The sequence below is a fragment of the Tursiops truncatus genome, chromosome 10 (genome assembly GCF_011762595.2).
Source record: "Tursiops truncatus isolate mTurTru1 chromosome 10, mTurTru1.mat.Y, whole genome shotgun sequence".
Classification (NCBI taxonomy): Eukaryota; Metazoa; Chordata; class Mammalia; order Artiodactyla; family Delphinidae; genus Tursiops; species Tursiops truncatus.
The window spans coordinates 9,512,756-9,584,844 of NC_047043.1; the positions used below are offsets into that span (position 1 = coordinate 9,512,756).

Sequence of the window (72,089 nt, forward strand, 5' to 3'; positions counted from 1 at the left end):
TCTCAACATTTCTTAAGAGCAAACAGAAACTAAAATGGAAAAAAAAGTGAACCCTGGAAGATGTGAAATGTTCTCCAATGAATGTTCTATGTTTAAATGAGCTTTTGGGAAAGATGCTTCCTCTGATGACAGCTTCAGAGAAATTCAGACCAGCTGGTAGCTAAAGGACACCAGAGTCAAAATCAAACAGGATAGAGCCATGTTTCTGTTAATTGCCTTGCCCAAGTGATGATATGAGAAATCCTTTACACCATTTAACAATCTATTTCAACACTTGCTCATTCTATGAAACAAAATAACCACCTAACCATCCCAAAGTACCATTTTTTACTTTTCGATATACGTTTATATCTAATTCAATGACATTTTGACTCTGAAACCACTATGATTTAGCCTAATATCTCAAAACTACACCTTCCTTGATATATTTACCTCTTTTAAGACCAGTTTACTTCTAGCATTAGTGTTCAAAATGACTTGCTGCTATGAAAAATTATTACAGGAAGAATTGCTACTTGTCGAATGTAGGAGCTTCACAATGGGTTATACATGTTTAAGAGTAAGAAAGATATTCTATAATCCCTTTCTGAGCAATGAAAATACTGTTGGGCTGGATTAAGTCTCTAGAAGTCAGCCTTTCAATTTCCCAGATCATTAACTATAAGGAAGAAGATAGAAAAATGAACATTAAAATCAATTATGGTATTAAATTTTCCTTCAATTAAAAAAGAATTTTTTTGCACTGTTGATGGGAATGTAAAATGGTGCAAACAGTATGGAAAACGGTATGGTAGTTCCTCGACAAAATTAAAAATAGAGTTACCATATGACCTAGCAATTCCACTTGTGGGATAAGACCCAAAGCAGGATCTTACAGAGATAATTGTGCACCTATGCTCTTACCAGCATTATTCACAATGGCCAAAAGGTAGAAGCAATCCATGTGTCCACCAATGTATGAATGGATAAACAAAATGTGGTACACACATACATTAGAATATTATTTAGTCTTCAAAAAGAAGGAAATTCTGATACGTACTCTAACATGGATGAACCTAGAAAACATTACGCTAAATGAAATAGGCCAGTCACAATAACACAAATACCGTGTGATTCCACTTACATGAGGGACCTAGAGCAGTCAAAATTCATAGAGACAGGAAATAGAATGGGGCTGGAGGGAGGGGGAATGGGGAGTTATTCTTTAGTGGGTAGAGATCTGGTTGTGTAAGATGAAGGAGTTCTGGAGACGGATGGTGGTGACGGTTTCACAGCAGTGTGAATGAATTCAACACCACCGAACTCTATGCTTCAAAATGGTTAAGATGGTAAATTTTATGTTATGCATATTGTACCACAATTAACATTTAATTTAAAAAGAGCACCCCCAAGAAGGCACTATCCATTGTTCTGATCTTTGACGTCAACACGGACACACAGATCAGCAAGTGGGCAGGCAGCGCGGTAAATATTCTAAATCAAACACAATATGAAGGCAATGATCTAATACTGGGTATGGCTCCCAAATGTCCAGGCTTTTCTTGGGCTCTGTGACTCATGAGCTCAAACAAGTCAATTTAATTCTCTAGGCTTTGAATCTGATCCCTTCTGTAAAATTAAGTAATAATTCCACCCCGGATTTCCATGTGATGCTGTCATGAAAATCATCAGTGATGATTTTTAAACTGAAAAATGCTATGTCAAGTTGGGAGGTGGGTAAGGTCTGAGAAAGGGTTTCTATGCCAGAAGACTCTATCTGTTAATAAACAAGGGATGGGCTTCCCTGGTGGCGCACTGGTTAAGAATCTGCCTGCCAATGCAGGGGACACGGGTTCGAGCCCTGGTCAGGGAAATTCCCACATGCCGCGGAGCAACTAGAGCCCGCGAGCCACGACTACTGAGCCCATGTGCCACAACTACTGAAGCCTACACGCCTAGAGCCCGTGCTCCGCAACAAGGGAAGCCATGGCAATGAGAAGCCCACGCACCGCAAGGAAGAGCAGCCCCCGCTCACCGCAACTAGAGAAAGCCTGCGTGCAGCAACAAAGACCCAACGCAGTCAAAAATAAATAAATAAATTTATTTTAAAAAATAATAAAAAAAACAAGGGAGGTTTAATGTAGAGAGTCTGAAGAAGGCCTCGTGGACAGTCCTTCCCCCTCTTAGCTGACTAGCTATACAGGGCAAGTCTACTTTAAATCTGTCTCGGTTTCACCACTAAATAACCTATTTGTTGTGTGACTATAGGCAAGTTACCTAATCTCTTTGCACCTTGGTTTCCTCATCTGTTAAATGGGAACAATAATCAGGGTGAGAGGAAGGTGAACCATGGTGCTTAACACAGTTCACCTTGCCGCCAATGTATTTATCACTAGAAATACAGCCTCTGTAAGTACTTTACGGCAGTGGCTCTCAATTTCCCAAAGAGCTTGTTAAAATACAGATTCTGAAGCAGTGGGTCTGGAGTGGAGCCCGAGATTCTACAGTTCCCAGGGACCCAGGTACTGCTGATGCTACTCAGCAGTAGACACATTTGAGCAGTAAGACTTACCGTGTGTCCCCACTTCTACATGTTCCGGTCCCACTTTATTGAAAGAAAAAGTCAGAACGCTTTCATGAGACCCCGATTCTACTGATTTCAGCTCTGGAAATTCTAGACTTTTTGAGCAATACGATACCTGAGACTTAGAGACTAAATAGTTTAACATCTCCAGCTTACAAGTGAGGGAAAGGAAAGCCCGGAGCTGGTAAGCACCACATCTTACATCACACAGCAACAGATCTGGTACCAGCATCTGGGTTTCCCAGCATGCAATCCTTACACTTACCAGGAGTACAGCGATTGAGGACGAAGTCTTAACAAAACACCCCCCTAAACAAACATCCTAATTGAGGAAGCATGGGGGACAGACGGACAATGGCGGCCTCTAGAGAGAAGCCAATAGGGGTATGGTGCCTCATTCTGATCCAGAATGTTCCTCTGAACCTTCCCCAAGGAACAGAGGTGAGTGACTCGTCCATATTTTGTCAATATATCTTAGAATCTAAGCAAGATTATATGCAAAATATCCCAGGCCATTTTCAACTGAAAATGATTTTTCTTTCCCTTGGAAATTTTAAAAGCACTCAGCCAGGATTCAGCCTGTCTTTACTTGGCCTTTGCATCTTTGAATGCCAGGCTTCAGGTTCTCACTCTTTCAAAGAACAAGCCCTTCAGGAGAACAAAACCACTGGAGTCCTCCTTGAAGAACAGGCAGTGATGATGACAGCCAGCTCCCAGCGCTATGAGACAGTCGACACAGAGGGGGTCTTTCTCCATATCCATGACTAACCACTCCAGCTTCCTGTGAATGTGTTATAAATGTTCCCGGAGATGCACTGCAGCCCAGTGGGTGCGTTTTGGCTCTGTCTCTCCACATATGTTATCTTCATGGTAGCTGCTCCCAAAAAGGGTTGTAACTCAGAGGAATCTCTTCACAGATTCATGTCTGGCTTTAAAACAAGGAGCTCTCAAACCTGTCAAATCAGGGAAACAGACGGTGTCTCTATTTTGGGGTACCTTTCCCCTCTGGGTTTGTAAAGGTTTCCTCTGGGAGGACTCGTCCCTTTTACATGTGTTTGATTGCTTGCATGTTGGAAAGCAACTGTGAGTCTGGAAAAGAGCCTTTTTCAAGGTGTACAGTTTAGGGAAGTTCAGGTTGAATCCATAGGGACGGAGGTAGCAGAAGGTGGGAGAGGAACACAACGCAGGGCTTAATGTACACAGCATGTAGCATCAGTTGAACACTTCTGTGGTTGCCATAGGAATGAGAAGACTTTTGATTTTAAATCATCGCTCCTCTGGAGCTACATTAAAAATGTGACAGTGGGTTCTTGCTGTTTACCACTACCAGCTTTTTAAATGGGGGCTCTTTTAAAAATGCAGCCCACATGTTTACTCTACCGAAGGAGGTCACACTAACCCGAAACAAAAACGTCACTCTCAAGGCCCAAAAAACTAAAGAACATGGACTTCTCCCAGGTACCTTGGGCTCCACAACTTCCAAGCTGGGGAAACACAACGTAGTTCCGATATTTTCTTCCCCAGACGGGATTTGTGAAATACACAAAGGAGCCCGTGGTGGTAACTCAACCAAGTTAATTATCATTCAATTGCTGTGGGAGAATATTTTAAAACCAAACAATTGGTTTAAAACCAATAGCTCTTGAAACCGTTCTAGAGATCATCTGTTTAAAACATGATGGCGCACACGCTCCACCCTCACCCCCTGTATGTTTGCCCCACCAGTTAGCCCTCTAATCCTTTTCTTTGCTAATTCAAAGTTCTGACACCAAGTACCAACCTGCGAACTCAGCTTAACACACTGCACTAAGTTTCATTAGTAGCTGCTCCTCCCTTCTCCCCACTGCCAACTAGACACTGTGTTGTATTATTCATCTAATCTGAAAAGTTATGGAGAAATTAAATACATTAAGAATTGAGCACCTTACATAAAGCTTCCCGACTGGCACGCCAGGTTGGGTCCCTGAAGCTGACTGCCTCTGGACACATCTGCTGAATCATGAACTAATGTGATCATTTTCAAATATGTGCCTTAATATGAAAAAAGTTGGGAGAATCTAAGTTCAGCTAATTTGTAATCTCCTTGAGAAGAGGAGTTGGTCTAGTTTATTATTTTAACCCTAGCAGCTCATGCAATGCCTGGCATGTAATGAATGATAAACAATTATGTGCCAATAAAGAGCTATAAACAGGGCTTCCCTGGTGGTGCAGTGGTTAAGAATCCACCTGTCAATGCAGGGGACATGGGTTTGAGCCCCGGTCCGGGAAGATACCACATGCCGCGGAGCAACTAAGCCCGTGCGCCACAACTACTGAGCCTGCGCTCTAGAGCTCGTGCTCCGCACCAAGAGAAGCGACCGCAATGAGAAGCCCGTGCACCGCAACGAAGAGTAGCCCCCGCTCGCCGCAACTAGAGAAAGCCCGCGCACAGCAACAAAGACCCAACACAGCCAGAAATAAATAAATTAAATTAAATTAAGATATATTTAAAAATACTTATAAATAAACACATAGTGACTGAACGCTTGGATTAGACAATGTCTGTGACACAGCTCTGGAAGAACAGAAACATTTGTTGAGTGTCTCAGTACTCAGTGGATAAAATTCCTACTCTGTGCCTGGCATCTACACTTAACTCGGCTGAGGAAAGAGAAGATGAGCTTATGAAAAATAGTGGACAAAATTCTGCTCTAGTTTGTAATCCCCTGTTGCAAACTTCTCTCAGGAAAGCAGAGTGGTAAAAAGAACAACAAAGGCCCTTTTGGTGGAGCTATCTTGACATGGGTCCTCAATGCTCCCTACTTTGCATGACTGTCCAGAAAAAGAACACACATTAAAGAGCTCACTAAGGGCCACGAGCTCTCTGTGAGGGAAAATAATTATAATAACTTACACTCTTGGAGTACTTACTATGAACCAGGAACCATTCTAGATGTGTTATACCTAATAATTCCTTTAATCCTCATGTATACATGATTAACTGTAACACAAGTTAGAAATATAGACCAAATACCATGGGACTTCAGAGGACCAAGAGCTTATTTGCAGTGAAAATGATGGAGGTAATATTTTGACTGATATGTGGGACAGATGCAGCTGCGGTGGGGTTGTCTCACCCCCTGCAACTCCTTGCATTTGTAAGCTGTTAAAAATATTTCAAAATAATACCTAACCTCAATACTTCCTGTGTGTCAAGTGCTGTGTTGTCTACGTAGATGATCCCTTTTGATTCTTATTTTTATTCCTGTACTACAGAGCTGGAAACTGAGGTCTAAAGAGGTTAGCTTGCTCAGCTAAGAAGCTGCAGAACCGGGAGTCCCAAGCTCGTACTTTTAGCTATTTTACTACATTGTCTCCTGGGTAACATTTCTTTGGTGTTTATTATACAGCAGTGAGTGCTGTGAGGCTGAATATTACATTTTTCCCCATATACTAATAATGCTTGTGAGAAATTAAAACTCAATGAATACCAATAAGGTTCTCTTTGTTTCAGAAGCAAGTGCTCACCTACCATCACCCCCATTTTACGAGCATCAGGGAGGGGGTGTTTTCTGTTATCTTCAATCCACTAGGAGCAGAGAATGCTGATTTGGAAACTTGGTACCTAGGATGTGATGCTCCTCGGTACCTTCAGGTGATATATCCTAAAGACATTTAACTCTGAAATTAAACCAGAGACTGTATCGTGAATAATAATATTTGTTATGCAAAGATATGCCTCAAATACCCTTGCACAATATGCATAAGGAAAACATTTAGTATCACTATTTAAGCACATAAACCCTTGCTATAGAATTTGTTAGTGTATTCAAAACCTAAAAGGAATGAAACAGTTCCCAAAGTTCCTTTGACTTACACTGCTTTGGTTTTTGACCTTGGCATTTGGGAACACAAAAAAGGTAGTTCAAAGTCACTACTATGCCTAAATTCATCTTGATCATTTTCTTCTATGAATCTCTACCTCTATCCTTGTCTCCATCTCTATCTCTTTCTAATCTCTACATCTACCTCAATATTTATCTATCGAATTTGTCTATCATCCATCCTCACTGTGCATAGTAATGTGGGATTGTAAAAATGACCTCACAACGACCTAAAATTGACTTCTACTCTTTTGATACAATTCACTCTCTGTGGGCTCTCACTGGTATAGCCAAACCTCTTTTCCTAATGTGTTCTGGAAGTTCAGGGGTCATATCCTCTGTGTAAGGTCTGTAAGACTCATGGCACATAGAAATCATTATTCTTTCTTTCTTCAACATGTTTTTAGTTACTTTTCAGGTTGCCATCTGGATTTTTAGGAGGACTAGGAAAACACAGTTGAACTTGTGATTAATTTTTTCAGCTTCCTCTGGGAAAGTTGAAACAAATTACACACATACACACACATCAAGAATTGAGGGCAATGTGATTTTCTTGCCAGAGGGAATGAAGTCAAATTTCATTCTTACGTACCCTCGAAGTGGTGCTTAAAGAAAGAAAAAAAAAAGAGCTGCTACTGTCAACACATTTCTCCAACATTAGTTGGCCATTTTCATGTCTTCATATTTAGGGTTTTGAGAGTTATAGTAAGTAGAGAGTTGCTCGAGAATTCCTCATTTCCCTACTCAACATTTCTTCATTTCCCTATATCCAGATCAGTAGATAAACACTGAGATAGAGATATAATTCATGAGTATTCTTTCTGACAAGCCAAGAAATTTCCACATTATAAGCAAGATGGGCTTACTAGAATCCAGTTGGCAGAGGGCAAGATGAGATTTTGAACTTTTGTTCTTCACTCTGTGAATTGACCCTTCTACAAAGTATTAAAAGAGGGGAAAGGATATTTTTAGAAGTGGGCAGCACGTGGAACCAAAGGCTTCGCTGCTCTTGGCTCTGACCTTTGCCATTTTGGCCAATGCAGCCTCTCTCCTAGTGTGGATCTCTCGAACGCACTTTCAAGAACAGAAGCCTGCATGACTTTGTTGTGAAGAATTTTCCTGCTAGCTGAGGATGGGCCAAAGGTGAAACTCCTTTGACATAATGTTCTTGAAATAGGATTTAGGAGTCTGCCTCTGGTCCTTTAAGGGAGTTTCAAGCCCTGGTCCAAACTAAGATGTTTACAGATTTAACGTCCTTATTTGCCAGCTGAATACTTGGTACCTTATATGTAAGTAAGCCCTCAAAACATGACTACATGCTTACATGGAATAAAATTAGGTTCCTCCTCCCTGTGAGACTTTTTTTTTTTTTCTCAGTCCATCTTTCCAACCCTCCCAGCTTTCTTTAGCTTTCTATCATCAAAATCTTTTCACAAGGAAAGATTGGAAATTAATTTATACTAAAGTAAAAGTAATTGATGATGGTTTAACATGTTTCCTTTCCCAGGGAGATTTCAATAAAAATAAAGCCCCAGATAAAGTGTCTGCAGTTCCCCTACCATCTAAGGACAAGCTTTACTGAGGAGAGAAGGAAAGATTCTTTTCGAGCATTGGATCAAGAGATAAGAGAGTGACTTGCCAAGCAGAGAGAACCAGCTGCCGTTGAAGCATATCATTCTCAGGTCAACTATTTGCAAAAATAAATGAATATATTATTTTCTATACTTGTTTAGTGAGCTAGCAGTTAACCAAAGATCTTCAGTCTAGGTACCACCCCCCGCTCCCCGCCAAGGGGTCCAAAATATCCTCACACTTCGAGATCTCCTAATATTTTTAAAGTTAGTTGAGTCTTTTGGGGAAAAAGGAACTTCCCCAAGATTTCATGCAGGTAGAAGGCAGAACTTCACGTAGTCCAACACAAATAAAAACATGGTCTTCTAGAGATCTCTGGAATATAGTAAAACAATTAAACAAAAAAAATATGAATTGTAAAATTGTCAATAACACAAACTTCTTTATCTCTTAGCAAACAGAGTAAACCCAGACTGACTCTGATGGAAGTTGTTTGGATGATATTAAAAGAGCAAATTGTCTAACTGCAAATCATGTGAACCTCTCTCTCGGATCGTCTGGGTCTTATGCCATCCAATTGTATAAATAAGTACACCTCAAAGATAAATTAATACAAGCTGTTATCTTTACTGATCTCCAGATTCCATCTTGAAATATGCCTTCATTTTTTAATTAATCAAACGCTTCTTCCTTTTGTATATAGAACGCTCACACACATATTCTCTTACCACCAAACTGGACAGAAAAGTATAAACATTTCTGCCAAGTCTTGTATTTTAAATAATACGAGATTATTGATTTCATCCTTACAGCGCTAAACTTCCATATTGTAATGCCATCGATGTAAAAGACGTAACTCTGGCTTTTTAAAAATGATTGTTTATCTCTAGCTCACTGAGCTATGTTAACACTGTCTGAGTGAGTAAGGAGACAAAAAATTCTGGATTACTATTATTTTTCATTTATATACCACGTGTTTGGGGTTTTTTTGTTTTTTGTTTTTTTGCGGTACGCGGGCCTCTCACTGTTGTGGCCTCTCCCGCTGTTCCGCACAGGCTCCGGACGCGCAGGCTCAGCGGCCATGGCTCACGGGCCCAGCCGCTCCGCAGTATGTGGGATCTTCCCGGACCGGGGCACGAACCCGCGTCCCCTGCATCGGAAGGCGGACTCTCAACGACTGCACCACCAGGGAAGCCGTGAGTTAACTTTTAGAGCTGATGTCTCAAGGATGTTTTGGGCTGAATCGTTCAGTGAACGCATAAGAGTTATTCTGAATACTTGCTGTAACCTTGCCTTCTTCTCTGTCTGGTTCTATTATATCTCAGAACAATGGGCCATTATAAATGCTGCTTTTGAGTAGATTAAAGTTATAAAACAGAGCTGAGCTGATCAGATCTTGACATTGGGTTTTGAACATTACAATACTTCCCCACCTTTAAAAGTAATGCCTCACACAGATATTGCTATATGTGGTCTACAGCTATGCTCCCCAGAGAATAAAATCATCTTTTGTATCTATTTCGGAACCTGGTCATATCATGTTAAAGAACTCAGCCGTTAATTACTTAGTAAAATAAAGTCACTTTTTGCAAGTGAATAATCATCCCCTTCCCAAATACATTTCTTTAAGTTGAAATTTTCCTCTCCAAGTTTTCTTTAAAGCATTGCCCTTTCACATTATATGTTCATTTTGTAAGACTTCAAATTCCCTTTCTTGGTCAACTCTCCAGAAATGACTGACTTCCAAAGCCATCCCCCAACCCCTGGGGATCAACTCTATTTTTCGCCTTTCCAATTTAGCATCTCCTTTTCAATCACACATTCATCTGGGCTCACCAACAGTAGATGGTGCACTCTCTCTCTCTCACCTCTGAGTCATTACAATTTCAGTAGAAGCACAATAGAGAGATCAGAACCTGTCACCCACACCTTAAGCTAAAGGAACCAGAAGACAGCTTTCTCCTTTTGTAAATGTCAAGTGTTCAGCATGTCTCCACTGGGGGCTGAACAGAAATGTCACCTTAGAGAAGTCAGTCCTTGGGTCTGGGCACAGCTCTGAGTATTCTGAGTCCAAAGTTGGCTCTTCCTACAAGGGCATGTGATTGGTAGTTTCAGCTTCCTCTTTCATCAGGCTTAACTCTGTAGCACCAGCTTGGTGTCTGATTTGTTCTGACTGGGTGGGAGAACCCATAAGATAAACAGAAGGAGATGTTCAGGTTTGTCTCAAGAGTAGTCCACAAAGCTGTGTATATGGGAGAAGGGAGTCTGGTAGTTTTCCTTCCAAGGCTTCTTAAATTCAGCTTCTCTTTTCTTAACAATACAACATGCCACACACCACACCACACTTATTACTAATTCTGCTTGGTCAACAAAGGGTGCAAGAGGGTCATGGAAAACCTACTACAGATCTTGTATTTGGCTATCATTATGCCTTTCATGAGTGGATCTCAAAGTATTATGCCTAAAAGTCCTTACTGAGGTTTGGTAAGGAGGCTATTCTACCAGAATAAGCTCAGGTATCAAACCAAAGTTTCTTTTTGCTGTGAGGTTTACTTTGTTACATTCAGACAGAGTGAAACTCATTTAGACAAATTGACATGATTGAGGCTGGCGATTTGACCAAGCAATCAGAGGCTGGAAGAGGACGAAAGGCCAGAGAAGAGGGAGGGGGTGAAATCCAATGTTCACTCTGTATTTCACTCCAGAAAACAGCTCGCAATTATAATTCCCCACCTTGTTTTGCAGCTCAGAATAAAAGTGGCATTGCACCAAACCCTGCCCAAGCAGCCATTGTGATTAGAAAGTACTCCACACCTTGGAGAACCGAGGAGCCACGAGCCTAATTTTAAATGCAAATGAAATTGAGGGGGTAGCAGAGAGAACACATAAAAGACAGTAAAACAGAACCTTTCAATTTTCTTAAATTAGCAGTCTAATGTGTTCTAAAGAACAGCTCCCCTCAGATCTCTTCTTAGGGGTTGTATTTCATCACAATATAAAATGGGCAAAGCCATCACTTGCCTCTGCTTGGTGCTCTTGAACTGAGATTGAAGGAAAAATTAGAAGCTGTTCATTTGGGCTTGTGGGCTCAGCGGCGTGAGGCAGCTTCATTTTATGCTCTACGGGGTCCTATTGAAAGGGGCCAACAAGTGCTGGTGAGTATCTGCTAACTGCAAGACTCTTTCATATATATCTTTTTGGGTTATCTTTCCTTTACCGGGGGGGAAGTCTCCCAAAAGATTTATGTTATAATGCAGCTTTCAAAACCTAGGAAATTCCAGACAGTTTTCTAAGCTTCTTCCAGGGACTGATTTACGCAAGGGGAGAGAGTTATTTTCAGCCCAGATGCTGGTGACTGATCCGTGTATTAATTATAACAGGGGAATGTGTAACTGATGCTAGCTAAAACAGCCTTCCCCCACCCCCCTTAGCCTGCGTTAGGGTAGGAACTGGTGCCCCGACAACTTTTCTACCATATTAACTGCATAATCGTGTAATTGTGTTATAACTGCAAATAAAACTGGGACTTGGAGCTATATAAATAATTAAACCCAAAGCATTTTTTTAAATGACTATGACAGTACTCTGCCTAAGAGATGGGCGGCGGCAGCCGGGGGATGGAGGTAGGGGTAGGGGTCGGGGGCGGGATGGGGCATCGGACCCGCGTGATGGTGACATGTAGATTTTGACGGTGATGGTTTTCTGCCAAAGTTTTACCCGAGAACCTGGTCATTTCCTTCTTTCGCAGTGGAGGATACAAAGAGACTGAGGCTGGCGTCACCTTCCGTTGCTAAGGTAACGTGCTCTGGCCATTTTATCTGATAAAGGAAGTCCAGCGGACGGTATACATTATTCATCGCCGATCTAATCAAACAATCAAAATTGTTTACTTTCACCGGGAATGTTTAGTGAGATCAAAGACACGGTGGCTGAAATTGCTCCTGCTCTTAACTGCCGGCAGTTAACCCTTGATTTTATTTATTTTTCTTTTCTTTTTTGCAGTAAGTATGACTTGCCATTGGGGTAGCTTTGGATATTTTTTAAAGTTTCCGCCTACCAGACTTGGTTTCTTAAATTAAAATATGCACTGTTAGAAAGAAAAACCAATTGGATTATCCTTCTGAGTTTGATTTTAATGACTTTGTCTTGTTAACTCTTTCCAAAAACATCCTGCAGAAATAGAGTTACTTCATTTGTGCAAGTATGGGGGAAAGGCTACAAATGCTAGAAAGAACCTAACAGGCTGAATGTTTTTTAATGAAGCGTATTAGCTTCCTGACAAGCTAGTGCACGATAATATCCCGGGGATCATTGCAATTCTGAAATAATTGTCGTTGCTCTACAAACCAGAGTTCTTTCTCAAAAGCAGCCTGTCAGAGGCAAGCAGGTGATGATCCTTAGCACTTTATAAAACGTGCTGGAGGAAATCGCTAAAAGGAAGGAGTGCAAGGCATTTTTACAGCAAACATGTCAGCATGTGTCATAAACGCAAGGCATCTAGAGGCGGAGGCTCTGATTCCCAGGAGATGCTCGCTGCTCCAGGGGAATTAGAACTCCCTGGATCAACTGAGGATCCATACTCAGAATGGCTGATACTTAATGATGTCATTTATCAGACAGACCTTCTGAAAACAGAGAGCATGTAAATTTAAAAGTTGATTTTCCGGTTAATACACAGCAAGGAAAGACCGGTATGTTATCTCTCTTTAGCCTGGATCATCTGTATTTTCTGTGTAGCATATATTACTTTTAATAAATGTTGGTGAAAGGCTGCATTTTCTCCTACAGTAGGAAAGCTCTGTTGAGGGATGGACTTAAAACGGGGAATGTCAGTCAAATAATGGGCTATTATAATGGGGTATCTCTTCTTCCAAAATCATATTTGACAGTCTAAAATACTGTGTATTTTCTTCCTCTTTCATAGGCAATACAAGTGACTATTTTGTCTTAAAACTGTTTCTGGAACATCGAAGATGGATTATCCCAAAATGGATTATTTTCTGGATGTCGAGTCTGCGCATAGACTCTTGGATGTTGAGTCAGCTCAAAGATTCTTTTACAGCCAAGGAGCTCAAGGTAATTAAATGGGAGAAAGAGAGGAAACTCCTCTCATTTGCATGTTGGTTTTATATGAACAGTGCAGTGTGGACTGTAGCAGTGTAAGCTCTACTGCAGAAGTTCAGCAACTGGGATTTCCCAATCGGTAACCTCTACCGAACTGTTTCTGCAACCGAGGCAGGCATGCAGTAGAATGAATACATCTAAACTTGATGTAGTTAAAAAGCAACCTACCCAGCTTTCACACAAACAACCCTTGGAAAGCTATGTTAGAAAATTATTCCAACTCCTTGCAACCAAAGTCTAGGTTTGAAAGGCTTCGAGGATGCTTTCAGCCACAGGAAAAGGTTGAGTGCGCAGCCACTGCACTAGAGAAGTAGGTCTAGGGCACCCTGACCTATCGATTGAAATCCAGCCGGATGAGGGGCTCCTGAGATAAGGTTTGAGCTTCTACAGCTGTCTTATCTAGTTTAGATGAAATCAATTACTGCCTCAAGGAATTAACAGTGTGCTTGGGAAGCACTAAGGAACACGCCTGTTGTGAAGTGTGGCTGATAGGTACCTTTTTATTACAGATTTCAAGATGGTCAGTTAGGCTCCAGTTGGCTTGTTCTTCTGTTCCAGGGTGCACTTAGAATGTTCTGCCAGCTTAGTAGAGTACAGGAAGAAGATGGCGTATTTACTGGGCTCTCCTGACAGGCAGGAGATATTTTTAAAGCCTATTTTCTCTTCTCCATAGAATATTTAGGGTATACAGTCAAAGCAACCTGATGATGGGCATATCCCAAATGGTACAAGTAATGCACTGAGAAGAAAGGCAACTTTCATTTTCTTAGAGAAGTAGTTCAATTCTTCAAAGCCACGAGGCAGGACAGAAAAGGAAATGCTGTTTTGGTAATCCTGGCACCTTTCACTGTAATGTGGTAATGGGTACTTCACACAGGGGTGCTTCACAGAGGGCGCTTATGATATTCTGCCTCGGCTTCCCCAGTTGTCTTGTCTGAAGTGGTTTTTCCCTAGCTCTTAAGCCAATTTCTCATGGCAAACTCAAGGGCTTGCAAGCCTCCTTCTCTGCTTCCATTTTCCTGGGCAGGATCCCGTCTTCTTCAAGTCAAGAGGGGCTGGTAATCATCTGGTTGATTGGCTGGGGTCAGTATGCTCATCAGCAGAGCCTCCATTAGCAAAAGTGAGACAATAGCTAATTCTCCTCATTCCTGTGGGTGTGTGTAGTCAGCGTTGCTCCTTTCAGCCACTTAAAGGGACATGAAAATGTTACTGAAGTAGAAGAAGGGTGAGAGACTGGTCAGAACTTCCAGCCCCTTCTGGGTCTGCAAGTCAGAAGGTGCTGGGAACAGATGGAGAACGGAGGCCAGAAAGAAAAGGGGGCTGAGGCAGGGCTCAATCCCATCTCTGGCTCTGAGTTTAAACATTGCTGCCTCTGTCCATTTCCATTTGAACAGGAGAATAACATCTGGTGCTGGGGTCAGACACCTGAGCCGTGTCTCTGCTGGCAGAGCAGAGAAGGGGAGTGGCAGTGAATTATAGATAATAAAGATGCCCGTTTTGCCTTGCAGTAGACACAGTTTAAGCCTTTAAGAGGACTGTGGGCTCCAGGCATTTATGGAAGGCAAACAGTCAGGGTGTGGGAGACTCAGAGGACGCAAGGCAGTCTGGTGGTTGCCGCCAGATGGAGTTTGGGGTGGAGTGGACAGAATTGTCGCCATCAGTGACTATGGTTTAGACACCGGAGCTGGAAGGACTGGAAAATGCATGGGAGGTGGCAGCATAAGCTACTGACTGTGGCTCGTTCATTTTAGGGTAATCAGAATGATGTTGCGATCCAGGAACCTTGGCTCTGTAGTGAGAGTGAGGGTTTCCCAAACAACCCCCAGGCCTCCTGAATCAGAAATCCAGGTGTAAGTCGTAGAGGTTTGCCTTTTAAGCAAGAGCTCCAATGACAATTCCCCAGCTCTCACACTCTTCTGGGAACCAGCATTTAAGAACCAGTCCATCCTGTCTGATTTCTCTCCTTCCACCCCAGAATGGGATGTCCCCAGCCTCAGAGGCAGGATAGCACAGTGGTTACAACCAAATCCTTACTGCCTAGGTTCAAACCTGGGTCTGCCACCGTCAACCTGGGAAAACTAACCTTTGAATTTTTAATTTCCTCCTCTGAAAAATGGAAACAATAATAGTGCCCAATTCATAAGTTGTTAAGAGCAATAACGAGGTAAGAATTGAAAGTGCTTTAAACTGCCACATGGGAAATGCCATACATAAGCAAATCAATGAAATAAACACCTTTGCAAAAGGCCATCTCTCCTCTGTTGGAGATTTCACTGCCTTGCAAACAAGAATGTTACCTGATAGGAGTGAACCTCCTATTTTTAGCAAAAAAAAAAAAAAAAAGAAAAATTAATTTTAAAACTAAAATTTTTAAATTTTTAAAATTTTAAAACTAAAATTTAAAAACTAAATTTTTAAAAATTAATTTTAAAATTAATTTGAAAAAAACAGGGATTGTTTTATTGTCACATCAAAAGCTAACTCGGGGCAAAACTGAAAAATAGGGAGAACCAAGACCAACTTCTATCTACCTAGTCCTACACATCACTTGAAAACTGAAAGCCCCTCTCCCACCAACACCTTCCCCAGAACCCCACCACCTAGCACCAATCACCCCCAGGGTCTCCTTGCTGGAGTTTTGCTGCCACTATGATGGGAGGCTTGTCACTGCGTTGTTCCACCTGCTTCACAGCAGCTCCCTTCCGCTCAGCACCGACGCCATAGTCTTTCCTGGATAACAAGCCCCTCGGCCTGATAAAGGGCTCCCAGTGAACGGGCAGAGGGCCGAGGACCATGGCTTACACCCCTCCCTTTCTGAACCAAATGGGCATGTAGGTGACTAAAGCCCGTATCTCACCACTGGCAAGATCCCAAGAACCAGTGGCAGGAGGGCAGCATGGCGGCTGGCTCTCGAGAAGGGCATGTGAGGCAATTAGGGCCTTCTGCTGCTGTTAAATCATAGCACATGGCAGCTTTCTACTTGGCCAGCCCGGCCCAGGTTCAAAGGGATATTACTGAGGTCAAGGAGCCTCCACTGGATACCCTCTTCTATGAAAAAGGCCCAAATGGAAATACAGTATTAAGTACCTGGAATGTGGATGTCCTAGGATTGATCCCCTTGGCTAAACTGGTGTGTGATTATTGCATTCTTGAGATGTCCATTCTCGAGGGAATGCAGACATTTCTAGAGACTGATCAAGGACAGGTGTAAATACTTTTAAAGGGGAAAGGAAGAAAATAAGACTTTCATTTTCCACATTACTATCCTTGTATCAGTTGATTTACAAATTCATATACTTTTGGGGATCCAGCCCCTTCTATATTAATTAATGCAAAACGGTTATCCAAAGCAACAGTATCAGAATTAACAATGTTTCTGACCCCATCATGGTTGTTTTTCAATTATTCTTGGAAAGTGGCAAAAAGCCTGTCGCTAGGTAGAGGATGTTTTGAGCTAGTAAAAGCAAGAGGAATCCAGGAGGATAAGAAAAAGAAAAAGAAGGAAAATGATCTAATATCTATCCTGGGACAGATTCTGCTGAAATTCCCAGAGATTTTCAAGTCAGTCCTCTGCTCTGCTGAATAAAACAGCTTGTTATTTTCTCCCATCTCCATTTTTCCTTGGAGGTAAGGAAGGTGAGCCCAATTCTCTGGGGATTCTGCTTAGAAAGCATGATGTGTTGCGAAGAGCAGAAAAAAGTCCAGGGTCATTCTGTTCATCTCCTGTCAGTGAAGGGTGCTCTCCCAGTTCATCTGGGAGTGCTTCGTCAACAATAAGCCCTGCTCACACGGAGAGTCCGTGAAAAGTCGCCATGAACTCAAAGGGAGAATTTTGGAGGTTGAAGGTGCACGTGATATAAAGATCAACCATGTCTTGACATCACATACCTTGAGTTCACCCATCTTTCATGTTTCTGACAATGATATTCCACACGCTCAACTACAGACGCTGTAATTTTTTTTTACAGAGCCGTTAAACTGGGAGAGAAATCATATTATAAAATCACAAAATTGGCATCATAGGATTTTCAGGTTGAAATGGACACTATAGTTCCATGACTTTTCTTGCCCCTCCCTAAACCAAGTAAAACAGAATTTGTGAGGGCCAGACCCAGGTCCCAGGGCTACATTGGCCACAAGCCGCTGGGTTATCCTGCTGGACACTGAAGGCTGAGAATTGTTATGGAACACTAATTACTCAGTTTGATTCCAGACTAGCAGCATCAGCTTCATCTGGGAGCTTGTTAAAAATGCAGAACTCAGACACCCCAGACCTAGAGAATTAGAATCTACGTTTAACAAGATTGCCAGGTACTTTATAGCAAAGCTTGAGAAGCAATGATTGAATCTAGTGCACATTAGAAACACCTGGTGAGCCTTTATGCCCTCGAGGCTGGAGTCCCAGGGCAAAAGCAATTAAGTCAGAATCACTGACTTAAATTATCCCCGGTGATTCAAATGTGCAACCAGGGCTATGAACTACTGACCTCCCATTTTATGGTAAAGGACATTTTAGCACATCATGAAGCTATTCTTGCCTGAGTTTCTTTACCTAGGTCTTTCCCTTTAAATAAGTCCAAACCATTGAAAAGGTGCAAATGGACTGTTTTTTTTTTAAAAAAGGACTGGACTGTGTATCAGGTGCTGCCTTCTGTGTATTCACTGTATCTGTTAGTCCTCAAGGAACCTGGGGAAACAGGAATTATAATGCTCATTTCAAAGATTAGAAAGGACTCCACATTTAGATAGTAGCATAGCCAGGGTTTGAATTCAAGTATATCTGACTCCAACAGCCCCCCACGTAGTAAGGGTAACGTTTGTGACCGAATCACACTTCCGGAGATGGTGAAGCTCAGAGTTGTTCAGCCACATGCCCAAATCACACAGCTTCTAGTGAGAAGGTGGAGACTAGAATTAGATCTCTTCTTACCAACGAGTGCCCATTCTACTGCTTTAGATTTCTTTTCTCCAAGACCATCAATGTCTTTGGGTGTTTTAAGTTATATGCAAGGGGATCCCACTACTGGGCATATACCCTGAGGAAACCATAATTCAAAAAGACACATGCACCACAATGTTCATTGCAGCACTATTTACAATAGCCAGGACATGGAAGCAACCTAAGTGTCCACTGACAGATGAATGGATAAAGAAGATGTGGCACATATACACAATGGAATATTACTCAGCCATAAAAATAAATGAAATTGAGTTATTACAAATAATAAGTAAGGTGGATGGACCTAGAGACTGTCATACACAGTGAAGTAAGTCAGAAAGAGAAAAGCAAATACCGTATGCTAACACATACATATGGAATCTAAAGAAAAAAAATGGTTCTGAAGAACCTAGGGGCAGGACAGGAATAAAGACGCAGATGTAGAGAATGGACTTGAGGACACGGGGAGGGGGAAGGGTAAGCTGGGACAAAGTGAGAGAGTGGCGTGGACATATATACACTACCAAATGTAAAACAGATAGCTAGTGGGAAGCAGCCGCATGGCACAGGGAGATCAGCTCTGTGCTTTGTGACCACCTAGAGGGGTGGGATAGGGAAGGTGGGAAGGAGGGAGACGCAAGAGGGAAGAGAAATGGGAACATATGTATATGTATAACTGATTCACTTTGTTATGAACCAGAAACTAACACACCATTGTAAAGCAATTATACTCCAATAAAGATGTTAAAAAATAAATAAATAAAATAAATTATATGTAAAGGGGAAAACACATTAAAAGGCAGCCATTTGACTAACGTTACTAGACAATCAAATTTATGACTCCTGCCCACAATTTCCCCTCTTTTGTCATTTTAAATAACTCTGGGCGTTGGAACCAGGTGCTGTAGTCATTGTTACTTCGTCATAATGCATCTTTTCTGTCGTCTACATTGTCTTGTTCAACAAAGGGAAATGCCGGTTTTGACCACTGATGAATGCCACAGTGAGCAGCTAAGAGTCTCTCCAAGTTGTATTTGGAAATAGAAATTCATCTACAATCCCCTCTCAACCATTTCCTCCCCGCCCCTCCCCTCAACCACCTTCCAGCTCTACCTTTCCTCCACCCTGGGAGATCTGTCAGAACAGCTGGTTTTTCAATCTTTAGCTTTGAGTTAAATGTACTCTAAACTTAAACTCTAAACCTCTGGGACTTATTCACACGGCCCCCGGAGACAAAGACATTTGGTTGCACTCAGTTATTTGCAAACCGTTGACAATAGTCATCTGCACAGAATGTGTTTGTGCTTTTTTTTTTTTTTTTTTGCTTTTTTTGTTTGTTTGTGGGATCTTAGTTCCCCAACCAGGGATTGAACCCACGCCCTCGGCAGTGAAAGCACGGAATCCTAACCACCGGACTGCCAGGGAATTCCCCAGTTCATGCTATTTTCTTTCCTGTGTTTAAGACCCAGCCCCAAGGTCACCTCCTCTGTGAAATCTTGCCTGACTTTGCCAGGACTCTCTCCCATAATCTGTTCAGCCTACATTCTAGCCACTAGCATGCTGTATTATTTTGCTTCCACCACTTAGTAGATGCATGAGCTCACGTACATGGCTTCACTTCTCTAAGTCTCAGGGTCCTAATCAAAATGCATGTAACACTGGCTCCAAATTCATAGGGGATTTTGAGAATGAAAGCAAGTCTGCCTGTGCAGTGTTTAGTACATTGTTATTATTGATTAGCTACTGATGCTATTGTTTTGTTATTAGGTGCCTGTTGCCTACCTAGATCATGGTGATCTCCTTAAATACCATTTTCTGGGTGCCTAGTACCATCCTCGGTACACAGTAGAAGTATTGAAGTACACAGTAGAAGTATTAAAGGTCTCTGTTGAACTGAAGGAATGAAAATGCTTAAATCTGCATTATGAAGAGAAACTTGGGATTCAGGGAAAGGACTTCTGACAATTCATGATTGAGAAAATAGAACTTCCTACGACCTTTAAAGAATTAAAATCTTTAGTTGGAAATAGAGACTCTGCTTAAGGCTGAAGGGAGGGACAGATAAAAATAATTTTCAAATACATGGAGATGTAGGAAATGGAAGAAAGTCATCAACTCTGATATATCTTCTATAAAACAGAAAAAAAAAGCAGAAGAAAAAAAAATGCAGCAGGAGGGAGTTGGTGTACTATTGAAGAGAATTAACCTTTTAAAATAGATTTCCAAGGGTTCCTGAATAGTACCCTTCTTAACAGGACTTTTTAGTGTACAACAGTCTGTGAGGCTGAGTTCTTACTCTGCCTAAAAGTAGAATTCTGGAAGAGGGGAACTCTTCAGCGTTAACTCTGATGAACTTAATTGAGATCAATTCAAAAGTTGCTCTGAACATCTTCTGGAAACTAGCTCTGAGCTGTACCTTGGTTAAGATTCCTTTCCCCTTCCTTCTTTAGACCTTTACTTCCTAGTCTATTCCTTATACTTTGGGGTTGATTAATCCTCAAACCAGCTACCATTCCCACTCCTTCTTCTGACCAGACTCAATGAAAGGTGACCGTAGATACCCACCTAAGCCCCATACAGGAGGCACACACCTTGAGAACCACTCGTTGAAAGCCTGGCCACAGTGTTTCTAGGAGTCTTGCCGAGTGGGAGCCAAGTTGTCTTCCGTCTCCTGGCCTGTCCCCCCAAAACTTTAATGTCACGGTCTTACATGTGACTCATATCTGGACCTTAGGTATCAGGACCTCATATCTAATTTGCTCCTTAAGGATTGAGGCGAAAACAGTGATCGTAAAGCAACTGTATCCTCATTTGGGGCACAGTTGCCAGTTGGATTGTCATCTTTTCCATTCACTGATCTGCCCTTCAGAGTCCTGCTAGGCCCAGCACAGCAAAACTGGCCACATCCCCTCACTGTGATGTCCTAACCAAGTAGTTTACATGTCGTCGTACTATTTTTCGGACCCTTGTCTCTGAGATGTGCTTCAGATGACGCTTTTCTTATATAGTTTCCAGCCTTGTGTTTATGGTGCTCAAGTCATCACCTGCAACAAATACTTGCTTTGGGTTTTTTTTTTTTTTGGTTGCTTTTTCTTTCTATAACTCTAGCCAGGAAGCAGCCCACTGTACTTCAGTCATGGATGACAAGCTAACTACCAAGCCTTTCCTCCTAACTTCCCACACACTCCATTTTCGACCTCTAATTGCTCACATTCAGGCTCTCCAAACCCGTGTTTAATGCAGGGAACATTGTGAAGGAGAGGATGAAGGCAGATCAAGAGAAAAGATACTGTGGAGCTAGCCAGGCTGCCAATTCTATCCATATACAGATGACCATGAAATCCAACCTTCCATTTCTGGAGTGTGCCCTTGAACGGGACATTTCTCTGTACACAGAGGAGCATTCTTGGTGTTGACCATTTACCCACACACGGCCTTCCAATGCTCTTTGTGCTTTTGCCCCCAGCAAGCATCTGCTTTGTCACATATTGCGATTCAGGGCTCATAAGAAGGGCATGAGGACAAGAGACAAACAAGAGAGAGGAGATGAGAGGATGACAGAGGAAGAAAGTCAGATGAAAATACAATAAAATAATTAATAACTCCTCCTTTCACATACAGCATAGAGAGTGGATTAAAGATGCAACCCACACATGGTCAGCATCAGCTATGACCCAATTAGCATAAGCAATTCACAGGTGCTTGGAAAAAATTCTCACTCCTCATCGCTCAAACAAATCTGTTTTCCTAAAAACTTTCAGTACCACCCTCTGTGACTGAGCCGGCAGAGGCAAGGATGGGGCGCCTAGCACATCAAAATCAGCTCATGGCTGATACCATTCTTAATATGTTTAAGAATATTTTAATAAGCAGTTAGATTCACACAATTTTACAAAACCACTGAATGAATGCTGGTATTAAATTGGACTTCTGAAATGTTGGGACTGAACAGAGAGATTATCTTAGAGATCTCTGTACCTTTTTTTTCAATCATAAGAGCAAAACAAGAGTAACATTAATGTCTTTGGGGAAAAAATGGAAAGGAAAGTCAACCCCACACATCTATTTTAATTTTTTATTTTACTTTCAGTCAATTTCAGGCACATTCATATTTTTACAGTTACAATTACAGCATATACAAAATTGGAGGTATGAGTGAAATCTTTCCCAGGGCTGGCTGAAGAATGTCATCATATTTTAGGGCTTGGGTTTTGGAATACTACAGATCTGAGTTCAAACTGTGAGCTTGAGTTTGAGTTCAAACTTCTCAGCTTATAACATTAGGCAAGTTATTCAATCTCTTTTTGCCTCACTTTTCCCTTTTGAATGCAAATGATAATAAGCATTCTTAACCCAAAGGGTTATTTTGAGGATTTAAATGAAACAAAGTGTCTCACAAACTATGGTCCAATATATGATTTTCAGGTAATAATTGAACTCTTTTATAATAATAATATATTTATTTTATTATGTTTTAGAAAATGTAAAGTGAGAAATATTTAATTGAAATATAAAAATATATAACTAAACTTCATACTTACGGACTACTGCTTAGAACAAGAGGAAAAAAGAAGGATGACTGAAGTCCATTTAAGGAAAAACATTAAGTAATTAATAGTGTAGATGACACTTAGAGGTAACAAAATCCATAAAAGTGATACAGGAATGACTAACATTTGGAAACACTGAACAAATAAGTATGAAAGTAAGCAAAATGTCAAGTACCTAATATGCATTTAGTAAATATTAGCTCTTATGTTAATTAGTTGGTTTGTTTGTTTGTTTTTGGCTGCCTTGGATCTTTGTGGCTGCACGCCGGCTTTCTCTAGTTGCAGCGAGCGAGGGCTATGGTGCGTGGGCTTCTCATTATGGTGGCTTTTCTTGTTGCAGAGCATGGGCTCTAGGTGCACAGGCTCAGTAGTTGTGGCACACGGACTCAGTAGTTGTGGCTTGCGGGCTCTAGAGCACAGGCTCTGTAGTTGTGGCACACGGGCCTAGTTGCTCCATGGCATGTGGGATCTTCCTGGACCAGGGCTCGAACCCGTGTCCCCTGCATTGGCAGGTGGATTCTTAACCACTGCACCACCAGGGAAGTCCCTTAATTGGCTTTTAATCTTGTCAAGCCTCAGAGGAAAGTGGCAGGGCCTCTAGCTCCCCAAGAGAAACCTATCCTGTCCCATCTCTGGCCTTCTCTACAACCATTTATTCCTAATTCAAATTTCCAAGCCCTTGGAAAGGTGAGCCTGTCTTAAAACACAAGAACAAGAAAAAGCAAAACAACTTTGATTTTTAAATTAAATTGCTAACAAATCCCAAAGCAATCCTCTTTATGGTTTTACTACTGGGAATTTTCTTCCTGCAAACTCTCTTAAAACAAGGGCTAAACTGTACTGATTTCATCTGAATTTACAGCAAACTCTAGTTTATCGGAATGTGGCTTCCAAGAAGTGATTTAAATCAGCTTTAGGGAGGTTGAAATGTGTAAAGGGGGTCAACTGTATGGTGATGGATGGAAACTAAACTTTTGGTGGTGAGCACATTGGAGTGTATACAGAAGTCAAAATACAATGCCATGCCCATGAAACTTATATAATGTTATGGATCAATGTTGCCTCAGTTTTTAAAAGTGAGTCACCACTTACCCAGGAATGAGGAAATAGGTTTGGGAGAATCCACTTTAAATCATATTTCTCTTTATTTTTAAAATTTTTTTCCCTTAAGAAAAACATGGTAGTGTGAAGAAAGTGACATTAGAAACTCCTGGACGCTAATTCTGTTCCAACAATTAAACAGCCATGTGGCTGGCTATTCAAGTGGTGAACCTCTATAAGCCTTTGTTTTCTCGTTTGCAAAATGGTAACAATGCTTGCAATATTATTAGTAGAAGGATAAAATGGCATAAATTTAGATTGGTGGGTTCTCAATTTAGATAGCAGATTCTCAATAAATATTTGTTTAAGGAGTAAGTAAATTGCCACAATAAAGAATTGAAAGAGCACTCATTGAATAATTGTTCTGTGTCTTCAAGAAGCTCAAAGACGATGGGGGCTTCCCCGGTGGCTCAGTGGTTAAGAATCCGCCCGCCAATGCAGGGGACACCAGGTTCGATCCCTGGTCTGGGAAGATCCCACATGCTGTGGAGCAACTAAGCCCGTGCACCACAACTACTGAGCCTGTGCTCTAGAGCTAGTGAGCCACAACTACTGAGTCGTCATGCCACAACTACTGAAGCCCACGTGCCTAGAGCCTGTGCTCCGCAATAAGAGAAGTCACCGCAACGAGAAGCCCGTGCACCGCAACGAAGAGTAGCGCCCGCTCGCCGCAACCAGAGAAAGCCCGCGTGCAGCAACAAAGACCCAACGCAGCCAAAAATTAAAAAAAAAAATAGAAGAATAAATTGAAAAGAAAAAGAAGCTCAAGGATGATATAATACAATACCAAATACCATTATAGAAGCAAAAAACAGATCTAAAAGGGGGAAAGGAAGAAGCAGAGACTAACTCATGGAAGTGTTGTTACCTAAGCTTCATCCTGGAGTTTGCACAATAGTGGGGCTTTCCTTGCAGAAAAAGCCAGCATGTATAGTTCTTTCTATAAGCAATTCAGCATGACTGGATCAGAAAATGCAAGCAGGTGAAAGTGACACCCGAAACTGGAGGGAAAAAAAAGGGTTCAGGGAAAGAGACCTTGAACAGCAGACTAAGAAATGTGGCATCTCTTCTGTAGGAAACACAGAACATTTGAATGATTTCTAGAGCTCAGAGAGCTTCTAGACCAGGTGATTCCAAACCTGGTTACATATCGGAAACAAATTCTACAGCCCTTCCCCGGGTATACTGGTCAGAATCTTTGAGAGCCAGGTGTGGTAATATGGGTTTTTCCTAGTTTTTTGGTCATGCCACATGGCATGGAAGATCTTAGTTCCCCGACCAGGGATCTGACCCATGCCCCCTGCAGTGGAAGCGTGGAGTCCTAACCACTGGACCGCCAGGGAATAGGTTTTTCCTATTTTTAAGGGCTTGTTTTATTTTTGTAGCTCTCAGATGCTTTAATGCAAATAGTGTGAGGTGTAGAATTTGAGACCCATTGACTAGTCTACTCTTCACTTTCATAAATGAGGAAAATGGAGCCCAGAAAGGTAAATGAATGAAATGCAGTAAAAATTCTATTATATTCATTGAACATTCACTGTTTTTTTGAACACTATCTATAGGCTGGGGATTCAAACTCAAAACAGATAAAACCCCTGGCCTCATGGAGTTAACTATCTAATGTAGAGACAGATAAAGCAATGATTTCAGTTGCAAAAGATACATGCTAGGAGAATCTGCACACTGGGAGTTTTGTAAGCACGGATGAGGGCATCCAAATGAGAGAGAAGTGTGTGTGTGTCTGTGTGTGTGTGTGTCTGTGTTGGGGAGAAAGTTAGATGTGATTCCAAGTTAGTGTCCAAAAGGAGATGACAGTTAATCTACCTTTGAGTTAGATTTAGGTAGAAGGAAGAAAAAAAAAAGAATGTTTCGGGCAGTGTGAACTGGCATGTGATAAGGCCTGGACATATTGAGTATGATATCTTAGGGGAGCTGTACATGTTACAGAATGAGAGGTATATTGTAGATATCTAGACTGGCAAGAAAAAAAGACTAGAATAGTAGGCAGAAGCAAAGACATGTAAGGCTCTGCATGCTTAATTAAGGAATTCCAAACCTGACACTGAATCCACTAGGGAATCTAATGCAGAGGAGGTCTGTCGTCAGATCTGTTGCAGTAAAATCCCAGCAAGAAGTATAGACAGTCAGAAAAGGGAATTGACAGAGTGAATCCAGCAGGAAAGAGGGGTCTTTGAAATATTAGGACGGTTCTTTCCAGATTACCTGACGGTAAGATGAATACACTGAGTGTGAGGAAGGGGTACATGCCATGATCCCCAGATGTTTTACATGGACTCATTGGATGGATAATGAAGCTGTTCACTGAGAAAGAAGATAAAGGAGAGAGTAAAGATGGAGGGGGAGGGACTTCCCTGGCGGTCCATGGTTAATAAGACTCCGCTCTTCCACTGCAGAGGGCATGGGTTCCATTCCCGGTCGGGGAGCTAAGATCCCACATGCCGCAGCCCAAAAAAAAAAAAAAAAAGATGGAGGGGGAACATAAATTGAATGTAGAATATATTGAATTCGGACCCTATAAAATATCCAAACATAGATTACCAGCAGGGAGTAAGCTCTACAGATATAAAGCTTGGAAAACTATTCAAAATATTCTATGTGCCTAGATAATTCCTAAGATAATTTCACTAACATGTTTTACAGCTGCCTCTGAATATGTGGTTCCTCTGGGCCTTTAATTTTCCTTTCCTATTTATTTGAAGGGAGATTATTTAACGGAAACATTTATTTTCTAAATTAAAAGTTGTTCCTGTAAATACAGTATTTTCTCCCCAGAACTAGTACTTAAAATTAATAGTCCATTTGAAATATTTACAGCAACCAAATGTCTGAAGTTACCAATATTACTCAAATTCTGGCCGTATTTTCATAAGAAGAAAATTCCAAGTTAACGCTTATAAGAGCATCTAAAAAAACAAGTTTAAAGAAAAGAAATCTCAGTGCAGCTCAATCGCTTTAGAGAACTATAGCCTGTCTCAGAACGTTGCAAAGGAAGAAAAAAAGAGATTCAGCTATAGCTGGTTAAAGATAGACCTTACTTTTCTTTTGAACCTACGCAGTAAGATCTGTTCCATTTAGTTGATTATGCACTATTTGGTGACTAAATTTGATAGGTGACAGGTGGAGAAAAAGTTACCTGGCTTAGTCCCAGTTTAATCCTTGTCTCTGGAAAGCAAGACCACACTTCACACATCATACCGGAAGGCTGATTTTTCACATTAGTCCCACATCCTATGCTTGCTTAATAATCTGGACATGCACACAGAAGTTGCAAAAGGAAATGACAGCGAGAAGAAGACCCACGTTTTCAGTGCCAGGGGCTTGGTATTTATTGTCTCATTTAGTCCTAGAATGGGAAATTTGTGACATACTTGCTATTATCCCCATTTTACAGATGAAGTAATCCAATCATCAAGTAACTTCCCAAATTCACACAGCTATTAGGAATGGAGCCAGAATTATAATCCTGAACCTTGTGACTCTTCCTACTACATCTTGCCGTCCTGTAGGATACTGGTGTCTGTGGCAATACTAAGAAAGACTTCCAGGAACAGAGATGAAAGGATGTGAAGATGTTTATGTATTTCCACACATTCAAATGGCAGAATGTCTCAATGTTGTAAGATATAAATGGGGCAACTGAGTCATTCTATGTAACTAGATCCTTAGATTCAGTTTCTTAAAGTGAATTTTTACCTTATTTACTTGGGAAACTGTCTGTAGGGGGTGGTGAGACCTCTGTCCTCTAGGTTGAATTGCAGGAATGGGTGATGGAGAGGGAGGCAAGTTGCCTACATCCCCATGGGAGTTTCTTATTATACTCAGAACACGTTTTTCCCTCTCACTACCAAGGTAGCACATAACAATTACAGAAAATTTAGAAAATATAGACGAACAACAAAACACACACACACAAACTCAGCTAGCCCCATCATCTAAAAATAGATACTCTTTACAACTTTGTGAATATCCTTACATCCTTTTTACACACATGGGCACACACTCATGCACGTACATATTTTTTCAACCTAAATCAAGCTCTTCAGATTTATTACTTTTAGTTTACTCTGTCTTAATTTAAAATAAATGAATAATTTGTATCTTGGGGTAGTTGATTCTAACTGACATAGAAAATAATTGGGACATGGTTTGGTAGAAGAGAGGAAAAGGTCAACCAACCCACGCATTGTTTTTGCCTCAAGGGTGACTTTGCCAGCTGGGTTGATGTTACTGGGTCGTTCTGCTATTATTAACTAGACAGAGTCTCTGACTAATACCCTGCGATTTGATTGCTATCACTGGCGCATCTGTAGACACAACAGAATGCAAATTAAATAACTGCTGAATCTGTACTGGGCAGGCCTTCTTCTTAGGCACATACATTTAGGAATTTTTGTATTTTCCCTTCTCCACCACCAAAAATATGCTTTTATTCTTATTATAGCCAAATATAGCACTTCATTGCGTTCCAATATCGAGTGCCATTTAACAGTGTAGTTCCTATAGTAACAGAACATTAGAACCAGCAGTAACTTAATTCAACTGGCCCATTTTACAGGTGAAAAACTGAGGCTCAGGGAAGAAAAGAAAAGCAATAAAGTGGTTATGAAATACCTACCATATACTAGAAGCTATTCATATTTATTTCATTCAAAATCACAAAACCATGAGTTAGATATGACTGCCCCCAATTTCTAGGAAACTAAAACTCAGCAGAATCACAGAACTCTGAAGAGGCAGAGCCAGGATTCAAACATGAATGCTGACTCAGCTTTCCCCTGCAACATCCTGCCTTTCTGGAAAGAGGTGATTTATCTGAAAGAGACGGCAAGAATGATGGCAGACCTGGAGTTAGAACCTCGTCTCCTACTGTCTAGTCTGATGCCCGTATCTCTACATCCTGTTATTGTACGTGGGGCTCCAATGGAATTCAAGCCCATAGTCTTTGCCCCTAAGATCACTTTGCAAGTGACCAAGCCCAGCAGTTTGCCATACAAAGATATGTCCAAGTATTTGTCACCCTTTCGTTCACTGAACAAGAATTAGTAATATTAGAATCTTTAGATTTCAAATTATGTCATTAATTACAGCAACTATATTGAAAACTGACCATGCAGAAAATACAAATAAATGAAAATAAAATAAATAAGGTTTAACATTACCTGTACTATTAAGCAAGACTGGAAAAGTGACTTGTGTATCTTAACCAGGCATGTTCAACAATAAAAAGCTGTTTAGGTTTATGTCCAACTCAATTCAACACACCAAGCCTGAAACACATTTTCTTTTTTGCATCTAGCATGTTCTAGTAGCCAGCCCCCAGCCACTCTGCACGGTATCTACTTTAAGAAGCTGAGAGCAAAGGAAGCAACGAACATTTGTTGCCCGCCTACCATTTGTCAGGCTCTGTGTTCGGTGTTTTACATTTATTATGTAATGTTTTATCCTCCCAAGGCCCAGTGAGAGAGTTTATTTTATTTCTAGTTTACATATAAGGAAACTAAAGCTTGGAGAGCTCACTAACTTTCTTCCAACATCTAATAAGCATTAAGCTTGGGAATGATGCCAAGGTCTAATTTCACAGTGACAGCTTTACTTGGAGCTGGCTAGGAATAATAGTTTTAAAATAATAAATGTTTATTGGGAATTTCCTTTGCTAAAGACTTTACATAGATTACATGTTTGAATCCTCACAGCAACCCTAAGAAGTACCCTTACTTACCCTAAGCAACCCTTACTATGTAAGGCCCATCTTATAGATGTATAAGAGGTAAGTGACTTGCATGAAATCATTCAACTATTAAGTATGGAATTGGAGTACAAACTCAGGAAGGCTAACCTCAAAGCCTGTGTAGTTAACTTTTATTTCATATTGTCTGGAAGGAAAATAACATCCATGTTATTTATATATTCATACAAAGGGAAAGTTACAAAGTGCCACAGGTAGAGACAAAGTGGAAAATACCACATTCTCACATTGGTGCTGGATTGGGGGTGGGAATAAAAACATTTCAGCCGTAAAAGATGGGCAGAGTTTAGACAGGCAGTGATTGGCGAGGAGAAAGAATAGAGAGGTTTTCCAGCGGAAACACTGGTACTGTCATTTGATAATGTTTTCTTAATTTTTGTTTGGATCTCCTGTCTTAGAACTTGCCAAACAGTCCATCAAACTGGTTAAGATTTGGGTTTCGTGGTAGACATAGATGGCATCTAGCATTCATATTGATGATCTCAGCCCATTGAGAACCCATGCGTATTACTTACCTAGTGCTGCGTGTCAAATTACCCCACGGCTTAGTGGCTGAAAACAACAAACATTTATTATCTCACAGCTTCTATAGGTCAGAAATTCAAGAATGTCTTAGTTAAGCAGTTCTGGCTCAGAGTCTGGGTGGCTCACAGTCAGGATGTTGGCTAGGGCTGCAGTCATACAGAGGCTTAGCTGGGGTTTCCAAGGTGCCTCATACAAACGGCACCTGACAGGAGACCTCAGTTTCTTGCCACGTGAGCCTCTTCATAGGCTTCTTGGGTGTCCCTGTGGCATTGTAGCTGGCTTCTCCCAAGATGCAAAGAGAAAGCAAGGCAGAAGCTGCAATGTATGTTATGATACACCATCACTTCCACCATATTTTAATGGTCACAGAGACCGACACTGATTGAATGTGGGATGGGACGACACAAGGGCGTGAATACCAAGTGTTGGGGATAACTGGGCATCATCTTGGAGGCTGGCTATCACAACATACAAGTTTTTATGGAAGTAGAAAAATCTCCGGAAACATAGAGAACAGGGTCCCCATACTTGAACAGGTGTTGCTAATATATCTCATATCAGTTAAGTAGTTTTAAAATTAGGCACAATTTTACATAAACCACAATAGTAGTCCTTCTGGGGGAGAAGCCACTATGCATTGTTATGGTAGCTATCCAATAGTATTAAATAGTATTGCATTCATCTTTATCCAGGTATCAATTCAAGGAGAGCTAGGTATTCAAGTCTTAAAAGAAGAGTCAGTACAAAGTCAATGTTAGACCCAGATGGTTATAGGAAACAGGGCTGGCCTGAATGCCCACGCATGGAACCATCTCCTTGGGAAGCCACCACCTTTGGGGTATGACTGCACAAGTTGTGGCCTTCACAATTCCATAATTCTATTTACGTGGACTGTGGCGTGAACAGCGCACAGCTACCCGAAGTTGCACAACGCTGAAGACCCAAACTGGGGCTAGTAGGAACACTGAGGGGCTGGGATGTTGGGGAGCAGCGGTCAAAACTAGACAGCCATCCCCGCTCCTTTGTGGACCCTGCAAAATTAGCCAGATAGAAAAAGGAATCAATACCACAACTGTGTAGGATGGACAGCTCCCTTAATTACAAGTTTAAGCAGAAAGAACTCAGATGTACCAATAACAATTCCTCAGATTCTTGGTTCTCTAGCAAAGCATGCATATGTATAGAAAAGAAAAAATATCTCAGCAGCTACATACTAAATTCAGTTATAATAAAAAGCACAAAAGACTTTTTGGTACGTTTGTGTTAAACCTGTTTAAGATATGCAGGCTACTGCTGCAATCTTGTTGGCTTCATGTTGTAACTAATAACACTCATCTTCATTATTTGCGTTTTGTATTTTCTACATGAATGATTTTCAGTAACATCACTCTAATTAATGACATCATACTGGGTTTAATTGCAAGGTGTAAAGGTTCTTATATTTCTAACTCATGTTAGATATGCAAACAGTAACATATACACTTCATCTATACAGCCCAGATTCTTAATGTGTTTGACAATACTATACCAGAATCAATTTTTTAACAAAAATTCAAACACCTCTAGCATAAATGCAGAATCAATTACCCTTAAGATCAATACTGTATTTATCCGCAGCCTGTGGGGATGCCAGACAATGATAATTTTTCAGAAAGATTTAAAGCAAGATGGGACGTCGTCTCTAACGCTTGGAAAATTTGTCAATAGAAAGAAATAAACATGTTTTTACTAGTACTTTTAAACTTTTATTGGAAATAATTTAAAACTTATGGAAAAGATGCAAAAATAAAATAGTGCAAAATACTTATGTACCCTTTACTCAGATTTGCCTGTTGATAACATTTGACCTCATTTGATTAGCATTTGCTGTTTCGTCTCTAATGTCTCTTTATCTATCTATCTATCGATAGATGGATCAATTGATCTATCCAGAGAGGAGTATAAAACTGTATACATAAAGATAGGGAGGGAGGGAGGGAGGGAGAGAGAGAGAGAGAGAGAGAGAGAGAGGAAGGGAGAGACAGAGACAGAGGAACAAGAGAGGAAGAGAGAGAATATCTGTGTATTATAATAATGGTGTATCATTCATTAGTGAACTTGATTGTTTTTTGTGCTCAAACTGTCCCAATGCAAGACCCTTCAAGCTGGCTCCTGTGTTTTTGTGACATGCCTCCTTTATTTGGGGGGAATGCTGCCTTGTTTCTGGCCTAACAAGAAGTCCACTGTCAACATTCTTTCTTTATTCCTTATATACATTTCCAATCTGGTTATTTTTCATTGGTTTTAATGCAGCACACAATGATGCTGGGAGCAGAATATCTAAAAGATTATGGTTGTAAGAGATAAATATGATGATAGGCTAAAAATAAGGCTGAAACAGAAACAAAACTTATAGAATTTCGACACAGTGGAAGGTTGGTATTCACAAAGATGGCCCAAGACATTAAGAAATTATTTTAATTAATCAAATCAAGTCAAATTAAATTAAATTGTTATTAGTAGTGTGGTTTTATAACTGTTTGGTATTTAAATGCAATAATTCTCAAATTTATTTTGTATCTTAATAAGTGGAAGCTTTTTTCACTGTCAAAAAAGAACTTGATAATTTATTTTTAAATTGATAATGGTTGATATCCAATAAGTATGATATTCCACATACTATTATTTTCACCAGGATGTATTTGTTTATAAGAATCATGTAACTATTTTATTCCCAAACGTGTAGCTGATGGTAGCTTGCAAATTTTTGTTAAAGTAAGCATAATTCTGTGAGCTGGAAGCTTTCTAAAATTTATTTTTAATGATATAAACATATGTAGAATGATGTACACAAATATAAAATGTATAACTTGATGAACTTTTACAAAAGTACCCACCTTTTCTAAAAGGTATAACCACCACCCAGATGAAGATATAGAATATTTCCAACATTCCACATGGTTCCTTTGTGCCCCTCCAAAACAATGTCTCTGTAGTCAATCTTCTGTCATTATGTTAGCTTTGTTTTCTCTGTCACTATATGTTAGCTTTGTCACTATATGTTAGCTTTGTTTTTTCTTGAACTTCATAAATGGAATATATACATATCCTTACAGTATATACTCTCTCAGGTCTGATATCATGCCCATGAGATTCATCCATGTTGTTGCATATAGTGATAGTTTGTTCCTTTTCACTTTTATGTACTATGACACTGTATGAAGATATTACATTTTTGTACATTTTCCTATTGATGGTCATTTGCTTTGGTTCCAGTTTGGGGACATTATAAATAAATCTGCTATGGACATGCTTGTCCATGTCCTAGGGTATATATAAGTTTACCTATGTATAAACATAGGTGTACCATGTATATAAACAGTTTTCCAGAGTGATTTTACAACTTTACATTGTCACCAGCAATGTACGAGAACTGCAATTCCTCCACATCTGAACCAAAACTTGGCACTGAAGGATTTTTAAGGTTTAGCCAGATAGGTGGATGTGAAGTGATATCTCATTGAGGTTTTTATTTGAATTTACGTTTAAGTAATGATGCTAGGCATCTTTTCTTATGCTTATTGGACATTTGGATATCAACTTTTTGTGCAGTGTCTATTCAAGTCTTTTGTCCATTTATTAGAAACTTGAGTGGAATTGTCTTTTCATTATTGACTTAGAAGTTCTTTATAGATTCTGGTTACAATTTCTTTGTCATATATAAAATTGAAAATATTTTCTCCCAGTCTTTGGCTTGCCTTCCCACTCTCCTAGTGATGTTTTTATTTTAAAGAGTGTATGTTGTTGAATATATGAGCATACAGATTTTTGTAGTGTTCTCTTGTTATCCTTTTAATGGATATGGGATCTATAGTGATTATCCCTCTTTGATTCCTGATATTGGTGATTTGTACCTTCTCTATTTTTAACTTTGTTAGCCTTGCTAGAATTTAATCAATATTATTGGTTTTGTTTTTCTAATAATGAGGTTTTTTTTCCTTTAACATCTTTATTGGAGTATAACTGCTTTACAATGGTGTGTTTAGTTTTTGCTTTATAACAAAGTGAATCAGTTATACATATACATATATCCCCATATCTCTTCCCTCTTGCATCTCCCTCCCTCCCGCTCTCCCTATCCCACCCCTCTAGGTGGTCACAAAGCACCGAGCTGATCTCCCTGTGCTATGCAGCTGCTTCCCACTAGCTATCTATTTTACGTTTGGTAGTGTATATATGTCCATGCCACTCTCTCACTTTGTCCCATCTTACCCTTCCCCCTCCCCATATCCTCAAGTCTATTTTCTAGTAGATCTGTGTCTTAATTCCCATCTTACCCCTAGGTACTTCATGACCTTTTTTTTTTTAGATTCCATACATATGTGTTAGCATATGGTATTTGTTTTTCTCTTTCTGACTTCCTTCACTCTGTATGACAGACTCTAGGTCCATCCACCTCACTACAAATAACTCAATTTCGTTCCTTTTTATGGCTGAGTAATATTCCATTGTATATATGTGCTGCATCTTCATTATCCATTCATCTGCTGATGGACACTTAGGTTGCTTCCATGTCCTGGCTATTGTAAATAGAGCTGCAATGAACATTGTGGTACCTGACTCTTTTTGAATTATGGTTTTCTCAGGGTACATGCCCAGTAGTGGGATTGCTGGGTCATATGGTAGCTCTATTTTTAGTTTTTTAAGGGACCTCCATACTGTTCTCCATAGTGGCTGTAGCAATTTACATTCCCACCAACAGTGCAAGAGGGTTCCCTTTTCTCCACACCCTCTCCAACATTTATTGTTTGTAGATTTTTTGATGATGGCCATTCTGACCAGTGTGAGACGATATCTCATTGTAGATTTGAGTTGCATTTCTCTTATGATTAATGATGTTGAGCATTCTTTCATGTGTTTGTTGGCAATCTGTATATCTTCTTTGGAGAAATGTCTATTTAGGTCTTCTGCGCATTTTTGGATTGGGTTGTTTTTTTTGATATTGAGCTGCGTGAGTTGCTTGTAAAATTTGGAGATTAATCGTTTTGTCAGTTGCTTCATTTGCAAATATTTTCTCCCATTCTGAGGGTTGTCTTTTCGTCTTGTTTATGGTTTCCTTTGCTGTGCAAAAGCTTTGTAGTTTCATTAGGTCCCATTTGTTTATTTTTGTTTTTATTTCCATTTCTCTAGGAGATGGGTCAAAAAGGATCTTGCTGTGATTTATGTCATAGAGTGTTTGCCTATGTTTTCCTCTAAGAGTTTTATAGTGTCTAGTCTTACATTTAGGTCTTTAATCCATTTTGAGTTTATTTTTGTGTATGGTGTTAGGGGGTGTCCTAATTTCATTCTTTTACATGTTGCTTTCCAGTTTTCCCAGCACCACTTACTGAAGAGGATGTCTTTTCTCCACTGTATATTCTTGCCTCCTTTATCAAAGATGAGGTGACCATATGTGCGTGGACTTATCTCTGGGCTTTCTGTCGTGTTCCATTGATCTATATTTCTGTTTTTGTGCCAGTACCATACTGCCTGGATTACTGTAGCTTTGTAGTATAGTCTGAAGTCCAGGAGCCTGATTCCTCCAGCTCCGTTTTGCTTTCTCAAGATTGCTTTGGCTATTCGGGGTCTTTCGTGTTTCCACACAAATTGTGAAATTTTTTGTTCAAGTTCTATCAAAAATGCCAGCGGTAGTTTTATAGGGATTGCATTGAATCCTTAGATTGCTTTGGGTAGTATAATCATTTCCACATTGTTGATTCTTCCAATCCAATAACATGGTATATCTCTCCATCTATTTGTGTCATCTTTAATTTCTTTCATCAGTGTCTTATATTTTCTGCATACAGGTCTTTTGTCTCCTTAGGTAGGTTTATTCCTAGATATTTTATTCTTTTTGTTGCAATGGCAAATGGGAGTGTTTTCTTAATTTCACTTTCAGATTTTTCATCATTAGGGTATAGGAATGCAAGAGATTTCTGTGTATTTATTTTGTATCCTGCTACTTTACCAAATGCATTGATGAGCTCTAATAGTTTTCTGGTAGCATCTTTAGGATTCGCTTTTTATAGTATCATGTCATCTGCAAACAGTGACAGCTTTACTTCTTCTTTTCCGATTTGGATTCTGTTTATTTCTTTTTCTTCTCTGATTTCTGTGGCTAAAACTTCCAAAACTACGTTGAATAATAGTGGTGAGAGTGGGCAACCTTGTCTTGTGCCTGATCTTAGTGGAAATGATTTCAGTTTTTCACCATTGAGGACGATGTTGGCTGTGGGTTTGTCATATATGGCCTTTATTATGTTGAGGAAAGTTCCCTCTATGCCTACTTTCTGGAGAGTTATTATCATAAATGGGTGTTGAATTTTGTGGAAAGCTTTCTCTGCATCTATTGAGATGATCACATCGTTTCTCTCCTTCAATTTGTTAATATGGTGTATCACACTGACTGATTTGCGTATATTGAAGAATCCTTGCATTCCTGGGATAAACCCCACTTGATCATGGTGTATGATTCTTTTAATGTGCTGTTGGATTCTGTTTGCTAGTATTTTGTTGACGATTTTTACATCTGTTTTCATCAGTGATATTGGCCTGTAGTTTTCTTTCCTTGTGACATCTTTGTCTGGTTTTGGTATCAGGGTGATGGTGGCCTCGTAGAAATAGTTTGGGAGTGTTCCTCCCTCTGCTATATTTTGGAAGAGTTTGAGAAGAATAGGTGTTAGCTCTTCTCTAAATGTTTGATAGAATTCGGCTGTGAAGCCATCTGGTCCTGGGCTTTTGTTCATTGGAAGATTTTTAATCACAGTTTCAATTTCAGTGCTTGTGATTGGTCTGTTCATATTTTCTATTTCTTCCTGGTTCAGTCTCGGAAGGTTGTGCATTTCTAAGAATTTGTCCATTTCTTCCAGGTTGTCCATTTTATTGGCATAGAGTTGCTTGTAGTAATCTCTCATGATCCTTTGTATTTCTGCAGTGTCCGTTGTTACTTCTCCTTTTGCATTTCTAATTCTGTTGATTTGAGTCTTCTCCCTTTTTTCTTGATGAGTCCAGCTAATGGTTTATCAATTTTGTTTATCTTCTCAAAGAACCACCGTTTAGTTTTGTTGATCTTTGCTATCATTTCCTTCATTTCCTCTTCATTTATTTCTGATCTGATCTTTATGATTTCTTTCCTTCCGCTAACTTTGGGGTTTTTTTGTTCTTCTTTCTCTAATTGCTTTAGGTGTAAGGTTAGGTCGTTTATTTGAGATGTTTCTTGTTTCTTAAGGTAGGATTGTACTGCTATAAACTTCCCTCTTAGAACTGCTTTAGCTGCATCCCATAGGTTTTGGTTCTTCGTGTTTTCATTGTCATTTGTTTCTAGGTATTTTTTGATTTCCTCTTTGATTTCTTCAGTGATCTCTTGGTTACTAAGTAGTGTATTGTTCAGCCTTCATGTGTTTGTAGTTTTTACAGATTTTTTCCTGTAATTGATATCTAGTCTCATAGTGTGGTGGTCAGAAAAGATACTTGATATGATTTCAATTTTCTTAAATTTACCAAGGCTTGCCTTGTGACTCAAGATATGATCTATCCTGGAGAGTGTTCCATGAGCACTTGACAAGAAAGTGTATTCTGTTGTTTCTGGATGGAATGTCCTATAAATATCAATTAAGTCCATCTTTTTTAATGTATCATTTAAACCTTGTGTTTCCTTATTTATTTTCATTTTGGATGATCTATCCATTGGAGAAAGTGGGGTGTTAAAGTCCCCTACTATGATTGTGTTACTGTCAATTTCCCCTTTTATGGCTGTTAGTGTTTACCTTATGTATTGCTGTGCTCCTATGTCGGGTGCATAAATATTTACAATTGTTATATCTTCTTGGATTGATCCCTTGATCATTATTTACTGTCCTTCTTTGTCTGTTGTAATAGTCTTTGTTTTAAAGTCTATTTTGTCTGATATGAGAATTGCTACTCCAGCTTTCTTTTGATTTCCATTTGCATGGAATATCTTTTTCCATCCCCTTGCTTTCAGTCTGTATGTGTCCCTAGGTCTGAAGTGGGTCTCTCATAGGCAGCATATATACGGGTCTTGTTTTTATATCCATTCAGCCAGTCTATGTCTTTTGGTTGGAGCATTTAATCCATTTTTATTTAAGGTAATTATCAATATGTATGTTCCTATTACCATTTTCTTAACTGTTTTGGGTTTGTTATTGTAGGGCTTTTCCTTCTCTTGTGTTTCCTGCCTAGAGAAGTTCCTTTAGCATTTGTTGTAAAGCTGGTTGGGTTCTGCTGAATTCCCTTAGCTTTTGCTTGTCTGTAAAGGTTTTAATTTCTCCACCAAATCTGAATGAGATCCTTGCTGGGTAGAGTAATCTTGGTTGTAGGTTTTTCCACTTCATCACTTTAAGTAAGTCCTGCCACTCCCTTCTGGCTTGCAGAGTTTCTGCTGAAAGATCAGCTGTTAACCTATGGGGATTCCCTTGTATGTTATTTGTTGTTTTTCCCTTGCTGCTTTTAATATGTTTTCTTTGTATTTAATTTTTGATAGTTTGATTAGCATGTGTCTTGACATGTTTCTCCTTGGATTTTTCCTGTTGGGACTCTCTGTGCTTCCTGAACTTGATTAACTATTTCCTTTCCCATATTAGGGAAGTTTTCAACTATAATCTCTTCAAATATTTTCTCAGTCCCTGTCTTTTTCTCTTCTTCTTCTTGGATTCCTATAATTCGAATGTTGGTGCATTTAATGTTGTCCCAGAGGTCTCTGAGACTGTCCTCAGTTCTTTTCATTTTTTTCTCTTTATTCTGCTCTGCAGTAGTTATTTCCCCTATTTTATCTTCCAGGTCACTTATCCGTTCTTCTGCATCAGTTATTCTGCTATTGATCCTTTCTCCATCCCAGAGATGGAGATCTCTGGGAGATTTTTGCCATTTGATATTACATGGAGCTGGGAGGTTGGTCCACAAGAGTGAGGACTAATATCCTGAACTTGGCTCTCGCACCTCAGAGGCACAGCCCTGATTCCTGCCTGGAGCACCAAGAGCCTGTCATCCACATGGCTCAGAATAAGAGGGAGAAAAAAAGAGAAGGAAAGAAAGAAGAAGATAAAATAAAATTAAATTAAAAATTTATTAAAATAAAAAATAATTATTTAAAAAAATTTTTTAAGTCATAAAAAAAAAGAAAGACGAGAGCAACCAAACTAAAAATCAAATCCACCAATGATAATAAGCTCTAAAAACTATACCCAAAGAAAAAAAAAGGGGGGGACAGACGGAACCCTAGGACAAATGGTAAAAGCAAAGCTATACAGACAAAATCACACACAGAAGCATACGCATACACACTCAGAAAAAGAGAAAAAGGAAAAAAAAAAATATATCCTTGCTCCCAAAGTCCACCTCCTCAATTTGGGGCGATTCGTTGTCTATTCAGGTATTCCGCAGATGCAGTGTGCATCTTAGTTGACTGGAGATTTAATCTGCTGCTTCTGAGGCTGCTGGGAGAAATTTCCTTTTCTCTTCTTTGTTTGCACAGCTCCCAGGGTTCAGCTTTGGATGTGGCCCCGCCTCTGCCTGTAGGTCACCTGAGGGCATCTGTTCATGCTCAAACAGGATGGGGTTAAAGGAGCAGCTGATTCAGGGGCTCTGGGTCACTGAGGATGGGGAGAGGGAGGGGTACGGATGCGGAGCGAGCTTGTAGTGGCAGAGGCCGACGTGATATTGCACCAGCCCGGGGCGCGCCATGCGTTCTCCCAGGGAAGTTGTCCCTGGATCCCGGGACCCTGGCAGTGGTGGGCTGCACAGGCTCCCTGGAAGGGGGGTGTGGAGAGTGACCTGTGCTTGCACACAGGCTTCTTGGTGGCGGCAGCAGCAGCCTTAGCGTCTCATGCCCGTCTCTGGGGTCTGTGCTTTTAGCCACGGCTCGCGCCCATCTCTGGAGCTCCTTTAAGCAGCGCTCTTAATCCCCTCTCCTCGCGCACCAGGAAACAAAGAGGGAAGAAAAAGTCTCTTGCCTCTTCAGCATCTCCAGACTTTTCCCGGACTCCCTCCCGGCCAGCCGCGGCGCACTTACGCCCTGCAGGCTGTGTTCACGCAGCCAACCCCAGTTCTCTCCCTGCGCTCCAACCGAAGCCCGAGCCTCAGCTCCCAGCCCCGCCCGCCCTGGCGGGTGAGCAGACAAGTCCCTCAGGCTGGTGAGGAACCATTATACTACTCTTGCATTTTGGGGCCATTATAAAGTAAAATAGGTTGGTCCTGATCCTCTGTGCGGGAATCTCTCTGCTTTGCTCCCCGCGCCCCCTGCACCCCTGTTGCTGTGCTCTCCTCTGCGGCCCCGAAGCTCCCCCCTCTGCCACCCGCAGTCTCCACCCGCGAAGGGGCTTCCTAGTGTGTGGAAACCTTTCCTCCTTCACGGCTCCCTCCCGCTGGTGCAGGTCCCGTCCCTATCCTTTTGTCTCTGTTTATTCTTTTTTCTTTTGCCCTATCCAGGTACCTGGGGGGTTTCTTGCCGTTTGGGAGGTCTGAGGTCTTCTGCCAGCGTTTAGTAGGTGTTCTGTAGGAGTTGTTCCACGTGTAGATGTATTTCTGATGTATTTGTGGGGAGGAAGGTGATCTCCGCGTGTTACTCTTCCTCCATCTTGAAGCTCCTCAATAATGAGCTTTTTGTTTTATTTAGTTTTCTGTTGTCTTTATGTTTTCAATTTCATTGACTTCTGCTTTTATCTTTATTAGTTCCTTCCTTCTCCTTGCTTTAGATTATTTTTCCCTTCTTTTTCTAAGTTCCTGAGTTAGGAAATTAGATAATTGATTTGAGACCTTTACTCTTCTCTAATATAAATGCTTAGAACTATAAACTAACTACCCTATTAACACTGTTTTAGCTGCATCCCGCATATTTTGGTATGTTGTATTTTTAATTGTCTAGTGATGAAAAGAAGTTTTTAATTTTAATGGCACCAAAATACCTATTTATCCTTTTATGGTTAGTGCTTTTCATGTCCTGTTTGAAAATCTTTGTTGATGTGATAAAACATTTTTCTCTTAAAAATTTTTCTTCTAGAAACTTTATTGTTTACCTCTTACATTTAGGTCCATGATCCATTTGGAATTGATATTTGTGTATGCTGTGAGGTAGGGATCAAAGTTTATTTTCTTCCATTACATGTATATTCAAGTGTTCGAGCATTATTTATTGAAAAGTCCATCTTTTCCCCCACAATACTGCAGTGGGACTCTTGTCACAGTCAGGTGACTATTTATATATTGGTCTATTTTTAGATTCTCTTCCATTGGCCCATTTACAGTAGTCCACGCTTATCTGTGGGAGATATATTCCAAGCCCCCCAGTGGATGCCTGAAACCTTGGATAGTACTGAACCCTATATATACTATTTTTTTCCTATATATTCATACCTATATTAAAGTTCAATTTATAAATTAGGCACAGTAAGAGATTTAAAACATTAACTAATAATAAAAGAGAGCAATTTTAACAGTAGAATGTAATAAAGTTTATGTGAATGTGATCTATCCCTCTGTATTTCAGAGTATCTTATTGTACAAATTTAATGCCTTTTCCATCTTAACTAAGCGTTTATCACACACTATGGCTGGAACTTATTCAGTCTAAGGTAAAACAGCAAAACTATCACAAATTGTTTTTTCCTTCTTCACAATTTAAAGGATGGAAGATTTGTTCTTTCTGTCAATCTTAGCAACCTCAGCATATAATCTTTTTCCTTCCTTATTAAGTCAAGAACATTCACCTTTTCACTTAAAGGAAGCACTTTATGGCCCCTCTTCGGTATATCCAAATTGCCAGCAACACTACTCTTGCATTTTGGGGCCATTATAAAGTAGAATAGGGGTTACCTGAACACAAGCACTGCTGTGCTGCAACAGTAGATCTGATAACTGAGGTGGCTACTAGGTGACTAAGATTGGGATATGCTGGACAACGGGATGTTTCACATCCTGGCCTGGACAGAATGGGTGGGCACGAGATTTCATCATGCTACTCAGAACAGCATGCGATTTAAAACTTATGAATTGTTTATTTCTGGAATTTTTCATTTAATATTTTCAGCCTGCAATTGGCCACAGGTAACTAAAATCCAGAAAGCAAAACCATAGATAAGGGGGGACTACTGTATCTTACTTTGTTTTTGAATTCTATACCTTTATAATGTCTTGGTATCTTCTACTATAAATAGTCCAGTTATTTTTTAATTTGTCAAGATTTTCCTGACTAGTCTTGGCCCTTTGCATTTTCATATATATTTTAAAATCAGCTTGTCAAATTGAAAGAAAAAAAAAAAAGGCTGGGGGCTTCCCTGGTGGCGCAGTGGTTCAGAGTCCGCCTGCCGATGCAGGGGACACGGGTTCGTGCCCTGGTCCGGGAAGATCCCACATGCCGCGGAGCGGCTGGGCCCGTGAGCCATGGCCGCTGAGCCTGCGCATCCGGAGCCTGTGCTCCGCAACGGGAGAGGCCACAACAGTGAGAAGCCCGCATACCGCAAAAAAAAAAAAAAAAAAAGCTGGGATTTTGACTGGAGTTTCATTGACTCTATAGATCAATTTGAAGAGACTGATGCCTTAACACTAGTGGGTCTTTCAGTCCGTGAGCATGAGCATGGTATATTCACCCCACTCCCCACTTACTTAGGTCTTGTTAATTTCCTTCAGGAATTTTTTTTGTAGGTTTTCATGTAGAAGTCTTGCTCACCAACTGTTAGATTTATTCACAGATATTTGATGGTTTTGATGCTATTGTAAATGGTCCTTTTAAAATTACATGTTCTATTTTGCTAGTATATAGAAACAAATCATTATTTTATACTGCTATTATATCCAGTGATGCTGTCAAATTCACAATTTATAATAGTCTAGATCCTTATGGATTATGTACATATACAATCATAACATAGATGTCTAATTACAATTTTATTGTATTTTTGCTCTCCAGTTATGATAATTTTTAATTTCTTTTACTTACTTTATTGCCCTGGCCAAGACCTCCAGTATAATATTGAACACAAGTGATGAGAGTGGACATAGTTAAGAATATTTTGCAAATCTAGGTACCCGGGTCTTATCCCCTCAGAATTCCATAGATCCAGGTTGGGAGCCTCAAAAATGTACATTTTAACAAGTATTCCAAGTGATATTGATGTAGAGGTATCCTAGAAGCACACTTTCAGTAACATTTTTATTTTTATTTTTTATTTTTTTGTGGTACACGGGCCTCTCACTGCTGTGGCCTCTCCCGTTGCAGAGCACAGGCTCCGGACGCACAGGCTCAGCGGCCATGGCTTACGGGCCCAGCCGCTCCGCGGCATGTTGGATCTTCCCGGACCAGGGCACGAACCCATGTCCCCTGCATTGGCAGGCGGACTCTCAACCACTGTGCCACCAGGGAAGCCCTGAGTAATATTTTTAAAGGATAAGCTTCTCACCTGAAGAGTTAGTCAGGATGAAATATTACACTCTTCTTTCTTCCTCCCCTCCCCATCTGCATCCTCTTCCATGCCGGTGATGGATGTATAAAATGTTATTTTTTGAGCCCCTTATTGTGCTGCCTCTCTTTTTCTGACTCTAGCTCTGGATATAACATGCATATAAGTGTCTTTAGTGTTAAAATATTGACTGGCTTTAGGAAAAAAAAGAAAACAGAAAGAAACAAAAATGGCCCTTATCCTGAGTCAGCAATCACATTCAAAAAGAGCAATCTTAGAAAATAAAAACAAACAAACAAAAAAACCCACTGTATTTGGAAGTTGTTGAGGTCATGGTTGAATTCAATCCCTCTATACACACACCCACATCCACACATCCATACACACGCAAACCACCAACAATCATATGGGTGTTGCCACCTGATGCAAAGAGTATGAGGAAAAAGAAACAGATTCTAAAGGATGTTTAGTTACATAAAACAGAGTTGAACAATATGAAATCACTTGAGAGAAGTATGGATACCATGTGGTTTCCTAAATATAATTGGTTACAAATCAAAGGAACAATGTATTTTCTTAGATTAAGAGACAAAATATGCCATGGATATTTATGGAAAGAAGTAGAGATACAAGAATAGCTGTAAATACTTATAGAGTATTAGAGTTCGGTAGGGCCTTAAGGTCACGTTGTCTGATGCTCACATTTTTTTCCTACCAGTTTTATTGAGATATATACAGCACTGTATAAGTTTAAGGTGCACAGCATAATGATTTGACTTACATACATCATGAAACGATGACCACAATAAGTTTAGTGAACATCCATCATCTCATATGGATACAAAGTAAAAAGAAATATATTTTACCTTGTGATGAGAACTCTTAGCACATACTTCTTAACAACTTTCATATATGAGATACAGCAGTGTTAATCATATTTATCCTGTTGTATATTACATCCCTAGTACTTATTTATCTTATAACCTGAAGTGTGTACCATTTGACCACCTTCATCCAATTCCCCATCCCACTCCCACCTCTGGTAACCACAAATCTGATCTCTTTTTCTATGAGTTCATTTGTTTGTTTATTTTTGAAGTATAATTAACCTACAACACTATGTTAGTTCCTGGTGCATGACATAGTGATTCCATATTTCTATACATTTCAAATTGGTCACCGTTGATAAGTCTAGTTACAATATGTCACCATACAAAGATATTACATACTTACTATATTCCCCACAATGTACATATCTTACCCATGATTCATTTATTTTGTGACTGGAAGTTTATACCTCTTAATCTCCCTCACCCATTTCTCTCACTCCCCAATCCCTTCTCCCAGCAACCACCAGTCTATTCTCAGCATCTAACAACTCCACTTCCATTTTGTTATGTTTGTTCATTTGTTCTTCATATAAGTGTGATCACATGGTATCTGTCCTCCATCCCATCCAGGTCCATCCACGTTGTCACAAATGGCAAGACCTCATTCTTTTTTTATGGTTGAGTAATATTCCACTGAATATATATACCACATTTTCTCTATCCATTCATCCATTGATGGGCACCCAGGTTGTTTCCACATCCTTGACACTGTAAACAGTGCTGCAGTGAACATAAAGTTGGACATTTCTCAGATCCACATTTTTGTTTACTTTGGACAAATACCCAGGAGTAGAATTGCTGTATTGCACGGTAGTTCTATTTCCAACTTTCTGAGGAACCTCCACACTGTTTTCCGCATCCTTGACAACACCTGCTATTTGTTATCTCCCCAATAAAAGCCATTCTGACAGGCATGAAGTGACATCCCACTGTGGTTTCAACTTGCATTTCCCTAATGACTGGTGATATTGGGCATCTTTTTATGGGCCTGCTGGACATTTGTCTTCTTTGAAAGAATGTCTGTTTTACATCCTCTGCTCATTTTTTAATCGAGTTGATTATTTTTTTATGTTGAGTTGTATGAGTGCTTTGTATATTTGGGATATTAACTCTTTATCAGATATATCATTTGCAAATATCTTCTCCCATTCAGTAGGCAGCCTTTTCATTTTGTTGATAGTTTCCTTCACTGTGCAAAAGCTTTTCAGTTTGGTGCTGTCCCATATGTTTATTTTTGCTTTTGTTTCCCTTGCCTCAGGAGACATATCAAAAAAATATTGCTAAGACTGTTGTCAGTGGGCATACTTCCTATGTTTTCTTCTAGGAGTTTTATGGTTTCAGGTCTTACATTTAAGTCCATTTGGAGTTTTTTGGGGTTTGCTTTTTGTTTTTGTATATGGTGTGAGAAAGTAGTCCAGTTTGATTCTTTTGCAGGTAGCTGTCCAGTTTTCCCAACACCACTGATTAAAGAGGCTGTCTTTTCCCCATTGTGTATTCTTGCCTCTGCTGTCATGGATTCATTGCCCGTATAAGCGTGGGTTCATTTCTGGGTGCTCTATTCTGTTCCTACAACCTATGTGTCTGCTTTTGTGCCAGAGGTTGCACTTCTCTAGCTGAGGGGACAGGGTGACTTACCCAGTGGTACTTGGTGAGGTAGTGGTAGGACTGGAAGCAGCCTCCACCAGCCCTGATTCCCACCCCAGGGCTCTTCCCCTGATGTTACTTAGTCCGATATTTTATGATGAAAGGTCATATATATGAAAGGAATCCAAGAATAAAGAATGTGGAAACATTGGGACAAGCCCACAAGAGTAAGAACTTCATAAAGGAGTGAATCCTTCATACAGGATAAGAGTGAGATACATGATCTGGGACTGACTTTGTAGGGGAATTATAAAAAACTAAGAAATATGGGAGAGAAAAAGAGAGGCAAAGTGAAAAGATAATGGGAAAACTTAGATGAGACAAAGAAGACAGTAAATTATGGAAGCCAAAAAACTGGAAGGTAATAGTCAGAAATGAAAATATCATAAGATAATTCAAGAACATGGGGATAAATGTAGTATTTTTATGTCTCTTTTGAAAAAATATATCTAGAATTATTTCAATAGTAATAGTCCATATGAAAGAGATAATATGAAAGTACATTTAAACTCTTTTGAAGAGAGGTAAACCTAAAATTGTAGCATTATTAGTTCCTAATCCTCTAAAATGTTGAATGAATAAGAAACAGAAATTCAAATATTTATTTCTCTATGTGAAGAACCATTATTATCTAACATCAAAGAAACAGAGAAAGCTAAGACTAGGTATTCCTTCAGATGACTTTATTGTTTTTTTTTTTTAAAGACATGGCTGATGAATGAAAATACAACGGGTTGGGGAATCCCAAACAATTTGAACAATCAGATAGCACTGCATTAATTCAAAGAGAGGTATAGTTTATACAGTATGCAGAACTGTTGGAGTTTATTTCCCTACTTTTGCACGTCCTTAAGAGCTTGCACCTAAATGTTAAAATCACATTGGTTTGCAGCCTGATTAATCATCGAAAAGCATTAACCTTCATGGTTCATTTGATGAGCCAAATACCCCTGTTGTTCCTCCTGGGATAGGAGGCATCCATTTTTAATCTATGTTTAACAGAGATAAATGGGAAATAATAAGGAGGCAAGTATCATAGAAAATGAATTTAAAATATGGATAGTCAACCAAATATATCTACTTAGCAAATCAATGTACTGGTTAAAGACAGGATTTGAGGTCAGGCATGGATTTGGTCCCCAATTTAGCTACTCATTTACTCATTAGTTACATAACCCTCCTTCACTCCTTTTTTCCCATTCTCTCCTTCCTTGCTCCCTTGCTTTCTCCCTCTCCTCTCTTTTTTGTATTAAAAGAATATCTATTGAGCATTTACTATGTACTGGATTCATGCCACAGACTAGTGGGTCAGTTATCTCACATTCCTGAGGGAGAACATGGAAAGTTGATGGGGAAGAAATTCGTGGTGTACAAAACAAGGAAATGTACAGATGCAGAAATGAGTCAGCCTTGTTCGGACAACTCTGAACAGACTGTAGGGAAATAATGAGATGAATTTGGAAAGCCAGATGGAAGTCAGGTCATAAAGGGCCCTGAATGCCAGGATATGCATTTTCAAATTAACACGCAGGGAACCGGCTATTAGAAATCTAGTGATTAGGAAGTTAGTCTAGTACAGGGAGGCCAAAGGAGGAGATTATTTCAAGAAGGATAGATTACTCAAGAAAGAAATGGACTTAACTGTTGAGAGGATGTTGATGACCTTTAAAGTAACTTTGACTGAGTGGTGGGGATAAAAAGTGGTAGGGATGCAAGGAGGGGATTAAGAGTGAAAAAATGAAGCCTATGGGGCCAAGCGTTCCACAGGAAGGGTAAACAGAATGGGAGAGAAATAGTATGGTACAGATTGAGGAAGCGGCAAGGCTAGGGCAGTTGGAGAGTTACTACCTATGTGTGAAGTAAGAGACCAGCGTAAAGAGACTGAAGATTCTAGGGCGGGCGCAAGGATACAGGGTGAGAATTAGAAACGACAGGTGAAATGGAGAGGGAAGTCTTGCAGAGCTGAAGCAGTACTTCATCCTCTGAGATTGAAGGGCATGAATTGACACTGAGATTTCCTTTGCAGCAGGGAGGGAATCAAGGTAACATTTATCTGTGTACTCCAGGTGGGCTCTCATTAGAAAGAAATGTGGCAACATCGGGCCACAAGAAGACGTGACTGAAGCTGCCGGAAGACAGACATCAAAGAGTTGAGCCCATCAATAGGTTCAGTAGGGGCAGCGAACCATTGTGACTCACACTCCAGAAACCTTTCTAGGTTTGGCTGCTGTGTAACATGGGAAGGTTGCAGTGCAAACATTCAAAGAAATGTAAGGTGCCCTTGATCTTCACCCTCTCCTTCAGAAACAATGGTAGAGAGTTATAGAGATTACAGGTCCAATCCAAAGACTATTATTCATGCTCTAAATCGCCAAATAAAAAGCCGAATGGGTACTTCCGTAGAGATAAACGTATCCTAGAAACCTGTGGTGGTAAGAAAGCCACTCAATTCTGCATGAATATGTCTAGTCTACATTCAGAATATCAACTCTAGAAACTTTACTGCCAAACTGCCCCCAAAGTTATATACACTTTCCCTCTGTCCTCCACCTCTAGGGCTCAACGGGGGCCTGCAAGAGAGCTTCCAGGGAGTCCAGATCTGGTTCCATCTCTATTTGAGCTCCAGGTTGGGGAAGAGGGAGCAGAGGGGTACTCGATATAGCGTGCTCTCTTCCATGAGCAGCTGGGCCTAGGCTCGCACCCCAGGAATAATAACTCACGCAAGGAAAGCTGAAGCTGGGCTATCTGGTCGGGCATCCTCAGCCCAGAGAATCCTGTGGGTTAAGGAGACCCTCGTGTGCACTTGAAAAGCAAGCGGAGTAAGTGCATTTGGCGGGAGAGGGCACAGTGCTGACTGGGCATCCTTGCTTTGGAGTCCTCCCTTTCGCATTAGCCTACCTGTGCCAAGAGCTGAGAACTGGGGCTGCAGGCAGGAGGCGGGGTGTCCGTCCGGGGCACTGGCCCGTTGGCCCTGTGGCTGAGTGCAATGAGGGGGAGCCCTGAGCACAAGCCGGGCCTGGGCCGATCCCTGCTCCAGTCCACAAATCCTTAACGGGTTTTCTTTCTCTCCCCTCACCCTTTTCTCTCCTTTGCTCTCTTTCTTTCTCTCTCCCTCTTCTCTCCTTTCCCCTCTCTTCCCCCCTCCCTCCCCGCCCCCTTTCCCTTCCTCTCCCATCCCCCTCTGCCCTCCCCCTTGCCCTGCGGGTGAGCCTCTTCCTTCCCCTCCCCCCCTTTTTCCGCCTCCCTCCGTCTCTCTCCATCTCCTCCCTCAGCTCGCCGGGCGACCCTGCTTCTGCCTCCCACATTAATGGCGGCATCTTCGGAGGACGATATAGACCGGCGGCCCATCAGAAGAGTCCGCTCCAAGAGCGACACTCCGTACCTCGCGGAGGCCAGGATCTCCTTCACCCTGGGGGCAGGTGAGGACGAAGCTCTTGCCTTGCTCTCTCCGCCATGCCGCTTCCTTCCCTCCTCCCCGGCTGGCTCGGCCCCCAGCCCCTCCTGTGGTCCCCCTCCCCCTCCCGGCCGTGCCCTCCCCTGCGCCCCACTTCTTACCCAGCCCGGTCCCTGGCGCTCGCTCGCTCGCTCTCTTTGTGTGCCGAGTAAGGAGGTGTGTGTGTATGTGTGTATTTGTGTGTGTGTGTGTGTGTGTCTGTGTGTGTGTGTGTGTGTGTTGAGCAGGTGGGGGAGGGTAGTGCGTGGAGCCCTGCCTCCGCCGGGGAGTCGCAAGCGGGCTTTCCCCTTCCTTGAAGCGAAGGATGTGTTGTCACTGATAACAATGATCGTAGGCGTAGCCCAGAGCTGGGTCGGGATGCTCCACCTGCTGTGGGCAGAGGGTTTGGCAAGGCTCCGCTGGTGTGGTTTGCTGGTGGGGCTACTACAGGGTGGAACTTGTTGGTGACGTTCAGACTCTGGTGATTTTGCCGGGTTGATACACGCCTGCTGCGGTTTTGGAGTGAGGAGGGGCGGGGCGGGGATCACAGCTGGGAACGGGACCAAGCACTTGGCAAGCAACCGTAGTGATGATAATAATAGTATGGTCTATAGGATGCATATGGGGTGATGATAGGAAGCTGTCACTGGAACTGGTGCCCAAAGTGGCCCAGATGGAATTAAGTGAAAAGGGTAACTGACGTGGAGGAGGGAGGGAAAGAAGGGGGAAGGAGAAGAGAGGAGGACGGAGGAAGGAAGGGAAGGAGAGAGGGCCGGAGAGAGGGAGGAAGGAAAAGGAAGGGAGGGAGAAAGAAAGAAGGAAGAAATGAACCACAGAGAAGACTGAGGGATTCAGGGAGTCAAACTGAGAGCTGTCAGGGTTACCTGAAAGGAAGCACCCAGTGTCCGCTGTCTCCACTGCTGCTGCAGCTCCGGATTCACAGGCAGACCTCACCTCCTGTTACTAGTAGATGGTCACTATCACCCAGAGGAAGTTGTTCGCTACTAACTTCACGGGGCTGCCTTTTCTGAAAGACTGCTAAGTCTCTCCCTCCAAGCTTGTGTCTCTTCCTTTCTAGAATCCCTTGGTATTCTCGCAACTCCAGTGCAAAAAGAGTGAGGGCATTTCCTGAAGATCCTCCTTCAAAATAAGTTTAAAAAGAACATGATATCAATACCTTTTTCTTTAGGAAACTCAGCCCTTGAAAATGGAACTGAATCAAACAAAGTGTGTGTGTGTGTGTGTGTGTGTGTGTGCGTGCTGGAACAAAGAGAAACTTCAGATAATGACTATTTTACACATTATTGAGAAGTTTGAACAACAGAGAAAACTCTGCATAAAGAAACAAGATGTGTTGGCTAAGGAACCATATTTTATGACCGATAGGATGGTAACTGAATGTGCCGAAGTAGCCAAGTTCTTTGGAGTGTAATTTTCCTGTCTCGATGATTTTGATTTTTTTAACCCTGTGTTTTCTCGTCACCCCTGAAATGTTTGCCTCTGGATTTGGCACTGGAGAAAGAGGACTTTATTGGAGGAGGCTTTGACAGTTTTTGTGGCAGGCTGTAGTAGCCTATGGTCTCCGTTTGGAACTATTAATCCTTCACTTGTATGTTCCAGGTTCAGAATATGATGTGAGGGGTCTTGGAAAGGACTGAGAAGAGTTCCTTTTAGGATTGAGATTGTTTTCTGACCCAGAGAAATTAAGAATTATTCCTTTGCTATCAAACTCTGGTATATTCCCTTGGTGTCTTTGGCTTGGCAGAGAAGGAAAGGGGCTTAAGAGGCAGTTAATAAGGTTGTTTACCTACTACTGGTGCTTTTACAACAAAATAATAAAATAAAGCACTAAAAAAGAGTTTCAAGTTTCTGCTACTGTTGAGTTGGGCTGAACCCTTTTGCCACCAGATTAAAGCCAGTGACTTGCAGTCTTTTATCCTGCGTAAATTGCTCTGGAGGCCAATGAAAAGATTCGACTTTTCAGACAAGACTTGTCTCCCTTCCATCTGGAAATAAACAAGCCAAACGAGCTCCCAGTCCCTTATGAATAAGTTCCTTAGAGTAGCCTTAAAAGCACAGTGTCAAGAAAGACAGCAGCAAGAAAGAGGAATGCGGTGGGAGAGGATGTTTCTCAAGGACGGAGGAGGGCAGTTGTTGAGGGTTCTGCTCTGCGACTAGGGGAGCTGTCCTCTCGGTGGTGCTGAAGCCAAGGGCTGGGTGAGAGGTGTGACTGTGAGCCCGACAGCAGAGGGAGGGGTGCTCAGTCCCTCTCTGTGATGGAATCCCAGGGAAAACGCGCACGGTCTGGCCACCGAAAACTTTTCTATCCCTGCCCACCTACGTTTGCCGCCTGTTTACTACGCCTCACGCCCACTGCTCCACTGCTCACATCGGGAGGTTTTGCTCTAATTTTGTGCCGGCAGCTCACTCCTGGGGCTTTGTTGATTTTCCAGCTGGCTTCGGGCTGCTTTTCTGACATAGTAAGATCTACTCGCAGATGTGCCTTTCCCTCGCGTTTAAAAGTAATTGTAACCCCCGGTTTAAAAAGCAAACAGCCTTGTTTATCTCCTTGAGCAGCAACTTGCAATTAAACTATTAGCGTCGTTATCAGCATTGCTGAAGAGAGAAGCCTGCATACTCTGGATAAATTACATAATTTGGGCATAGAGAGAATTTTGTTTGTCTCTTAACAACAATTTATAAACGGATTAAGCAAGGAAGCTTTCATCTGCCCTTTCTTCCCGCTCCTCTCCTACCCCTAGTCACTTACTCTTTATTCTTTCCAGAGAAATTCTTTATTGGTTTAAACTATTTATGTTTAGCATTCCCTTTCTCACACCCACTCATTTTATATAAGCCCATGTTTAATATTTGAGAGGTTTAGTAATGCTTCGAGGAAATAAATGTACACATATTCATTTTACTTGGAAATCATGATATCATGAAATCATCTGGGGACCAACTCCCTTAAAACTAATGTGTACACTTGCCAGATAAAGTGGACTGAGCATTTTGAATATTGATTCAATACTTAAGCATTCCTTCAACTACACCCTGTCCCTGATGGTACTTATTAATATCATTTCAGAAGTAACTCCACAGCTTGAGTGAAGCATATAATCCTACAGTCCCAAGTCCGTCAAAGAATAGCAGCAAAATGTGGGTCTATCATCACTTTATGAAGATGCTAATTTCAAGGTTCAGTCTAAATTGAGAGAGTAGAGAACACAATTTTTTTCTGAACCATGACTTCATTTTTCGAAACGAGCCTCTTTTGTAGGCTTTTTACCTTCTATTTAGCATTCAGTATATGCAAACATTGATAGTTGATTGTTTGCTGAAGATAGTATACATGCTAGAGAGAATGAAGCCAACATATTTGCTGAAAGTTACTCAGACACGTTAGATCTCATTTAAAACACTGGAAGAAGTTTTTTTTTCCTGAGAAATTTAAATGTGTTAAAAGGACATCGTGTAACAGAAGAGTGTGTGCACACTATTCGTAGCAAGTGTTTCTAATTGTGTTCTCACTCCGTAATGAACATCACTGGCATTTAGCTCGTAAGACCTTACCCTGCCTCATGAGGTCGTTCGTTCACCGCATTGAAGTGAATGCAATGTAGATTTGCAGCTCATCTAGCAAATATTTCCCCATGGGCTAGTTTATTCTATTTAGTTTTACTTTAACAGTATATAGAAGAATATTTGATACATAGAAGGTACTGAAACAGAAAGGTTCTCCATAATTACACACCAAAACGAATGAAAGTGTTGTGATACATAGAAGATTTAAGCACATCTAAAAGTTCTTAAAGGGATGTCAAAAGAAGGAAAGCTAGTCCTAGGATGATATAGGATTGTTTAAAACACAAAACCAATATTTTGCACTGTTGAGAAGAGTAAGTACTTCTCTAATCATGTGTATGTTTAACCTTTGTTGACATCTCAGAATTGCTTTGTGTGTATGGAGGAGACTTTGAATTAATAGCGTGGTCAACCCCAGAATACTTACCCTCTTCGGAAGGCTGCGATCTGTTTTTGTCCCTGACGTTAGCCAGAGGTATTTGTTTCTGACTCCCATTGGTCTCCTCCACTCTTTCAGGCCTAGAAGAAAATTGCAGTCAGAAGTGGCTTTCCTCTGGCTACTTTTTTTTTTGCGGTACGCAGGCGTCTCACTGTTGTGGCCGCTCCGCGGCATGTGGGATCTTCCCGGACCGGGGCACGAACCCGTGTCCCGTGCATCGGCAGGCGGCCTCTCAACCACCGCGCCACCAGGGAAGCCCCCTCTCTGGCTACTTTTAAGAATGGCTGGGTCAGTCATATTAAGTTTTAAACTGAGATCCCTTTTCTACCTCTCTTGAGGAGGAAGACCTTTATCCCTTAGCTAAATTATAAAAGTCCTGATATTGAGAAGTGACATCTCAGAATGTGCTATTGTCATTTAGCGATGAGGACTATCTCTAGAAGAAATTGTGAATATTGTCATGCTGAACCAATCTGAAGGTCTTGGTAAACATTCTCCTTCACTCTTTCGCTGAGGAATGCCTATGCATGTATCCCTCACAATATTTTTGTTACTGATTTCAAATTGAAGGCAGAGCATGTGGGTCTGGCTTTTATATGGTGGACCCCAAATCTCCTTTAAAGTATTGCTTCTAGCTTTCAGTAGCCAGAATCCAAGTAGCTGACCATGTAGCTGACCAGGAGCCTCTATTGTGGGGCTCTCTGAAGGTTTGTCCTCCTTCTGTGTCATTGGAAAAGTTAGCTAACCCGATAATCTCACTATGTCATGCATTAAGGTGGTACTAATGAAGACCACTCCAGATAACATAAATAATATACACGAGGTACAGAAAAGTGAGTAATTAACACCAAGAGAAAACAGGAAACCCTTTGCCATGAATGTTTAACTTGTCTGCTTATGATGTCATTGTTTCAACAACAATTCATGCATTTATGACATAACTAAAACATGAAATCTGAGTTGCATGGTTCAATTTTCTTAGGATCTTTTGATCTGGGCACTGTTAAAAAATTTTTTTTAAGATCTAAGTATTGTATTTACTATTATCACTAAATGCTAAGTTTCTTGTTTGGTTTGACTGTACATGCCCATATACTCTAATTTCATGGAAGACGATGGAGGTGTGTCTTATATAAAAAATAAGAATCAGGAGTCAGAAGAACTGATTCTAATCTCTTCCTCTAAGACCGTAGGCAAGTCATTTAACCTTTGTGGGTTTGATTCACTCAGCTCTAGATTTTTAAATCTCGAAAGTCCCATCCAATCTAAAAAAATTGTGTGAATAATTGGCCCTTCTAACTCTGGCTGTGCTAATGGATACATACTATGCCACTGATTTTATGTATAGTCTAATTTATGGTATAAAACATATAGACTAGCATAATTACAATAAGAATTAAAATATCTGATCAAAGCTAAGTTATAAAAATAAGTTTGATTAAAAGAATAATTAATATATATTATAGTAATTTAAAATAAATTATTAATAATAACTAAGAATTGCCAGAAGGCACATTTATATGTACCATATTAATCAAAATGTTTTAAATTTGAGTATTCAGGGATTAGAGTCTTTAACGCAGTTGATGCTCCGTAAGTGTTTGCTGTGTGGTTGAATAGGGTATTAGAGAAAGCTTAGCAATACATGGAAAGTCAGGAAACTAAATATTAACCCGGTTCCCAATTGGCATTTTAAGGCTCGTAGCCTGTTCTTTCATAATTAAAATGAAATGAGTATACCTATAAGATCTATAGTTTCCTTTTAAATTACCAGGGAAGGGAAATATGTATGCAGACTAGCTAAATGGCAAGATTCAATCAAGCTGCAATGTACCCTTTTGGAATTCACAAATAGAAGAATCCTAACTTCTAGGCACTGTCTGTGAAACTTGACCATGAACTACAAAGAACTTTGTTTCCTTTTTCTTCACAGGCATATAAGCTGACAGGAGCAAATAAACTGTTGGTCAGAATAAGTGCACATTAATAGATTTACATACATACATTTTAATACTAACCAAAACTATTTTTAAGTTCCTTATGGAGTTATTCTTTGACATACGCAACTTCAATTCGTCATAATTTATTGCGCAAGTAAAATAATTAAAATTCAAGTGGGAAGAGAAGATAACTTGTAGAGCTGTTTTTCTCTTTGATTAATAAAGTGACATAGGGAACATACATTATAGCCAGTGTTACATATAAACTGAAGAGGGCCTGAAGGGACAAATAATAGATATAAGTTTTTCCTCATTGTATGATACAAGAAAAACTCTAGAATTTTCATATTTTGTTTCATATCCCCTCCAACCACTTTAGTAGGTGATAAAGTGGATATGATTTCCGGGATGTGGGGGGGAAATGTGGGCCACGTTGACATTTTAATTGCTTTAATTTATAAGTCTTTTATATAATGAAGGATAGTTAAAATAAAAGGCAGAATCGATTTTGTGGCCTTTTTGAATGATGATGGATTCAGTTGCATGACTTTCACACAGGTTATCAAAGGACAAGAGGAATAATCTCATGCTAGTAGTTATTTAATATTTATGAAGGCAAGTATTGTGTAAAAGCCTGTAGATTTCCTATTGATCTTTTCACATTTGTATACCTTATACTAACAATTCAGTAGCAGAATCTTTGAACATTAAATACCTGGGCTGTAATTGCAGACATGAGGATTCAATATACAGTCAACCCTTTGTATCCATGGTTCTGAATCTACGGATTCAGCCAGCTGCGGGTTGAGAGCACATTATTTCTGGATGTTTATCAATCAAAGGGCAACAAGTTGGTTTAATACTCCATCATGTTTTATTCAAAAATATAGAAAAAGCCTTGCTATGTTTGAATTTATCCCTTATTCCATCTGGGCCTGTTTTGGAGATGAGGGGAGGATGGAGGAAGGTGAGAAGAAATAATAATATAGAATATTCATTCATTCAACAAATATTAATTTAGAAGTTGAGACAACTTTTTAGACCCTTGGGATACATTAGTGATGAAAACAAAAACATCTTACCCTCATGAATTTTAACTTCTAAAAGTGGGTTATGGACAGTAGACAATACCATAGTTAAGTAAGTTGTATAGTATTTCATAGGTTAAGTGTTAAGGCAAAAATAAAGCAAACTAAGAGTATAAGGCATATGGGGCAAACAAAGGGATGGATTGCAGGATAGGCAACACTGAGAAGAGGGAATCTGAACAAAGTTCTCCACAGTAGAGGAGGGAATGAGCACTGTCAATATGGGGCGGAAGAGAAGGCGGAAAGAACTGAGGGGAAGCAAGTGTAAAGGCCCTAAATCAGGAGCGTTCCCGGTGTGTTTAGGACCTGGCAAGGAGCCCAGCTTGGTTGGAGAGGAGTGAATCAAGTGGTAGGAGGGAACGGGGACTAGATTACAGAGGATCCGGTGGGCCATTGCCCACTCATGGTGAAATGTGGTACAAGGCAGGGATTTGAGCACAAGAGAACATGATCTGAAATAGATTTTAAAAGGATCACTTGGGCTGCTGTGTTAAGGACAGACGATAGTGGGGCAAGGAGGAAGCAGGGCAGCTGGGTTGGAAGCTATTACAGTAATCCAGAAGGATGGTGCTGGCTCAGCAGCAGGGTACAGCGGAAGCAGTGAGCAGTGGTCAGATTCTATAGGTATTTGAAGGTATAGCGAACAGGCTTTTATGGTGGATTGAATGTGGGTTGTGAGAGCAGGAGAGGAGCAAGGAGTACCTCAAGGTTCAGCCTGAGCAACTGAAAGGATAGAAAGGGCCATTTAGGGGCGTGGGGTACGGTCAGGAGTGCAAATACACACATAGCAAGTGTGAGATGTCTACTATACATCCGAGTGGAGGTATCCAACAAGAGTTATACAGGTCTAAGGTTAAACTGAAGTCTGGCCCAGAAATGAATATTTGAGCTGTCAGCATATATAGAGGGAGCCCTTACAGAGGGCTTCATCAACACTTCCTCACTTATTTTTCGGGATGACCCTATGAGATTGGCATTATTATTACTCTCCTTATTTCATCCATGGGAAAACTAAGCCACAAAGAGGTTAAATAACTTAAGCTAATAAGGGGAGTAAGAGGAAGAATTAGAATTCAGACCCTGTTTTATATGACTTCAAAGTCTGTATTTTTAATGGGGATGATTTATTATAAGAGAGCAAGCTTACGTTATCAGCTTTGCTTTGAGGTTACATTTGAAGCTGAACATGTCTAAGGGAAAGAAAGAGATGGAACTAGGGGTGCATCCTAGCTCAGTATTTTATCAAATGTTTGGCTCGGATTCACTGTAAGAAGTGCATTTTAGATCACCTCACATACATATTGAGAATTGGAATAAAATGTTTCTCAAAATACCCTTATAAGTCACAAATGTACTCTGATGTTTTCTATATTATCCTATCCCATCCCTTCCCACTCTGTTTTATGCTAACGTATTTTAGTTATAAGAATGCTAGTTTTAACGCATCTAAATGATTTTATAACCCCCAGTTTAAAAAACATTACTTGATAGTTTTCTTGGAGTGATTTCTGAACTCGGAAAAAGCTTTTGCAAGGAAATCCCTCTTTAGGACTTCCACTATCCCCGTAAGAGTGTGGTCAATTCATTCTCTTACCTGGATGTGAATCAAGGTAAAAGAGAAAAACCCTAAGGTCTGGGCCAACTTAGCTACAGGACACAGTAGACACAGAGCCCAGGTTCACAATACATTTAGAGGTCCACAAAAGTGTTTTAAGTTTTTAAAGTCAGAAGAAAAAATAAATATAATTCAGCCTGTTTTACATATGTCTTTATACCAACACATAATATTTTGTAATACTTATAAAGTATAGTTTAAAAATGTTTTGTGGTAAAAGACAAATGTGCATAGGACGCACAAAAGTCATAATGAAGCTCTACAAAGGGTGGAAAGAGAAGCAGTGAGAAAAAAATTGTTTTTCAACGTAGGATAGTGTCTATAAGAATATACTCTGGAGCTAGACTTTTTTGGGTTCAGCTCCCTACTTTATCACTTACTAGCTGTGTGGCCTTGGGCAAGGCATTTAACCCCACCCTGCCTCAGTTTTCTCACCTGTAAAGTGGGACAAATAATGGAGACCAGCTTAGAGGTTTGCTAAACTTGGAGCCGGGGAGGGATAAATTGGGAGGTTGGGATTGACATATACACACTACTATACATAAATAGATAACTAGTAAGAACCTGCTGTATAGCACATGGAACTCTACTAAATACTCTGTAATGACCTATAGGGAATAGAATCTAAAAAAGCGTGGATATATGTATATGTATAACTGATTCACTTTGCTGTACGGCAGAAACTAACACAACATTGTAAATCAACTATACTCCAATAAAAATTAATTTAAAAAATGTGGAAAAACTTAGAATAATTCCTGCCACATAGTGAGTATTCACTACACAAAGTGAAGAATGAACTCCATTATTCCTTTATGTTTCTGTGTTCTGCCTCACCTTTATTCTATTCTTCTAACATACTACCAAAAAAAAAATTGCCTCTCTAGGTACCACATCTTACAAGACCAAATGAGCTACAGATTCAGAAAGTCTCATATAAGGAAAAAATTTTCTTTACTAAATTTTACGCCTATTCAATCCTTCTTGCTTACACTACAGAATGAATAGAACCTGCCCAAAATGAGAAAGTCACCCTCAAACTCTGAAAGTTAAGGAAATTTACGTTAAAGATAGTCTATCGTCCAACTAGAGTTAAATGGATCATCTTTGAAATGTCTTTCACAAATGGCCACATGGAAATGGCCACCTGAGGAAATACCTACTGGACTTTCCAACAATCTTCTAAACTTGGAGGAGGTGGTGTGAGGGGAGAAGGAAAAAAGAAGAGCAAACGAAGAAATACAGGGAGAGAAGAGGAGGGAGACAGAAAAACAAAACTTCTCAGTTTGAGAAAGGCATCCATATAGGTCAGGAGAGCACATCAAAAATCATAGAATCTTGGCTTTTGAGAAGTTATCTTCTCTTCCTTGAGTAATCAACACAAGGGTTCTGTGCTGTGGTTGGAGATATGCTTGTTCCCAAATCTGAGTCTGCTGCTTATGAGCTGAATCGTCTCTGAATCTTTGAACCCTGGGAGATGGGGTAACACTCTCTGTCTCATCCCCACTGTTACTTTGAGGACCAAATGTGAAAATGCTTTGCCAATAGCTCAGTGCCCTAAAAAGGCAAGAAACAGATGTAGTCTGGGTGAATGGGACAGCTTAAATGCCTAGCTCTGACACAAATAAAGCACAAGAATAAAAATGTGAAAAACAGACTAATTCTACTTAAAATAATGCCTCTGCCTTGGCCAAAAATTTAATATAGCCTAACAGTCCAGAAAGACTGAATACAGTACCTACCGATTTATAAATGTAGGCTCTGTTCATGCCTCCACTGTCAATCTCATTATTGTATGAAATGCAGTCACTCTAGGATACTATTATCCATCCATAAGAAACAAAGGGCTTGAATTTTTACAAGTGTTGGTGAATTGCAGAAGTTTTTCACTTCTTAGTGTAGTCCCAGGCTCACTTCAACTTTCCACTTGATAGTAGTTCTCGAGAAGGTACCTGTTGTATTCAAGCGACAAGTAACTGTACTGCACAGTAGAACTGCCAGCCAGTGCCGTGTGGGGTATTAGGTCACCTTGGCCTTCTGCAGACTCTCAGACAAATAGCTCTTCTTTCACAATCTCCTCTCCCCTTTTCTTCACCCTCTCCCTCTTCCCCCAACTGAATGTCCTACTTATTAGTTTTGACCTTAAAAAATACAACCAGCGGTTTCAAGGCAAAACCTTCATTCCTAAGAGAGAGAGGGGGGGTTAAATGTCCTCAGTGTTCTCTGTGGAAGTCTAGGGCTGTTCCTTACCTCCCCCTCCAACCACAGAATTATAGTTTGCACAGCTGTGGAACCAGCTGCTCTGTATTCACTCCAGACCTCGCACCAGGCGGCCTTCCAGCAACATCCTTGCTATATCTGGTCATGACGCTGGCAGTCATCAGCTAAGAGGCAACTATTTCAGTAAGAAAAGTGACTTCTACCAGCAGTTTTGGCATCGGGCTCAGAGCTGCCCTACATGCAAGGAAACTTCTCAGTTCTAGAAACAATTTCCCCATGTTCAGTTTGTTCAATAGAAATAGAACAGGCGGAAACAAAATTAGGAGTGACAAAGTTTTTATTTTTATTCTTTTTTGTCTTTGACTTTTACCGTTTGGAGGCTCCTTCTAATCTATGGATTTCATTCATATAAAAGCAGAATTTTTCAGCCGATATCTGGGTCTGGAGCTATGATGGGTAATGCAGACCACACCAAATTCTGGTTAACCATAGATTTCCCTTTATGCATAATTTATGATGCCCCATGACTTTCATGAGTGTATTTTACTGCATTTTGACATGTAAAGGTATTTAGCTAATAGACTTTAAGCAAATTGAACGCTTGATACGTTATTACAGTTTTGTGAAACTTCACAGTGACTAAATCTTTCTTCAGGTTGTGCAGTGCCTGAGGTAGTTTTCTTTTATCCATTCACGTAAGTAGTTCATTCTCATTATTCAGGAATAAATCATTAGTGTGGTTTCTGACCTTTTAGCCAAAGATGGCCCTTATAACCCCATGTAGCACTCAATTCTCACCACAAAAATCCTCCCCATTTTATGAAGCAAACAGATAACATGGGCAGTGGTCACTGTAAATAATGTTTGGTTTGCTTGTTTAATTGATTTGAAAATTTGTCTTTGTTTATCAAAGTTTATTCATGTGTTTGCACCTGTAGTACAGATCATATCCTTTCAGGGATCTTAAGAACACGCGTATTTCTCAAAATAGAAGATATGCTTATTTTTCTTGTCCACCAGATCTGAGTCAAACCGTGTCACCACTTGTCTCAGAGGATGGCAACCACATAGACGGAAGTGGGTGTTAAGTCTCAGACCAACTAGAACCATCCATAAAAATAATACCAGGTGAACCCAAAGTAAGCTCAGATCAGCCTTAAAGTCACTTCATTGGCCTCTCGGTTACAGCTCATATACTATGATCTGTATGAAAGATTTCTGCTGTAATGTTACCTCATAAAGAAATACATCATCTACAGACTCCTTTTATAAACCCAATTACAGGAACAATTCAGCAGAGTTATAGCCACTAGGATCTGCATTCTATCTCCTCCTTGATTCCACTTATTAAAGACACGGAACTGGAAATATTGTAGAGGAAAGAAACAATGACTGAATTTAGCCAACACAGAAAAGGCTGGTATAATCACTCAATCAGGCATAACTTTAGTTCTCTCTTATTGCCATGTCATCAGCTTCATTTATAGTAGGTGATTTGTCTAAAGAAAAACTATAAGCAGGCCCTTTGTACACAAATATGAATATATTTTCAATATCTCACTGACTTATTTGCAAAAAACTGTACTTGATTAATTCAAAAGTATTAGTTGGGTATTTCATTTCAATTCGACCATCATAGTACTTTGATAACTAAGATCTTTGGTGGCAAGTGGCAGAGAGCAAAATAAGAATAACAATTAACAAACCATATCATTAATTAAAAATTGATAAAACTATATTGTTGGGGAAAGAAGTCCAATTGTGAAAGATGTGATTCCTTTTAACTTCATACCAAGGCTCAGACCAGCAGGGACTCATATTCAGTTTGTTATCTCAAACAGAGCTGAAATGGTGATACTGGTTTTGGGAAGAAATCACATGTTATACTAACGCCTAGAAAGGGATCAAGTAGAGAAGCAGATGTAATGTTCAAGTGAAAGCTTTCCTGCAGCACGACTCATCATTCAGAACTGGGGAAAAATGAGAAGCATGTTACGGCTACTCGTACATTGAATCCAATATTTGGTGCATTCGCTGCAACTGGACAGAAACACTCAACACTGGTGTATATTAAAGCTGGTGTAAATCTCCTTCCAGTTGCTGCTTCTCAGTGGACTTTGTCCTCTGTCAATCTCTAGAAACGTCGACTACGGTCGAGTAACCACAATGAATCCTGAGGGCATGCTAGTGTCTTTTTAAGATTATAACTCCTTTCATCTCTCTCATGCTTGCTCTTTAGTGACCTAAGGAAAAACAATTGTATTATTTATGTGAGTTCATGAAAATATAGATTTTTTTCTGTAAGGCCTCAGTTTCCATAAATCTGTTGCTGGAGTTCATTATTTTCTTCCCCTAAGTGGGAAAACAGTTTCAGGCCTTAGGTCCACATAATTTCTCCCATTACATTCCTATCTCTGCCTAGTGTTAGAATAAAATGCCTCACTGTCATGAAGGTCTAGAGGCCGTACAGTTAGGAGCAGATAAAGAAAGTACGGTGGCAAGTAAAAGAGAGCTCTGGTTTTCCCAGGGGTGAACTGCCTAGAGTGCCTACAGATTTGTAATATATCATCATATATAGAAGGAGAAAAATGTCTAGTGAGTATTGGTCCCCGTGGGAACCTAAGGTCAGGTAAGATGTAACAACCCTTCTGACAGCTCTTGAAACAATTGCGGGTAGAGGAATAACCGTGGACTTGTGTCAGACAGACCTAGGTATGAATTCTGACTCTGTTGGGCAAGTTTAGGGCAAGTTTATTATATTTATGAACTTCAGCTTGCTTACCTATAAAATGAGAATACTAATTTCTCAGAATTGCTGTGAGAATTACATGAAAGGGGGATATAAAGCAAAGTACCTGGCATAGTAGGTGCTCAATAAACACTATTCAAACATTTCAAGCCAGAAACATGCTCAGTTTAGTTTATTAACATAAAATCTTGATGTTGTATCACAGTGATAAATATTTTATTAGATTACCAAAGACCCCTTCTCAAACCTGGACAAAATTTTAGAAAAAGAAAGGATGACTTGTTATAGTTTATTGTGACTTATTTCATTAAATAACAAAAAACCAAACATTCATCAAAGGCTCAACATGGATTTAATGTTTCATCAGCAACTAAATCCGGGACTTTCCTGGTGGTGCAGTGGTTAAGAATCCGCCTGCCAAAGCAGGGGACGTGGGTTCGAGCCCTGGTCCGGGAAGATCCCACATGCCGCGGAGCAACTGAGCCTGTGCGCCACAACTACCGAGCCTGCGCTCTAGAGCCTGCGAGCCACAACTACTTAAGCCCACGCTCTTAGAGCCCATGCTCTGCAACAAGAGAAGCCCCTGCTCACCGCAACTAGAGAAAGCCCGCGCGCAGTAACGAAGACCCAACGCAGTCAAAAATAAATAAGTAAATTTATTAAAAAAGGAAAAAAACCCTAAATCCATCAGTAGGAACATTAACATCCACTGGACTCCAGGCTTTCTGAGGGAAGGAACTGTGTCGCCTGATTTGCTCCTGAATCCTTGGTCCCTAGCGTTGGCCGTGGCCCATAAGAGGTGCTCAAAAAGTACTTGTCATGAAGAAATGCATCAGGGTAATGGCCACTTTGCTATCAGTCAGTCATCTTTATACCAAACTAGTTGGATTTCTTCTACATATTTTTTAAAAGGACATTATTTTCATTTTTTTCATTTTTTATTGAGACATAATTGACATATAACATCATGTAAGTTTAAGGTGTACAAGGTGTTGATAAAAGGACTTTATTTTTTTAAGAGCAGTATTAGGTTCACAGAAAAATTGAAAGGAAGGTACAGAGATTTCCCCTATGGCCCCTGCGTCGACACATACAGACACCCCCATCACCTACATCCCCCACCAGAGTGGTGCATTTTTTACAACTGATGCGTCCTGTTCACCCAAAGTCCATAGTTGACCTCAGGGTTCACTCCTGGTGTTGCACTTTCTATGGATTCGGTCAAATGTATAATGATAACTATCCACCATTATCGTATCATATAGAGTATTTTCACTGCCCTAAAAATTCTTTGTGATCAGCTTATTCATCTCTCTCCCTCCCCCCGAAACCCCTGGCAACCACTGACCTCTTTACTGCCCTCAGAGTTTTGCTGTTTCCAGAATGTCATATAATTGGAATAATAATGTGTAGCCTTTCCAGAATGGCTCCTTTCACTTCCATGCATTTAACGTTCCCCTATGGCTCTTCATGGCTTGATAGCTCATTTGCTTTTAGTGCTGAGGAGCGTTCCACTGTCCGTAGGTACCACAGTTTATCTATCCATCCACCTGCTGAAGGACATCTTGGTGGCTTCCACGTTTTGGCAACTATGAATAAAGCTGCTATAAACATCTGTGTGCAGGTTTTTGTGTGGACATATTTTTCAACTCCTCTGGGCAAACACCAAGGGGTGCGATTGCTGGATCATATGGTGAAAGTATGTTTAGTTTTATAAGAAACTTCCAAACTGTCCTCAAAAGTGGCTGTACCATTTTGCATTCCCATCCGCAATGAATGAAGTTTCTTTTCCTTTTTTAGGAACATCTATACACATCTTCAAATATCGTGTCCTTATTTCCTTCTCACAATTTCTGGAAGCAGAAGCAGAGGGAGGAGACAAACTTACCCCCAGAGCTGCCTCCAAACCAGTCAGGCCTCTCAGACTTGCTGTATCCAACTCTTCAGCCCCTCCTCCTCTGGGGAAAGGTCCAGAGGCCTGATGTTTTCTATAGTTTTTGTCTGGCTTCTGAAAAATGTGGGAAAAAGGGTTATGTTGATTGTTACTCCCGCTCCATTGTCATTGCAGTAGTACTTGTGATGACACCACTAACTTTCTCATCAATATTCAGTTCATGGTCCCCTCTCAAGTAATCCCCTAGACAGGAAGAAAGGTTTAAAGTGCAGTTCTTGCGAAGGAAATGAGCTGTTTCTTCTCCCATGCATCAGAAATAGGAATGCCTTGGATTTTGCCAATTTTGAAAATGGGGAAGTAGAAATGAAGCGGGCACAGCCAGTCTTAATGTGTTTCTCCTCTCTGACCCAGCATTTTATTTTCTTTTTGAGCCATACTATAGGAACTGACATCATTGTGACAAGATCACAGGATCCTCCCTTTTTACATATTTCTGAAAACTATACCTAAATTTTATAAAATAAACCTTACTAAAATAGGAATAACATGTTCTGTGTCGGAGGTCATCCTTCATCTCCAAATTCTTAGAGAATAAACTTGGACTCAACAGAATTTTTTTTTTAATTTTGGAGTCAGATTCAGGCTGCCTTTAAATTCAGAGCAGGGAAATTATTGAAATATTTAACGAATTGAGCTTAAAGGAAGTTTAGAGGTTATCTGTTCCAATTAACATATCTTGCAGGTAAGGAAATTACATCCCAGAGAACTCTGTGGTCCCCAAGAAGAGAAAGAAAAGACAGTGAAAGTGAAATTCCCCAGAATCTAGACATTTAAAAATAACTTAGTCCCAGGGGTGAGCTGAAGCCAGCTCATATAAGGTCATGAGAGCCAACTAGGCACATGTCTTCCCAAGTCCACATTCAGTGACATCATATCAGTAGTTTGAAATCAGCCTTGGAGGGAGTATTTACAGCCATGGAAATCAGCAAGCACTACTACAAATCAGAACTTTCTGAGAGAGCTGGTTGTTAAACATTTACCAGCACACCACCGCTCAACTCACAGAACTGAGCCTAATATTTGACAGGCATAATTTAAGCACCATCTAAAAATAATACGTAAGTGGTTTAGGCATGGTTTATTAGATGCTGAGAATATCAAAGGAAAAGTAGCAGACGGGTTTTGCTTGATCAATTTAATTTGACAACTTTAACATTCAAGTGTTTATTTACTTCAGTGGCTCTAGGAACATGCTGATAGGTCAAATTACTATATTATTGCTTTACTGTTATTTAAATATGGAATAATCAATATGGCTATGGTAATCAATAATAATCAATAAGCATGTCTATTGAAAATATGCTTTCATCTTTAAACTAGACATAAATATGTATGATACAATGTAACAGTTTTTCATAGAAAATATTTTATCTTGTTACCCTGTCATTTGGCCACTTATGAAGAGGAAAGTGGATTTTTTTTTGCAGTTCATTTCATAAGATCACGTGGTCAGCATTCCAACATTTTATGCAGCATTTCCGTATTTCCCAGCTAATGTAATACATTAACTCGGTTTGGAATCCAGTTTCAATCAAACTAATGGTGAATCAGTTATAATGTCCCCATACCAGCCTTACCAACTGGAAAGGTGCATCTTGAAGCAGGAGTCAACAGCTATTTAGAATTCTCCTAGCCTTTCTGTCCTTAGCACAATTGCTAGATATATCAGATTTTTTTTTTAAGTCATCACACGTAGGCTTTCCAAAGAGACACTTCTAAAAATAGATTTTGGTTTCTGCAGGTCACATGTATTTTTCAAGCAGTGGAGGGAAAGCTTTTTTGTTGTCTTCTGAATACTTGTTAATGGATCGTAAATGCAGCTATAGATGAAATGAGCGTCCCAGAGGAACACCTGTCTTGCGGTAGGGAATTTGAACCACCCCCTTTACACCCTTCTTTCTTTTTAAAATGTGACTCAGGGACAATCATAAAGAGGTACGCGTGCATACACTAAGAAACCAGACTAGAACCTTGCAATTTATGCATCAGGGTGGTATATGGTATTAAATGAGAATGTTTGCGCTCTTGGTGAATTTTAAAGCTCTCTGGGTCATTTCCAAGCATTCTGACATATAGAAGAAAACGTGTAAAGGGATTCAGAAGGAGAGGTCATTAATTAGGAAAATGGCCAAAGGATGGAGAATTCCAGGAAAAAAGACAAACTTAAAAGGCGTTAATAAATCCTGTTTGAATTACTTTAACATATTCTAGCCGAATACATAAATCAAGCAGAAAACGTTAGTGTCACGTGGACTAAAATGATCTCATAATGGGCTTGGCATCTTACTTTGATATAAAGAGGGAGACCTGGTGGATTGGAACTATAGATACGTCAACTGGGACCTGTAATTACCTGATTTTGACAAGTTTGATGTGACTTGGTACAACAGTGTTTCTATAGGGACAGTTGCTTTGAATGCTGTCAAACCCCTTTTAGGGAACAGATCCTGGGAAGAATGATTATCACCATCAAACCCTGTCGGGCAAAAGAACCTGAGAAGGGATTGGATTTTTCCTTGGTTAAGGTCTTGGTAGGATGAATGCATATGGATGGCCAGAAAATTTCTTTTCACCTTTTGAAAAAATTTCTTTTCTCTTTGAGAAAGCAGTGAGTTCCAATCTTGGTCTTGGTTGGCGTCTGTGGGTTAGACCATGGGCTGTGGAGTGGGACCCCCTGGGTGTGCATCCCATTCCGGCCCTCACCAAGTATGGGACCTTGAGTTAGCTGCCGAACCCCTCTATGCCTTTCTTCCTTTTCAATACCTCAGGGATAATAATAATAGTACCTATTTTACAGTTGTGATAAGGCAATAGGTATAAAGTTCTTAAAGAGTTTCTGATACACAGTAAGCACTTGGCAAGTGTTTGCTAGTAGTATTAGTAGGAACTGCTGGCCCAGGATGCTAATCAGCTTTAGAGCCTCAGCACCTGCTGGGGGCGGAGCACAGACAGACTTAGGGCGGGCGCAGGGAGCTGGCTCAGCTGTGGGATCCCTCTGTGAGTCGCTGCTTTTGCATGGCTCCCAGTTCTGCACGGATCTGCTCAGAGGAAAACCTCTTTAACCCCCTAGTTTGAGTGTTGGCCGAGGCAAGCTGTCCCAGGCCATTCAGGCTGTGACTAAGCAGGTTCAAGATTACAGCCTCTTTTAGGTAATTTGGGTAATTTGTGGGGCTACGTAGTTAACTCAGTAGGCAGGTCAAAGATGTGATATACCAGTGTTTAGTCACTTCTGACTGCTTGAGATGATTATGCAGTTTGAAATGCCACGAGACGTGGGAAGCAGGGTATGAGTCGGTGAAGACTTAATCCTTTTGCCCTTTCATTTGGAAAGCCTCCTCCTTGGTGTGTCCTCCCACTGTGCAGACTCTTAAACTTGGTTTCACAATTATCCCGGAGGGGTGATAGTGGAGCCAGTGTTCTAGGTGTCTATAGAGCTATCTTACATCCTACCTCTGTTTAGCATCCCCAACACCCAGACCCTGGGCTAGGCACTTGGAACAAAAAGATAGGTAGGCAGACCCCTAGTTCTTAGGAGCTTGAGTCTGCTTGGGTAGAGGAAGAGTAAACAGATGGTTCCAATGGAAAGGGACGGTGTCATAGTCTGGGCACAGACAAAGCATCACTGGACATAGGCAATGAAGAGACCAGCCCTGCCTAGGAGAGTTGGGAAATCCTCAATGAGGAGAACACTTGAGCTGATCCTCAGAGGATGAGTAGGATTTTTCTCATGGATGAAACCAGGTGTGGAGGCACGTTGGGGCGGGGGGGAAGAGTTTCAAGAATTGAAGAGCATTCTCATCAGAGGAAACAGTCTGCACAAAATACATTTGGCCTTTAGGTTTCACACGTATTCCTTAAAATATGCACATATGATCTGCAGTGCGTTGAACTGGACATCTCTGCCGTTATGGAGCACAGACGAGACAGAAGACGGCTATGGAAGGAGACTGCGACGTAACGTAGGTGCTCCAACTGTCAGCAGGAAATAGGGATATCAGCCGACAGAGCACTTGGGATCCAGTGGAAACTCACAGTGAAGGTGGTACTTGAGTAGGGCTTATGGAATGAGTGGTGTCCCCCAGGAGGGCAGAGGAAAGAATGTGTGTGAAGGTCAGAGGCAGTTCGTGTGCACACACCACAGACAGAAAGAAGATGGGTGGGACCGGAGCACATTGCGTGAGTTTGAAATTGTAGAGGGGAGACTGGGTAGGATCAGAGGATGCAGGGCTCCCTGTGATATCAACAGCAATGAGGACGATGCATTGGCCAAGGCCAGAGCTGGAGGCAGGGAGAGACTTAGTTCACCTTTAGGGTTTGGCAAAACGCGATAGAGGCCTGAGCTGGGGCAGTAATAGCAGGGATGGAAAATCGATTTACAATCCAGATATCTTAAAATGTGGACTAGCCACGACCTAGTAACCAACTGATTATGGAACTATAGGAAGGGGAATGGAGGCCCTCTAAGTTTCCCCCTTGACCTACTAAGTTCTATTCACCAGTTCAGGGGACAGAGGCTGGGGCAGATACTCATGGGACAGGTTAAGGGGCTTATACATACGCAGGTGTGTTTTAGGGTGTCTGTGTGGCATCCTGGTGGAGGATGCCTCAAGAAGTGAGCACATGGGTCAGGAACTAGGGAGAAGTGTTCATATTTACTAAATTCATACATGGGTAAGATTTCCCAGGTCACAGATTCTTGTTCAGTGGCTCATCAATGATTGTATTGTGCTGAAGCATGGATACCCTCAACACTGTATTAGTTTTAGGTGTACAACATAATGATTCGACACATGCACATGTGGTGAAATGAACAGCACCATAGGTTTAGTCCGTCACCATTCTTTTCTGTATTTGCTATGACCTAGCAGAACATTAGGAAGCCTTATGCTAGGGAAACCGTGGTGAGAGACAGAAGAGAATTGCAACACCCCCCACAAGGAACATCCATTTTAAAGGGGTTCAGAGAGAAGAGGAGGCAGCGCTAGCATCTGAGGAGGACAGAAAGACAGAGGGGAATCAAGAGGAAGCCAGGGGCTTCCCTGGTGGCGCAGTGGTTGAGCGTCCGCCTACTGATGTAGCAGACACGGGTTCGTGTCCCAGTCCAGGAAGATCCCACATCTTCCGCGGAGTGGCTGGGCCCCGTGAGCCATGGCCGCTGAGCCTGCGCGTCCGGAGCCTGTGCTCCGCAATGGAAGAGGCCACAACAGTGAGAGGCCCGCGTACTGCAAAAAAAAAAAACAACAACAGAGGAAGCCAGGGGAGAAAGGGGTTTTCTAGCAAAATGCAATGGCCAGCAGGTTCACATGCAGCAGAGACCCAGGGAGGGCTGACTGTGGTCCTTTCCTTTGGTGCCTTTATCAAAGGTTGTTTATCAAGTGATAGAAGCCCGGTTGCTGTGCACGGAAGAGTGAACAGGGGTTAGAACCTGGAGTTACTAAACATTGATTCGTGGTTCAAAGGTGTTGGCTAAGAAAGAAAAGTGAGAGCAAGTACCCTAGCTAGCGAGAGTGGGACAAACGTCAAAGAGGTCTGGTTCTGTTTTTCAGTTATGCACAGAGCTGTAGCTAATCTGATTTCCCTGGTTAGGTTACAAGCTCCCCGAAGAAGCAACCGCGTTGCCCACAGTGCTGGGCATGGTCCAGACGCTAATTCAGGATATGCAGATTTACGTGCTGATTTTTGTCACAGAATTATTCAAACAACATTAATTATGTGTGCATCAAATTAAATGTAATTTCTGAATACATTTACAAATATATGTATAGAAACATTTCATAAGGCGAGAAAGCAGGTTTTGGGAAGTTAACTAACAATAATGAAGCTATCAAAAGTATTGTGGTTCAACAGATAATTATATTCTTTCTCTTCTTTTATCTGGACTTACTTGAAGGTGTAACAAGATATTTTGTGCCCACTTTTCTCTACACACTGGCCTTTCTCCTACATTCATCTGTTAAGTAACATTTTCTCTACCATAGTGCTTGGACCATATGTTCCCCTTCTGTAGTGTTTTGACTTATTTTTGGTGGGGTAAATGGTACTTGGGGGTGGGTTTCATCATTCTCAGATACCAAGTAACTCTACTAATTAGTCTTAAGCACGAAATCAACTCTTCCTGGGCAACAATTTGTTGATCAAAAATAACACCCTATCTTCGCTCTTAAATTGAAAGCTATATATTGGTTTATATTGGGTAAAGCATGCCCCCCAAAACATGTTTAAAGTTTCTGTTTGTACTAGGATGTGTCATTTAAGCTCAGGAAAGTGTTAGAACTGATTACAGATCATAGTAAATGGACTCTATTTTCAAGTCCCATTTTTAATTTAAGCTTGTACCAAATCTAGTAGGATTTCCAGACATTCATACAAAGATACAATATGGACGTGAGAAGAAAGAGACCTTTAAGTAAGAAAATATGCCCTTTAAAATAATAAAAAGAACTTTAAAATCCGGTGAACTGATTGAATACATAGCGGAAGCCTCTCATTAGTAGAAGTTTGAAAGTACATAGTTATTAGTGTGTGGTGGTTTCTGTTTGCATTTTCCTGAAATGCAATTGGTGGTAGATATTAAAAGATGCTTAAATCTGCAGATAAAAAGACTGGTTATCTCAGTCAAATTCCATTTTATGCCGAGGTTTCTTAACGGTGTTTTGTACCTGGAAGTTGCCCCTTGTATATGTGCTTGTATACTCTGCGTCGGCTAATATTTTGAGTGCTGTGACGACTGGTTCTACGTTCCCCAATTAACTTCCAGTTAATATAACTTGTACCATTTAGTCTCATTTGAAACACTAGTGTATTTTTCAGATGTACACAATTTTGTCACCTTTTTAGAGGGACGGGAAATGCAATTTTATTAATTCTATTACCTTGTTTTAAATCAGATGCTTGAAAAACACCCCATTTCAAACTAGCCCTAAGAACCATGTGCAACAGAACCAGAAGGCTGTCAGTTAAAGCCGCATCTCAATTCTAATATCAAACCTCAGATTTCACAGATCTCGTAATATCTGAGCTGTGAATATTTGCTTCAGGCATCAACTTGGCATTTAAAAAATATCTTTAAGACCACATGGACATTTCATTTTGCCAGAATAT

General features: G+C 40.6%; 1 protein-coding gene across 1 annotated transcript; it reads left to right on the top strand.

The window, feature by feature from the left end:
* The first annotated feature begins 12,932 nt into the window (after positions 1–12,932).
* LOC117313725 (phosphatase and actin regulator 1-like) lies at positions 12,933–51,056 on the top strand. Its single transcript, XM_033863643.2, has 3 exons — positions 12,933–13,074; positions 49,238–49,384; positions 51,019–51,056. Exons 1-3 carry the CDS (start codon positions 12,972–12,974, stop codon positions 51,054–51,056), a joined length of 288 nt encoding a protein of 95 aa, XP_033719534.1. The 5' UTR covers positions 12,933–12,971.
* The last annotated feature ends 21,033 nt before the right edge of the window (positions 51,057–72,089 follow it).

Coding starts and splice junctions, on each gene's coding strand:
- LOC117313725 (XM_033863643.2), top strand. CDS start 12,972: ATGGATTATCCCAAAATGGATTATTTTCTGGATGTCGAGTCTGCGCAT. Junction 13,075..49,237: donor TTACAGCCAAGGAGCTCAAG/GTAATTAAATGG, acceptor CTCCTCCCTCAG/CTCGCCGGGCGACCCTGCTT. Junction 49,385..51,018: donor CTCCTTCACCCTGGGGGCAG/GTGAGGACGAAG, acceptor TGTATGTTCCAG/GTTCAGAATATGATGTGAGG.